Source organism: Mytilus californianus, unplaced genomic scaffold (genome assembly GCF_021869535.1).
Source record: "Mytilus californianus isolate M0D057914Y unplaced genomic scaffold, xbMytCali1.0.p SCAF_8, whole genome shotgun sequence".
Taxonomy (NCBI): domain Eukaryota; kingdom Metazoa; phylum Mollusca; class Bivalvia; order Mytilida; family Mytilidae; genus Mytilus; species Mytilus californianus.
The window spans coordinates 89,915,533-89,987,621 of NW_026262734.1; the positions used below are offsets into that span (position 1 = coordinate 89,915,533).

General features: G+C 32.8%; 3 protein-coding genes and 1 long non-coding RNA gene across 4 annotated transcripts in view; 2 read left to right on the top strand and 2 right to left on the bottom strand.

Moving 5' to 3' along the window:
* Window positions 1–17,825: 17,825 nt before the first annotated feature.
* Window positions 17,826–32,890, bottom strand: LOC127711020 (inosine-uridine preferring nucleoside hydrolase-like). Its single transcript, XM_052216963.1, has 5 exons — window positions 32,701–32,890; window positions 31,377–31,548; window positions 30,559–30,675; window positions 19,654–19,790; window positions 17,826–18,751 (listed from the first exon to the last, which is right to left on the bottom strand). The coding sequence occupies exons 1-5, from the start codon at window positions 32,878–32,880 to the stop codon at window positions 18,422–18,424; spliced, it is 936 nt and encodes a 311-aa protein (XP_052072923.1). The 5' UTR covers window positions 32,881–32,890; the 3' UTR covers window positions 17,826–18,421.
* Window positions 32,891–39,258: 6,368 nt separating this feature from the next.
* LOC127711021 (uncharacterized) lies at window positions 39,259–53,362 on the top strand. Its single transcript, XR_007986445.1, has 6 exons — window positions 39,259–39,597; window positions 40,560–40,651; window positions 41,802–41,968; window positions 44,650–44,763; window positions 45,622–45,740; window positions 52,885–53,362. It is a non-coding gene; the product is annotated as an uncharacterized LOC127711021 (long non-coding RNA).
* An 8,078-nt stretch (window positions 53,363–61,440) lies between these two features.
* Window positions 61,441–63,717, top strand: LOC127711011 (toll-like receptor 4). The gene has a single exon (XM_052216950.1). The coding sequence runs from the start codon at window positions 61,841–61,843 to the stop codon at window positions 63,179–63,181; it is 1,341 nt and encodes a 446-aa protein (XP_052072910.1). The 5' UTR covers window positions 61,441–61,840; the 3' UTR covers window positions 63,182–63,717.
* A 3,568-nt stretch (window positions 63,718–67,285) lies between these two features.
* The window catches only part of LOC127711017 (inosine-uridine preferring nucleoside hydrolase-like), a 12,048-nt gene continuing 7,244 nt past the window's right edge, over window positions 67,286–72,089 (bottom strand). Inside the window, exons 3-6 of the mRNA XM_052216960.1 lie at window positions 70,613–70,787; window positions 69,537–69,653; window positions 68,982–69,124; window positions 67,286–67,713 (exon numbers count right to left, since the gene is read on the bottom strand). Coding sequence (XP_052072920.1) covers window positions 67,384–67,713; window positions 68,982–69,124; window positions 69,537–69,653; window positions 70,613–70,787 — 765 coding nt within the window. The 3' untranslated portion in view covers window positions 67,286–67,383. The remainder of the gene's footprint in view (window positions 67,714–68,981; window positions 69,125–69,536; window positions 69,654–70,612; window positions 70,788–72,089) is intronic.

Sequence of the window (72,089 nt, forward strand, 5' to 3'; positions counted from 1 at the left end):
GACTGATACATATATATATTTTAGAAAATGTTGTTTGTGCTGTATTTAGACCCCTCTACAAAGAAATTTGTTTTGCATGCACACGTATAAAATTGCCGTTTTTATCCAACGCAATCATATGTTTGAACGTTGTATTCAATTTAGCCTTGTTTATATTTTTCGTTTGGGCTTGTATTATATTTGCCTTCGGGTTTATATGATCCGTTCATCCTATTTTGACTCTTTCAAAATTCAAGAGTCTATCCTAAATTGAGGTAAATTATATGGCCTTCCAAATACCGTTTCGATTCCCAACATCACTGAAGAGACATTAATTGTCGAAATTCGGATATGGTGTACAAACTTTTGCATCTCATGTTTGCGGTATACCATCTTTTCTGTTTGGTAATAAATTAAAAAGATCTATTTTGTTACATCTTACAGCAGGGTTTAAGGACATTTGTTGTTCGACCTGCCAGGCAAATGCGTTTTGTTAAAATATACTTTTTCACTCATTTGGTCTTTTGGAAAATGTTGTTTCTGCTGTATTTAGACCCCTCTACCAAGAAATTTGTTTTGCATGCACCCGTATAAAAATTGCGGTTTTTATCCAACGCAATCATAGGTTTGAACGTTGTTTTCAATTAAGACTTGTATATATATATATATATATATTTGTATACCTAAATGCATTTGAAACTAAATAAAAAATAAACTTTAGACTGAACTAATAAATTTATCGTGAAAATGTGAAAATAATTCATCTTTATATGCGGTTAACACGTAATACATACGGTCTTATAATCCTCATGATACAGAGTCATTTGACCGGACATGTCAGTTTTACTATATATATTTTCATTTTGATTTTTTTTTTCTTATTATTTGACAAAATAATATGTTTTGACAACTGCATGCCACATATTATACAGTCATTTTTTTCTGTCAGTCACACCAGGGGAGGTAATGTTATAATAAACAGTGATAGTTTATTTAGCCTTAATCTGAAAGACAAGACATATCACTTGCTTTTAAATTATATACTTAAACACAGATGTATTATATCATATCCGTTTAAGTAAATGATGGAATAGTGTAATGTTGCAAACATTGCCAGAATAACATGCCAAGAACATGATGAAAAGAAAATTAATTCTTGTTTCTCCGAGACCGATACGACGAGTTCAATTTCAAATTGCTTAAGGCCGTTAGTTTTCTCGTTTTCTCGTTTGAACTGTGTTATATTTATCATTTCGGTGTTTTGTGTGGCTTACCATGCGCTATGGGTTTTGCTCATTGTTGAAGGCTGTATGGTGACATATAGTTGTAACTTCTACGTTATTTGGTCTCTGGTGGAGAGTTGGCTATCATACCACATCTTATTTTCATATCGTAAATCGGATACGGTCCAACTTAACTGTTATAATCAAACTAAGCATAGATGACTGAATAAATTGTATACATATACGGTTAAAGTATATGAACACATATGTAGTACATGGATGGAAAAACAGTTAAATTTGTAATGTAGCTTAAGAAACGTTTAAAGGAAATAATGCCTTTGTCTGTTTACTGTCAGTAGGTCTAACAAAAATCCCAGAAGAACATAGGCATGATAGGGATGGTAAAGTTTGTAAAATAGTTAGATGATGAGGAACACGTTTTCCTTCATTGACAAATTAGTAACTATAGTCGAAAACTTATAAATAAGACTATAAATGAGATTAAGTGGATACATGTAGTTGGTATTAAGGTACAGTGTTTTGATACGTCTTCCTTGACACGTACAGGTTTTTTTTGCAGTCAAGTTCAGTTCGGGATAATGAGTGATAACTATATTGTATGTTTAATCTTCAGCATTTTTCTAGTCTTCAAAACCTATTGAAACATCTTATGGGATGGTGTTAAAACTCTTTTTTTACTTTATTTTGTATTGTGTTCTTGTTCGATTTGTTGGTCTGCTGTCGCATTACTATTTTATCTCCAAATATATGTTTTCGTTGATTAATTGTTTTTAATATCTATTCACTCGCTATGCTTCATACGTGTATTTGAATATTTCATGTTATACAAGTGGTGAGACTTGAATAAAATGTTTAATCTGAATCTGCAAACATATAAACACTTATAAACATTGTGTGTAGACAAATTGTCATTTAGAAAAATGCGTAGTATTAACATTTCAAATAAAAACCATATGAATTATTTTAAGCAGTTCATGTATATCTTCAAATCTTATTTCTTTTAAGTTTTTTCCTATTCCAATATAGTATATTATACTACTCTATAGAACCGCAGTTAGCAGTAAGCATTGGAACTGTGTCACTGGTTATGTATACATTTTGTTAAATTATCAGGAAATACATCTCTCCCAGCAGGTGCTTGCCGATAAAATTACCAACAAACAGATGTGAACCAAAGAAAATCGTATTCCAAATTACTATATTTTACATTTTAAATTGTAATTTGATTATTAAATATCTTGTGACTATTTCCGCAAAGATTTATGCATTTTACTCCATTGTGTTGCCGAACCGCAATTATGCATATGAAGAAAGAATAAGATATGGGTCCCTTGTTCATACGTATTTGTCTTTTTTTGTCCTTCTTGTTGGAAACCTTTTTCAAATTGTTTTTTTTTTTTTTCTGAAATGACAGCGAATTATTTAATTCTCTAACTTAAATTAAAATGAATGAAATCAAAATATGAAAATTTAACAAACCCGTTACCAAAGTATCTGATACAAATGATGCCATGCTCTACCCGTAATCGACAGAAAATGACGCCCCATCACCCCCTTTTTTTCCCCTTATGGCAGTACTGAATTTTTCAGATCTTTTTCTGATTTTTTCTGATTAATCATGAGTAGTTCTGTTATTGTAAGTAGCTTGAAATAGCAATTTGATAAAGATAATGTATTCTGTCTGGTCAGAAGTCATCAATACGTGATATCCTGAGGTGGGATTGCCTTGATGAGACATCATGACCTTCCTTATTCTCTGTTTTTAACTGATGTAACTGAATTTAGTCAATACTTTTAAGTTTAAACCTACGTTAACTTAAGCAAAAGTTAAAAATCATTTTATGATTTTTTTTCTTATGAAAATATCTGACACATGCATGTAGAAATATGCACATAATACGCATTTAAATGTACAAATAGTTTGCAATTTAACTGGAACGTAGTGAAAAAATTGTCTCCGATCAATTTATGCTGAGTACAGATTTTCCCCAATAACAATAGGTTATTTACAAAATGTGTTTCTATCTTCATGAGCGTGTGCTATTAAAAAGAATGGAATGTATAAATATTCTTTGTTTCAATTAATTGACTTCCACCCATAATTCTACAAATTTCATCTGTAAACTTCTAAGATTTTCTGTATACTAACGTATGCATGAACTATTATGGGCATTGCTGTTACCGTCACAGAATCATTTGTGAATGAAAAAACAAGAAGCAAGTCTCAATTCTTTTTTTTTTCTTAAAATTTATTTTGTTTTTATAAGTGTTTAGTGGATTTTTTTCTTTGTCGGATAGCCAATGTCCACCATGTTGGGATCAGTATTTTGCTATGATGCAAAGAATAACTTTTCAACTGTGTAGATTGTCAGTGTTGTAATGTCAGATCCGCATCAATGGCATAGAAATGTTCATGTTGATTTGTACACAGGCTATTGACAGAACGTAATAATTATTGTCATAGTTATCAGTTTTTTGTAAGGAACTCGATTGTTTATCTCCCGATTTAGATTTCTAACAGATTTTACAGTGTTTTTTTAGAAACATGTTTCTGTGGTTTGGCATAATTTGCGGTCTATAATTTGTTTACAGAATATATAAACTGTACATAAATTCGCAACTGACCTCCACATGCATGATTTGCTATGTCGTAGACTGATAAAAACGTAAAAAAAATAAAATGCTACTTTCTTGTGCATTACATCCGACTTTAAATAATATTTAGTCAAGTTTGATTTATCTACTCCTTGGGTATAATAATACCTGTAGTTCGAACCCAAATTAATAAATTCCTAAATGTAAATTTCTCGATTTTTCCGACATGCTATTAATTGTGTTAAATAACTTTTAATTATTGAACATCGGTTGTAAAACAAACTATTTTCTGTTTAATTTTTTAATTTTTAAGTTCAACTTAGGCATTCGGCTTCTATTTATTCTTCCTAAGTCACTAAGTTTCAGTGATTGGTGAATATTTATTTTTTAATATCCAGTGGCAAATATTTAGGGTGAGGATTTGATTGTTCAATACTAGATATAAACTAAATAGAAACATGATATATCTTGGTATCAAAATATTATATTATATAACACTGACAGGACGACGAGAAAGTTTTTTTTTAAATATACTGTAAAGATACTTATCTGTATATTTGTCAATGAAGTGGTGATCGTAAATAACATCATTTCATCAACAATCAAATGCTGCAGTTAAAATAAAGATAGAATAACCATAAGCATTATTTTACAAATGACATAGTAATATTTTCTCAAGTAAGAAAAAAAAAAGAGAGAAATCAATATATATTTTTCGGAAAAAAAAAGGCTATAACAATGAAAATATTTAATTCTTATTTGGAAATAATTTTTTTTTGATGTACCACGTCTTTTGATTAGCTGAAAGTTTTTGTCTTTCAGCTAATAGACATTATTTTGTTATGTGACCGTGACGTCATGAAACGGTTTTTTTTCATGATTTACTCCCTAAAAAGTAGTATTTTGAATTAAATTATAAAGAAAGAATGTAATATATTTTTCTGTTTTTTCGAAATAACATCAAAAATGTGGTGCACACTTTCCAATAACCCGCTACGTGAGTTATTCAGGGTGTACCACATCTTTGAAGTTATTTCGTCATAAACAGAAATAATATTACAGTCATTCCTTAAATAATAATGAATTTATTAAACACAGACTGTTCTGTTACATTAATGGTGAATTTCACCAATAGGACTAGGGTGAAAGGATTACACATAAAAAAAACATGCAATGACACATTTTATGCGTATGGGACAACGAAATTAAACATTTAAAAACATGAATTCCCCATAATTTAGTTGAAGATTAAAATATTAAATACAATTTATTTGTATTTCAAAATACATGAGTTAATTAGAAAATGAAGAAACGTAAACAGCATAGGAAAATGGGAGCTTGTTATACAAATTTCTATTTTAAATTTAAACTTATTATAATAATGAGTTGTCTTCCTTTCAAGGCAAAAGTTGTTATCTCCCATGTCCGTTTTGACAAGAAGCGTCTAAGCGAGACAACTCCACTTTGATCCTATATTTCAATTAAATTATGACATTTCATAATATTATGGTATTTCCTATTTGCCTCAACTGAATAACAGGCTATTTAAAATATATAGTAAACGTATTTAGCTTTAAATGTGTTAAGTGTGAATATAAAAGTAAGAAGATGTGGTATGTTTGCCAATTTAGTTACTCCCCACCAGAGACAAAATGACGTAGAAGTTAACAAGTGTAGGTCATCGTACGATCTTCAACTCCATATGTGTCTATGTATAACCGTCTTTAGCATTAATTTACACCTTCGTTTATTGAAGAGTGCGAGCAAGTTAGGGAAATTGTATATCTATTTATATTGTGTTTACCTTTTTGGAAAGTCTGTATAAATAAGAAGATGGGGTATGAGTGCCAATGAGACAACTCTCCATCCAAGTCACAATCTGTAAAAAGAAAACAATTATAGGTCAAAGTACGGCCTTTAACACGGAGCCTTGGCTCACACCGAACAGCAAGCTATAAAGGGCCCCAAAATGACTAGTGAAAAACAATTCAAACAGGAAAACCAACGAGAAACGAGAAACACTTATGAACCACATCAACAAACGACAACCACTGATCAACAGGCTCCTGACTTAGGACAGGTGCATACAAATGCAGCGGATTTAAACGTTTCTCTAACAGGCAACAATGGTATGATTCACTGCTTTTGTCGTGTATAAAAAGTAAAAAAAAAAAGATAACATAAAATGGCTTCGTGCTACAAACATATTGATTCTTCTTCAAATAGGATTTTCTCGAATTCCATTCAATATTTATTTGGGGAATGAAATCGTAAATTTAGGAAATCTGGGAGACGATGTTGTGTTACAATTACAAAACAGAACAGAACAAAAAACAATAAAACAGAACAGAACATAAAACAATAAAACAAAACAGAACAAAAGAAATCCAAAAGAACAAAAAAAAGCTTAACTATAGAAAAAAATAATTAAATTTAAGTACATGGAGGGGAGGAGGGCCTTAATTGAAATCATTTTTTTTTTGAATTAGACAAAATGTAGTATAAAGTTCTTAAAAAAAAAAAGAAAAGTAAAAGATATAAATGAAAAGTTCCATAAAATACCAGTATAATTAACTTATGTTACTGATGTTTAAACACCTCGTGCAGACTTCGATAAGATATGCTTATCCATAGAAATTCTAAAATATGAAAGAAAAATGAGGTGCTTTTATTACCGGAAACAATCAAAAAGAGGAAAAAGTCAATGATCGAATTGCGGATGTTCTTTATGGTTAATGTGGTACACATATGCTAGATGTCATGTCGGGGTCTTTTATAAATATCTAACCGGTCTAGTTGAAACTCACCGTTCGTGGCCATACGATCACCTATATGTGCTTATATCAAATTCATTTAAATCTGGTGGATAGTTGTTTCATTGGCAAACAAACCACATCTACTTTTCGTTATATAAATGTTTTAGAACAATTGCATTTTCTGTCTTTTAATAATAGGTTAAGAAACTAAAACGTTTTATTATAATGCTATTAAGGACTGGAACAATTTAACATATTTGAAAGCCCTTTAAATCTGTTGTTTATGACTTTCAATTTAATCAAACTTGATTTATTCTTTTTCTGTATAACATAAAATACCTTGAATTCATTTGAACCTGTCTAATTCTTGGATTGTCTGTTTTGATTTAATTTTAATTTTTATGTTGTTTACAAGTATTTTTATACCACTTATTATCCTATTGGAAATAATTCTATTAAATCGGTTTCTTAGACTATCCTAGGTTAAATGATAGCATTGGTGAACATGGTAAATGTTCAGTTACAATCAAATATAAGTACATTGTACTGTATTACGCCTTACATTATCAGTGTGTCATTGTTCATTTGTGTACTTCACATTGTATCATACGATTTTACATTCAATCGGAACAGATTTATATATTTTTATAGCGCCATCTCCTTCCAAATTTTAACGTCCGTAATTTTTAGGTTTTAATGGTTTGGTCATTTTCTTCTATTGAAGACATACTTTCCCCACCTGACAAGACAAAACTGCCAACTAGAACTCGTGAATGAAGCCTAAACGTATGATGTAATAAGCCATCAACAATCAATTTAAATATAAAAATCCCTTTGAATATAAAGATAAGCCAATTACTTGTCGCCTACATCTGAAGGTACATCAATACGGCCACACACTTACACATTAACGGAACATCTTGCAATGAATGATATAACAACCGATAAGTCACATAAAACAAGACCTTATGACATGTTTTGATAGTTTTTGTGTACTTTAGGTCTATAAATCTCATCGGACGATCACCTATTCCCATCTTCCCATAAATGTATAATGTACTTACGAAGTCAAAATTGTTGACAAATCCCGCTTAATACAGCATGTTCTTCCCGATTGCTTTGTATGGATGGCAAACAGTTTGTCCAACTGGGGTGTTATTTCACTTTGCAAAAAATATCAAAATTGAAAGCAAAGTTATTTTCAAATGAATTAATGTATGACATATATGAGCACACCACTGAACAGTTAGCAATCGGTGGATCTTTTCCAATTCCATGCTATGACTGCTACACGATACAGTTGGTGTCTAATGTAAAACAGCTTACCAGCTTGTAGACTACACATTACTCCGCATTTTGATTGGAGCTCGTATTGTCAAAAGGTTCAGGGTTTTTTTTGTCTTTACATTTCTTTACGTTTCTATTCGTATTTATCACTTTTTTTCGGTTCTCATTTAATTTACATTAGTGTTGTCAATGGTTAATCGGTTGACCGATTAACCGTTGGATGACCAGAATATCAAACCACTAAATGTAAAATGGTTAACATTGTTTTTCAATTTTAATACATTTGATATGAATGTGTTTTGAATTCACAAATAACAATGTTAAGTTTTAAGACGAACATCGTACATTTAATGCAATTGTCAGGTATAGTTGTTTTTTTAATATAAATCGAAAAAAACTAATTTACGTAATTAATAAGCACAAAGACATCTTGTCTATCAGCTGGGAAAACCTTAAAGTAAACATAATTTACACGGTATAAGCGTGTAAAATAAATAAACGTTGAACAGTAATAGGCTGATCAAAGTGTACAATTAGTTAATTATTTCACTTTACTTTGATTTTGTGTGAACGTACATTTGCAATGTCAATCTTCAAATTACAAATGTGGGCATATTTGAAATGCTGGTTGAAATATTTTGGAATGCAAATTTAGTGTAAACTGGTCGTACCAGTAATGTGCAGGCATGAACAATACTGAACGATCTAGAAAATGATGTCACTTTAATATAAGTTAACCGGTTAATCGGTCGAAAGTTCATTCCAGTGAACGGTTTAGTAAAAATGTTCAATTTGACAACGCTGCTTTATTTCTAGGCATCTCATAGCAATCGGTTCGATAACTTATATTTAGTAATTACTCCAAACTGATTAGATCTTGATAATTTTGAATCAAACATACATTATCATTTTGATTTTTTTAAACTATAAAAAAACTGTGTATGACAACATTACCAATTGAAGCATTTATAATAAGTATGACAAATGTAGCATCAAAAACCAGAACAATAAATTTCACTGTAAAAGTCAGGGAAGACTACAAATTTGTAAACACTCCTCTATCGTATTTTAAACTGTATAAGTACATGCTGTAATAGATGTGTAATGCAAAATCTTAACTGATGAATGTATATACAAAAAATGCTATTATTTCTTTCTGTTCAAGTCATTCGAGTTAAGAACATTAACGCGTACCTAAAAATAACAAAAACAAACAGACAACAATTGTACTGTTTTTTTTTATCATAAGGTCAAAGTGAGGGCTGTAAAGTTCAGTTATTTTTTTAGAAACATTGGTTGGCAGATGTTGTATAAAGTGTTAAAATAACAGGCTATATAGAATATATATGAAACGTATTTAGCTTTGAATGTGTTAAGTGTAAATACAAAAATAAGAATATGTGGTATGGTTGCCAATCAAAAAACTCCCCACCATATACCAAATGACGTAGAAATTAAAAACTATAGGTCACCGTTCGGTCTTCAACGCCATAAGTGTCTATGTATAACCAGCTTTAGCCTTAATTTACAACTTCAGTTATAGAAGAGTGCGGGCATGGGAGGGAAATTGTATTGTTATGTATATATTAGGACTGTCTGGTATGATTCACTGCATTTTTCGTGTGTAAAAAGGTAAAATGGTAATCTAAAATGGCTTCGTGGTATAAACATATTCTTCTACAAATAGGATTCCCTTCCATTCCATTTTAGATATTTATTTGGGGAATGTAATTCGTAAAATTAGGAAATCTGGGAGACCCTGTTTGTGTTACAATAATAAAACAAAACAAACACAATAAAAAATTATCAACAAAAAGAAATTAAAATAGCTTAAAATTAAACATTCGAACCAAAGAAAGCCTTACCTTATTAAAAACCAGAGATGTTATATTTATCAAGACAAGTTTCCCCTCATGAAAATAATGTTGTTACAAAACCTGGTAACCTGATTTGACTTTTCCTTAAGTGTTTGGTTTACATTGGAATATGGACCAGTAGATCATCAGGCAGCAAATTTGTGTGTTTGATTATCTTGGTTTTTTAACTTTTTAACTATTTAGAAAATATTATACATCTAGAAATATAACGTGTACTCTTCCTGGTTTATTGTAACCACACGGTATCTTTGATGAGTGTTTTAGATTTAGATGATATATTTATATAAATATAAGAAGATGTGGTATGAGTGCCAATGAGACAACTCTCTATCCATGCACATTATTTATCTCTACGATCAAACAGAGGATATGTTACTGCTGTGAAATAAGAAGTTCGCAATTGAATATCTGACATCATCATGTTTGTCAGAGATTCTTGAATGAAATCGTTCTTTTGTGTCAATATCATGGAAAAGATGAAGATATTAAGCACGCCTTCTGGTTTTGGTTCCATTCTTAGTCTTGAGTTCACTAGGATATAAGCGATAGAAGCACTATCATACATGTGGGTTGCTGAGTGACATGCCATCATTAATATATCTGGAAGTGAATGAGAAGATGTAGTCCATCTTGCAATTGAGCATCATGAAAAGTGTAGTGTAAAGAGAAGAAACATCAAAAGTTTTGATATTACTGCAAAATTGTAATTTCCGATATTAAAAATTTTGGTAGTAGATCTTTAGAATGTTTATGAATCCACATTCTTACTGACACCACTGGTTGAATATACATAATCGTAATATTTCTAACAGTCATCTTTTATTGTAGTAAGAATATAAATAAGAACTTTAGAGGGAGGATTAAACGAACATCTAGAAAACCAGGCCATATATATTTCGATCAAAGGTTTTTGTGAAGAATAGGTATTCAGTATAAATTTAGTCAATAGCTGTTTACCGAAGTTCAATGAGGCTCCCGCAGGGTCAAAAACGACCTGCGACCTCCGGGCTTTAGAGGCGACTTCCGAACTGAGGGCCTTCTAAAAACGACCTGCGACCTGTAAAATTTGGAAAAAACGACCTCCGACTTCACCCACGCTAAAAACGACCTTGCCATTTTGGGCGAGATGCTTTCCTTTGTGGTCCTTTGTCAACCATGGTCAGCCATACTGTTTTTACGGCCATCTGTAACACTTTTGTCTACTTTATTATACTCCACTACACGCAGTAGAGTAGTATTACATGGTTGGGTATCCGTCCGTACTTCCATCTGTCTGACCGTCCCATGGTGGTATCCAGATGAAAACTTGAGAACGGATCAAAGATTTATTTCATTTGTTTCCAATTGTTTAGCACTATAAAGTACAAGTTAAGTTCGATTTTCATCTTAAATCAACATGCAGTTTTCAAATAATCAATTTTGAACTATTTGTGACCCTTTTTGTATCTATAGTCGGTTAGAAGTTTTCGTTTCTTTTTTTTTTTCTAGAGCCTGATAAGCTATCAAATTGTCAAGTTATGATCATTTTAGGACCATTTTTGTTTCTTAAAAAAAAATTAAGTTAGTCTGGGTTATTGCTTCAATTACACTATGGACACTATGGGCGATGGTCATCACTAGCGCATAGGGCACTAGCTACAAGCGTCTCTGTGTGTGGTTCCAAAGAGAAAAATGTATCCAAGTAAGGTTGATGATCAGTTTCATGTTTTATGTCCCGACTACATTGTTGCGGTAAATATAGTTTTTCGGTCTGTTCGTCCATCCATTCGTTCGTCAGTTACACTTTGGTTTACCTTTGCATTTAAGATGATTTCCTAAAATGTTTCAAGTCGAATCTTTATGACCGTACTCTTTATTTATCATGATATGGACTAACAACTGTGTAAAAATGGGGGAGTTCCATCGAAAATGGAAATAAGCGCCGAGCGGGACACCCCTGTCTTCAAGACAGTTCCTTGTTGCATCAGTCTATAGATCGTGTTCAAAGTATCTCAGTAGGTAAATCCAGCTCTACATCCCCGGTGATGTTATAAGAGTTCTGGGGACTTGCTCAATATGACCCAATATGAATATTGTGTTGGATTAGTGAAATACTGAATGTTTGGTTGAAACTACTGTTCTGAAAAATCGAAAAGCTCAAGTCCTGTTTTGGTCTCAATATGGAAAAGAACGGATATGGGTTAATGGCACGAAGACATCACATATTGATCATTAAATGCCACACAAAAATAAATCTAGAGCTGACGACACGAACTTCAATAGAGCAGGAACTTCCCACTTACAGACAGACATCTCTGGATGGCCTCAAACAAACAAAAACCAACCGAACCCAAGGGCACAGCAAAATGTCCAAATATCTAATTTAAAACTAAAAGGTTTAATCAGGAACATATATGTCCCTGGTTTAATAACACAAGAATCGACACAACAATGACTTAAATGGATCCTTTAAATATAAAAACGACTTCCGACCTTTATGTTGGAAAAAACGACCTACGACCTGTACATTTCCCTTAAAAACGACCTCGCGACCTTGCGACAAATTTAAAAGCGACCTTGCGACCTGAGGGGGGTATCCTGTGGTAGCCCTTCAATTGTCAAGGAAAACGGAAGATTTTCATCGTCCTTTTTAATTTAATACCGAATGAAAGAATGCGGGATTCGTGATTTTCTAATATCTCCTCTTTTGTTAATGATGTAAGGGTATATATGGTATTCATATATTTGCTATGAACTTCAACTTCTCTAGTATTGCATTCTAAATAACGATTTTGCATACGAAAACAAAATTGCTTTTAAAGTTTTTTTTCTGCTTGAACAACAACATATTTGTCATTGAGAGGATAAAACAGCCAAATCCTCGGGCTTCTGCAAAATGTAAGAAACCCGTGTGCTTAATGTGCATCGAGTTTTTAATGCGATTCTGAAGGCATGACCGAACAATTTTGATCTATTCAGATAGTGTCCAGTTTTGGTTCATATTAGTCGCGCGTAACACATTTTCTGTGATAGTCCTCAACTTCATCCTTCAGTAACCTGCAGTCCTTCATCCAGTCGATTGTCTGTGCAATTCTATATCTCAACATTTGGTTAACAAGTCTCTCAATTATTAATTTTGATTATGTTAAGTTTTTCTGTAACATGATCAGCAGACTATGTTTGTAACGTATATATATATTTGATATGCCCCGTGATTGTGTAAGAGTTTGTTTATGTGTTGAATTCAACAGTTAGAATATCGGGCAATTTTTGACAGTATTTGTTAAAACTTTTGTCGAGGAATTATTGTTGATGTGTTGATATTTTCTCAGCAGCTGTATTCCTTAATGCACAGTTGTAGTGATATGGACATTAAGTTTAGCAAAAGCTTTCGCTCAAATTGGAGTTATGGGTCGTTTTTCACTTGCAGAGTATTTTGCTCCATGTTAAAAGTCTCAATGTGACTTTGAGATAAAAATGAATAACAGTTTATTCCCGTACTTCACCAGCATTTTTACTTTCTTACCATTGCGGAAATCATAATTCCTATAAAATATTAAAGTGTTCCCTATGTGGTTAGGTGTCGCACTATGTCAGGTTTAGAGGGAATATGTTTGCAAATTAATGATGTGCAGGCAGTTGTGACAGATTAATCGAATCTTAATAAAAATAACAAATCACGTCTAGTCGATAGTTGTACTATAAAAAAACTGAGGTGACATATGTGTATGTGTTGTTATTATTATTTGTCTTTTTTCTTTTAATCATGGTTTTGTCTATTTATTGGACTTATGATCTTCGATTGCCCCCTTAGTATTTACTCCCTGGTTTTAATCTGCTCATGGAACAATCATTATAAAACTCTTTTTTTAGCATTGAAAATTTGTTATCATGTATGTCTTTTTATAGAATACAAATTGTTTGATATTAACCATGTAAGCAGTAGAAAAGGTCAGAAAATCCAAGAACTCTATATATTGCAAAGAAATGTTAAAGTCAGTCTGGTTTTTTTGTTGCCAGTGTTCAATGGTATTTATATTAATTGTTCCCTCCAAAGGAAATTATAGTGATGTTAGATGCACCTAGATTTTATCATTAGTCATCTGTTATTATCACACATAGAGTAAACATTATCATTGCGAAGGTTTCATTCATTAGCACCACTTTGACATATAATAACCTGTTAGAACAAGATATTGCTAAAACAGATATCCTTGATGAACATTAGTTAATTCCAATGTTAGTCATAGCTGTAGAAATGTTAGACTCAATTTTATAACCAATGGTCAGCCACTGGATATGGGCAAACTTATAAACGTGTGAAACAAATCCAAATAAGGAAATGGCAATGCTTTATAAACGATTTTAATTTGAGTTATTCTTACAATTTATTTAAATCTTCCTTTTGTCAACTTGTATTCTAATATTTTACAATATGAATTTCTTTACCGCAGTTCAAAGAATATTAAAGAAGCTGAAAAGACAAAAGGTGCATTCAAGAAAAAGACTGTCTGAAAGAAAACTATATATCTGGAATTGCATATCGGATGGTCATTTTGATGATGCAATGATAATAATCAAGGCTGAACGCTGTTTTAATTATAAGGTCACTACAAAGGCAACTGTTCTTATGCATGTTTGTCAAGCAAAGGCAGATGAGGATGAAATAATAAAATTTGTTACCTTTTTACTTGCAGAAGGGGCTTACATCCAACTGCAAGATGTATTCGGAAAGACAGCTTTGGATTATGCACAAGAAAATGGACTTACAAAGGTGGAAACATTACTTCGTAAAATTGTTTATGATGACTTTGTCGAGGGTTTATCATGGCTTTTTTGATGTATCAAAGTACAGGAATTTTAAAACCACTACAGACGTGGTAGACTTCACCAGTGTGAGACTGCATCCAGATTGAAAACGAAAACACCCGGAAAAACAAAATGCTTTTGCATTCTAGTTGTGGTACGAATAACAGGACAGATAAAGAAAATATTCGGTAATTCTATTAAACCATGTCATCACAAACAATCAATTTTGTAATAGTTGGGTAGAAAAACATTGTTGAGTGAATGAGAATGATAAAATACACACAAGTGTTAGTGAAGTGATTTATTGACAGTCATGCTGGTTTTCTGCTCTGAATTTAAATTAAAAAAAAAAAAAAAAACAATTATCAGTTAATGTTGCGGTGAACACAATTAGGTGTTCCTCCAAATAACACATTAACAAAATATGGAGGTAAATATTGGTATGTTAAATCTCTGTAAATGTAAAAACAAAAAAGGGATGTTTTAAATTTGTAGTACCTATATGTCAACTTTTTTGCACGTTAAACAATAAATTGCAGTAACATTATAGTTGTTTTTGCCTCATTAAAATTTCATCGTGTTATACGTTTACATTCGATTAAAAAGTCACAAAATCAACTATGAACTTTGTCTCATCGACGTATCATTCCCATCTCCATGTATTCAATATATACTGCTAACATTTGATGCATTCAACGGATGAGGTATGATAAAACCCATTATTTGGGCCTTGAAACTGCAGAAATGCAAGTAATCGTAAACATGTTTCCCTGCTAAACAAATATGTCTTGGGCACCCATGTAGTTTCTAAATATTTCATTGTCCAAAAACACTGACAAAAAGATCAGACATCAGCTTTTCAAATTAGAACGTCTTCTCCATTGCAAACTTAAAATAAATAACCGAACAAATTAAAATACATGTGAATAACATCATACACAATATGTATATGGAGACATGAAATGAACGAGAATTGAATCGACTTGGATCATCGATTTTTTAAAGTAAAGTTGTCCATCTCTTTGCCTGTTTGTCCTGGTTTTGGCTGTAGAATCGTGTCTTTCTTTTACTCATGGTTTTTGATTGCACCAATTGTAGCTTCCACCATTGTTGTTTCGAAAATCACACAAAACAAGAGATGTAATGTAACGCAGGGAGAATCAAAGCTAACGAATCGACAAAAGACCAACAAAATCATGACCCAAAAAAAATGAAAAAACGACAAAAAGACATACCACAGTCTACAAAACATCACATAAAAAACTAACGAAAAAGCAACATGAACCTACCAAATACCGGGGGTAATAGTATGTGATCCGTAAGGTAAGCATATCCTTCTCCACATGTTGTTCAATGTAAGTACAAATTAATAATTAGGTCTCATTCGGTGATGTCACAATCAAGGAAAAGAGGACGAAATAATTTCGAAGACCATCAGAACACATCCGTCGTCACATGTGACACAAATATTCTATAACGGTCAAACAGTTCATGATGGAGCACGTCAAATATTCAAAGGGATGACTTCAACTTTATTACTACGAATCCTTGGTTCAAAAGTTTTCTTGTAAGCACCAACCTTCTGTCAAGGAATGATTGTAGGAAACTCGACCAAGTGGAATATCTTAACGTTTATTTGATCCTAAAGTTTGCTTGGCATAGCTTTGGAAGTTTATTTCAATTACATAAATTGCACGTACTGAATTCGATTTTAAATGTTTTCAATACAAGATAGTTTCAAATCTGTGTTTAAACCATCAAATAGTGATTACCGTATTTGAGTAGATTATCGTTTATGTCATTTTGTAAAATTATCATACCTTTATTGGTTTTTTAAATGTAGTACGAATAGTGATATTTGCGTCATGCATTGGTACATCATATCCTTTGTTTTACATTCCAATACTTCTCTATTAACGATAAGACATTCACGAATATAGGACCTATTTCCCCTGGCAGAACTAACGATTTGTTATAAGAGTTTACTTGAAGAATTCTCCATCCAGACGCTTTTTCTCTATAACTCAAACGAAGAACCAAAAAAATATTACGACTTAAAGCATTACAAATCATTAAATGCTACAAAAGTCGACTAAACATTAAACTTGAAACATAAGTTTAATTAATAAGAAAATAAAAATGTTTTAACTTCTAAACTTTTGGTCTTGAGCAAACGTGCTAATTTTTATTCAAGAATCTCGTGTCATTTGCGTTGAGATCAATTCACATGTTGTAATTTCCGTTCAAAACGGTGCCACCAATTGTTGACTGTCAGCGGTGTGGTATTTACTTTAACCAAAAAACAATTGCTTTTTACTTCGCTTTTACGGTACATAACATTATGCGATTTTCATAAATTCAAGCAGAAACACAACCAGGCAAAGTTGGTCTTGAAAAATCATAAAAAATATAAATGTTTATAATTTTGTACCCCAGTCGCGGACATCCTCTACATAATAATCATCAGAGATTCTCGAATTAAAACAGTTAAAATACCAAATCAACATAGGAGGTGAAATTCATTGAAAACAAATTAATCCCTAAAGATGTGCCGAATCCAGGTAATGTCATGAATTGATTTGGGTAGATGGTTTAAGGCATTCTGTTTAGGCCTGTTTTAATTTTAAATACCTTCGAACGTTTAGTGTGTTTAGCTTTCCAAACTTGTGGTTTCTAGTCTACATTCTAAAGATTATTCAAGAAAGCTTCAACGAACATTTTGTTATTTATTATTGAAATGGGATTCGTTGATCATGTTGATCGTATGTACGCGAGAAAAATTGTAGCGCACATATTTGTACACATATTTCACTTTAATATTAACCGGTTATGAGTTTAAACGCATTCATTTAAGACATAGTTTCTTTTAATATATTAGTCCCTAGTATAAAATATAAATTCTTTATGTTTTGTTGTTGTTGGAAAATGGGAACGTTCGCAAGCATTTCCGTTTCTGAAAACACAAATACTGATCTTCTATAAACAATCAGTACAGAATGTTTCCAATACATTTGTAATACAATACATTTACAATATCTATCCTTTAATATTTTACGAAACGAACCAGATTAAAACATGTGGGAGCAGTTTGTTACACCCACATATTCCATACTGTCATGTGCCCACTTCACAGTATACATTAAACACTTATATGACAGTATGGAGAACTGTAAAATGTCAGATTTAAAACCCGTAAGAAGAGTTTATTATACAATCTTACAAGGTCTGTCATGTTCACATCCTCAACAAAAACTGTATCTATGCACGTTTGTGTGTGGAGAGAGAGAAAGAGAGAGAGAGAGAGAGAGAGATTTTATTGAGTTTAGAATCTATTACATCAATATGAACCCTGTCTATCTACTAACAATCATAAGATGACATCACAAAATAAATATCACTTACATTTTAAATTTCATGTCTGGAAACTATATTCCAATATACAACATATTTCAAAAACAATCCTTGGCATTTATATTACGAGTTTAACAACACCATAAACGATACATCATATTTATGAAAAGATCAGGTCCATTATGCTATTTGAAAAAGGAAAAAAGGTACATCTTCAGACAAAAACTTAAGCACAATGTCATATAATTAGATTTAAGGTTTAAGGTCATATTAAGTCCGTTTTCGGTGTCACATGAAAAAAAAAAGTTTTGTCATTATAGATTAGGAATTTCAATTTTCGAAACTATTGCGCAGTTTCATTTCGACAAGTATTCACTATTCATGCTCTACTTAAAGTAAGTGTTTTCCTAATATATACAAAAAACGGCATTTGTTTGTTACTATAGGTTAGTCAGAGTCAAACGTACAAAAACTGATCTCATGTTCATCTGTGAGGCATTTCTCTCAAGAAATATATACGATATGTATATATCTATGATATTCCTTACATAGCCATGGACATAAAATATGCTTTTGTCTTATCTGTGTTGACTTTTTTGATAATTCTTACATTCAGCTTATTTCCCATTTTATTTTCCCAATCAACAACAAGTTGACCTCTTGTATGATTGCCTCCAATCTCAACGGTACACCATTCGTCCACAGACTCTGTTATAACTGTTTGGTCAATAGCAGTTGCCATTGTTAGTAGATCGTATGGTGAATATTTTGGGTGCTTTAGCAGTGTTCTGTTAAATTCTGCTGTCTTACGGGAGAAGGCTTTGATAAATCGGCTCTTTCTAGTATCCATATTCACCCATCTATCATACCATTCCTGCAATATTAGTATATGACAATGTTTATAAAGTCTTTAGTTTGCCAACATAATTTTACAATATCAAAGAGGGTTCCTGACCTGTGCGTGTAATTAAGTACCAGTAATTGATATAATACCATAATTTGATTGATCGAAAACGACAGGCTTAAGATTCATTTCAAAGAGACATTCAAACGCATAAGTCGAAAATAAGCTAACAACGTCATGGCAAAAAAAGAAAAAAGACTACAAGTAAAACAACAACACACAAAACACAATATAGAAAACTAAAGACTGAGCAACATGAACCCCACTAAAATCCGAGGGTGATCTCCGGTGCCACGGAAGGGTAAGCAGATCCTGCTCCGTCGTATTGCTCATGTACATACAAACTCGGTGAGGTCACATTCGGGGAAAAGGAAGACGGAACTGTGGTTACGGGTTACAGATTGTAGTCATTAATTATTTTGGTAGCTTTTGAATAACTTATTTATACTTTGTGAGCTACAGGTTGAATTAGACCTTTAATAATTGTTTAAATAATAGTATAGTGCAAGAGACTGCATGCTGCTCTTTATATACCCTTTTTAATTGGCTGTTATTGGCAGTTCATGTCATTGGTGTGCACCCCATAGCTTTTGTTATTGATTGTATACTTACCATAAAATGGTTTAAGGTCGTTAACAGCAAAATGTAACAAACCATTGCTTATCTTTAAGCATATTTTTTTCTGAATTTATATATTGATTTTTTAAATTATAGTAACATTTACAATTTTTAAAAAAGGAAATTAATACAAGTATGCACTGGCTGAAAAAAACATTCAACTTAAACACTGAGGAAAAGGGACAACGTGAATAATGTATTTTTTTTATCCTAAATGTTACCTTTTTAATCCATACATTGTCAATTTTACTTACCCATTCTATTCCATTTGCCTCCGCTGCTTCCAAAGACAACAGGTTTGTTGGACACTTCAGCTCATGTAATGTGATATATGCTGCTTCCGGGTCCGCGTAGAAATTAAATTCTGCACCTAAATTCTTGTTTCCTCTCCCTATAAGATGAAAAAAAACTGGAGTGCACAAGTTGAAATGTCTCACATGCTTTATTGACCATGATTGATTTTATGTTGACAGTAAGTTTCACTAAAAGTAATTCATAACTTAACATTATCATTGATCCATAACAATGAGGTCAATATCAGATAAACCAAGCTAGACAAACATGAACACCTCACAAACATCCCATACACCAAATATAAACAGTCCAAACAATGAAACTATAAAACCATGAAAATAAGGTCAAAGTCAGATTATACATTTTACAATCATGCCATACACCAAATATGGTTGATATATTGCCATTGAAAATGAGGTTAATTACAATGGACATATGACAGACAAAAATTTCGTAAGGAATATGTAGACAAGTTATAAGCCTCCAAGTCTTTTTCAATTAAATATAAAGCTGTATACAAATAGTTTACGCTGCCGCCACATGATTGTAATCCCAATGTCTCTAATTCGGCAAGATTCGGAAACCAATATCAATAGTATTTCCAATTTTAACCTTACCTGTCATTTAATGTTTACCTGCTATTTTGATTAAATCATAACAATGTTTAATCGTAGGTTTTTTTTCTACTTTTGTTTATTATTAACTTTTAATATTTTGAACTTCAAAACATTTGTTCTCATGTGCATATTTTATTAAAGAAGCATGGTGTGTTCACGGATAATAGTATACCCTAGGCTAGTTCTCTCCCTTGTAACAAACGGTATCTGAGTCACCCTTGTTCTCAGAGCCAAACAGGTAAATGACAGAGAACCAGTTTATAGTATACCATTTTTTAGATTAATATATTCGAAACTTTTTTTTTATGTATTTTGTATGTATATACCGCATAGTAACACAACAACAAATGTATAACGATTGTAGTATTTCTTTACTTTGTATTGGTATTATTAAAAAGTAAAATCACAAAAATACTGAACTCCGAGGAAAATTCAATCGGAAAGTCCCTAATCACATGGCAAAATCAAATGACAAAACACATCAAACGAATGGACAACAACTGTCATATTCCTGACTTGGTACAGGCATTTTCAAATGTAGAAAATGGTGGATTGAACCTGGTTTTATAGCGCTAAACCTCTCACTTGTACGACAGTCTTATCAAATTTCGTTATATTTACAACGATGCGTGAACAAAACAGACATTATAAATAAAATAGTCAAAATATGGGTACAGCAGTCATCACTGTGTTACAATATCAAAACAAACAATTATTTACAAAAAAAGCACAAAAGCATCTATCAAATTAAGACCCACATTCATTGCTTCGCGTGTCTGACGTCAGAAAATGTAAACGTCACATAAGAAAAAAGTTTGTCATTCAATGTCTATTCAAAACAATTTTATAATTTCACATGGGGAATGTTGGTATACAGGGTTAAAAAATCAAAAGTTATGTTAGAATTAATTTCAGAAATAGACCGAGATTTATAATTGTCCAGAAGTTCTTCAGAACCCTTAAGAATCCACATATGGTAAATACCACTACGCGAGTAAAATAAATTTGTCGTTTGTCGTTCAAAGTATTTTCAAATTTATAATAGAACAATAACATAATGACATATAATAGAACAATAACATAATGACGGGATCTTTTAAAGTACAGAGTCACGTTATAAGAACCACAGAAACACAAAAAGTCGCATATACAAAACACACCAGTAAAAATTAAAGATAATACAAACACATTGACGGGATGTATAAGTACCTAGCCACGTCAAATGGATATCACAGAAAACAAACCAAACAGTAAAAGTAATATTAATAATAGAACAAAGACAAATGAAAGAACAATATTACACGTTGTTAAGATGATAAACAACGTCAGTATGCAGAATCTATACTTCAAGACCATCATGTATTGTTTGTGAAGTTGATACGGAATATTTATCAACAAGGTCTTGGTACCTTCCGATGAACTTTTTTAGAAAAAGGACGAGACGTTCTTTGACATACCCCTGGTTCATCAACTTTCTGCTCAGACACTGGTGACGTTTTACAAAGTCTGAGTAAGAGCTGCAAGCTCTTGAATATCGAATAAGTTGGGAAATGTATATCCCATATGCAGGTGAAGTTGGTATATTGCTACTAAGGTGGGGGAAATTTATAATTTTAAAATTAAAATCGTCTCGTTTGTCATAGATTCTGGTACTGAGATGACTGTGTATGTCAAATTCGAGATATAAGTCTAAAAATGAGGCGGAGGAAGCCGTGTCTGTTGTTTCTTTAATTTCTAGTTCTGGGGGATATATTAATGGAACCCAATCAGAAAAGTTCGGATTGTTAATGGAAAGAACATCATCAATATATCTAAAGGTGAAATTAAATAATCTGGCTTCTTTGATCTTCTTGTTTTTGACAAGTGTCTGAAGGAACTCCGATTCATATGAAAATAAGAAGAGGTCGGCAAGGAGAGGCGCACAGTTCGTTCCCATAGGAATGCCGACAATTTGTTGAAAAAGTCTACCTCCAAATTCAACAAATATGTTGTCGATAAGAAACTCCAGCATACTGATCACTTGTTCTTCTGTGTAGCATGTTTTACCCTTTTGTTCACTATTAACAAAATATGCCTTATGATATCCCAAAGTAATAAATTTATAGCGTATGCTACCATTTTTATGATGAAAGGCATTGTGGATTATTTCTTTCAAGCGATTTTTCAATTTCACATGGGGAATGGTGGTATACAGGGTTGAAAAATCAAAAGTTTTGATAGAACTAATCTCAGAAAAAGACCGAGATTTAAAATTATCTAGAAGTTCTTTAGAATTTTTAAGAATCCACATATGGTTAATACCACTACGCGAGTAAACAGTTTCACAGTATTTCTGAAGACCCTCTTTCACTGCGGACAGAATTTTAGTCAATCTAATGGACAATTCTTTAGTGGAACATGCAGATGAGCCGGCAATGTACCGTTGTTTGTAAGGAATTTTGTGGAGCTTAGGTATCCAATACAAAAAAGGTAAGTCCTCCGATTTGGTGTTCAATGTAATGTTCATTGAAGCCATGAAGGACTTATGATTTGCTAAAATCTCATCCTTGTCAAATGATATGTCTTTGTATGTGGGATTACCTGAGTGCTCATTTATTCCTAATTCTTTTACAAGACATTCGTAGTAATACGATTTACATATAAAGACAATATTATTTGAAGCTTTGTCCGCAGGAACAACAACATACTTATCATGAAGAGATGATAGACATTTCACGGCCTCTTTGTCTCTGAAAACGGACTTAGGTCGATCATTCACACAGTTTTTCAACTTATGAATGCGACGTTTTATCAGAGACCTGATAGTTTTGACCCATTCTGACAAAGTGTCCAGTTCAACTTCTTCTCGTTTAGCCCATGCTCTGGCGTAGTCCTCAATGGAATCCATAATTATTTTGAAGTTATGGTTCCAATTGATGTGTTGGGGTTCTCTAAACTTAGGACCATGAGAAATCACCTTTCGGAGATTTTCATGTTGAATTATGTTTAGATCCCCAGTTATAACATGACCAGAGGGGCTGTAATTATAAGGCGAGTGGGAACAGTCACATGTCGGTGGGTTTTTGAGGTATTGTTCTAAGTCAAGGTCCTGCAATGCTTGTTTATAGTTAAATACTTTAGGTGCAATGGTTTTGGTGTAACTGTAGGATACAATAGGAACAGACTGATTTTGAAAGTAAATAGGAATTTTAGATATTACCTCCTTGTGATGTAGAACGTTGCAGATGTTGATTGCATCAATCCCTCTATTGGTAAAGTGAACAGGAAGGAATTTCCTCTTTTCCTCGTGTAAAGGTTCCGATCTTACTGGTTTGAAAAGACGGAAAAGAGCTACATCACAAATAATACTGACTAGTCTGTATATTGGAGAAAATGTATCGATGCATCCTTTGTCAAGTGCATAATCTCTCAAACATTTAAGAAAATTAACAGGCAGTGAAAAAAGAATAGTTCTAATGTAATGTAACCCTAGTGGATGATGAAGATGTGAAAGAAGGTCATCAAAGCTCCCAGAGGGCGATCTAGATTTTGATGACTTTTTTACATTAGGCCGATGGTAATGTTTTTGCCCATGACTACGTTGCTGTCGTAAGGTAGTATTAAATAAACTCATTACATTAACATCACTGCAGGCAGGACTGGACAAATTTCCTACTCCTTTGACATTATCATTGCAACCATATGGCATTGCAGTCCCTAATTCCCTTATCCAGAAATTTTCTCTATCTTTGCGGAAAGGAGTACTTAGTACAGGGCTATTTGTGTGGTGATAAATTTTCTCGATGATGCGTACTTTCATAGATAAAGAAGGATCATGGTCCGGTTGATTAAAATGGTTATAAAGAACCCTAAATTGCGGATCTTTATTATCAGACCGGTGTTGATTCATTCTTTTACGCAAAGTTTGACGAGTTTCACCAACATAAAGTAGTCCACACAAAGTACATTCTATTCCGTACACGACATTGTCCGTGGAACAGTCCAGAGGCTCGAAAGATTTAGTATAATATGTTTTAGATGTTAAATTACTAGTAAAATCAGGAGTCGTGATTAACATATCACATGTCTTACACGTGCTCCTTTTTCCTTTTTTATGTTTACAAGAAGAAATGATAGGTGTTGATTCACTTGTAGCAGGTGTCTTTAAACAGTCGAAAATATTGACGCAACATGGCTTTAATTTATGAAAAGTATCTGAATTTTTAAAATAGTAATTACCTTCTGGCTGAACATAAGTCAAATCAGGGGTATCCCGGAGGATATTCCGTGGAACACACAAATCAAATGCTACAGTGTTCCGTGCAGCAAAAGGGGACCTTGGTAACCCGGGCGACGTCCCAGCCGGTTTGTTCTTTGTATTATTTGTATTCATCATGCATAAAGCTACCAAGTTAATGATGCCCTCGGGGAATAATCCACCAGCAGTAAAGTTTCTTCTAGGAAGAAACTTGACATCGACTTGGTTTTAGTAAAAAGTAAAATCACAAAAATACTGAACTCCGAGGAAAATTCAATCGGAAAGTCCCTAATCACATGGCAAAATCAAATGACAAAACACATCAAACGAATGGACAACAACTGTCATATTCCTGACTTGGTACAGGCATTTTCAAATGTAGAAAATGGTGGATTGAACCTGGTTTTATAGCGCTAAACCTCTCACTTGTACGACAGTCTTATCAAATTTCGTTATATTTACAACGATGCGTGAACAAAACAGACATTATAAATAAAATAGTCAAAATATGGGTACAGCAGTCATCACTGTGTTACAATATCAAAACAAACAATTATTTACAAAAAAAGCACAAAAGCATCTATCAAATTAAGACCCACATTCATTGCTTCGCGTGTCTGACGTCAGAAAATGTAAACGTCACATAAGAAAAAAGTTTGTCATTCAATGTCTATTCAAAACAATTTTATAATTTCACATGGGGAATGTTGGTATACAGGGTTAAAAAATCAAAAGTTATGTTAGAATTAATTTCAGAAATAGACCGAGATTTATAATTGTCCAGAAGTTCTTCAGAACCCTTAAGAATCCACATATGGTAAATACCACTACGCGAGTAAAATAAATTTGTCGTTTGTCGTTCAAAGTATTTTCAAATTTATAATAGAACAATAACATAATGACATATAATAGAACAATAACATAATGACGGGATCTTTTAAAGTACAGAGTCACGTTATAAGAACCACAGAAACACAAAAAGTCGCATATACAAAACACACCAGTAAAAATTAAAGATAATACAAACACATTGACGGGATGTATAAGTACCTAGCCACGTCAAATGGATATCACAGAAAACAAACCAAACAGTAAAAGTAATATTAATAATAGAACAAAGACAAATGAAAGAACAATATTACACGTTGTTAAGATGATAAACAACGTCAGTATGCAGAATCTATACTTCAAGACCATCATGTATTGTTTGTGAAGTTGATACGGAATATTTATCAACAAGGTCTTGGTACCTTCCGATGAACTTTTTTAGAAAAAGGACGAGACGTTCTTTGACATACCCCTGGTTCATCAACTTTCTGCTCAGACACTGGTGACGTTTTACAAAGTCTGAGTAAGAGCTGCAAGCTCTTGAATATCGAATAAGTTGGGAAATGTATATCCCATATGCAGGTGAAGTTGGTATATTGCTACTAAGGTGGGGGAAATTTATAATTTTAAAATTAAAATCGTCTCGTTTGTCATAGATTCTGGTACTGAGATGACTGTGTATGTCAAATTCGAGATATAAGTCTAAAAATGAGGCGGAGGAAGCCGTGTCTGTTGTTTCTTTAATTTCTAGTTCTGGGGGATATATTAATGGAACCCAATCAGAAAAGTTCGGATTGTTAATGGAAAGAACATCATCAATATATCTAAAGGTGAAATTAAATAATCTGGCTTCTTTGATCTTCTTGTTTTTGACAAGTGTCTGAAGGAACTCCGATTCATATGAAAATAAGAAGAGGTCGGCAAGGAGAGGCGCACAGTTCGTTCCCATAGGAATGCCGACAATTTGTTGAAAAAGTCTACCTCCAAATTCAACAAATATGTTGTCGATAAGAAACTCCAGCATACTGATCACTTGTTCTTCTGTGTAGCATGTTTTACCCTTTTGTTCACTATTAACAAAATATGCCTTATGATATCCCAAAGTAATAAATTTATAGCGTATGCTACCATTTTTATGATGAAAGGCATTGTGGATTATTTCTTTCAAGCGATTTTTCAATTTCACATGGGGAATGGTGGTATACAGGGTTGAAAAATCAAAAGTTTTGATAGAACTAATCTCAGAAAAAGACCGAGATTTAAAATTATCTAGAAGTTCTTTAGAATTTTTAAGAATCCACATATGGTTAATACCACTACGCGAGTAAACAGTTTCACAGTATTTCTGAAGACCCTCTTTCACTGCGGACAGAATTTTAGTCAATCTAATGGACAATTCTTTAGTGGAACATGCAGATGAGCCGGCAATGTACCGTTGTTTGTAAGGAATTTTGTGGAGCTTAGGTATCCAATACAAAAAAGGTAAGTCCTCCGATTTGGTGTTCAATGTAATGTTCATTGAAGCCATGAAGGACTTATGATTTGCTAAAATCTCATCCTTGTCAAATGATATGTCTTTGTATGTGGGATTACCTGAGTGCTCATTTATTCCTAATTCTTTTACAAGACATTCGTAGTAATACGATTTACATATAAAGACAATATTATTTGAAGCTTTGTCCGCAGGAACAACAACATACTTATCATGAAGAGATGATAGACATTTCATGGCCTCTTTGTCTCTGAAAACGGACTTAGGTCGATCATTCACACAGTTTTTCAACTTATGAATGCGACGTTTTATCAGAGACCTGATAGTTTTGACCCATTCTGACAAAGTGTCCAGTTCAACTTCTTCTCGTTTAGCCCATGCTCTGGCGTAGTCCTCAATGGAATCCATAATTATTTTGAAGTTATGGTTCCAATTGATGTGTTGGGGTTCTCTAAACTTAGGACCATGAGAAATCACCTTTCGGAGATTTTCATGTTGAATTATGTTTAGATCCCCAGTTATAACATGACCAGAGGGGCTGTAATTATAAGGCGAGTGGGAACAGTCACATGTCGGTGGGTTTTTGAGGTATTGTTCTAAGTCAAGGTCCTGCAATGCTTGTTTATAGTTAAATACTTTAGGTGCAATGGTTTTGGTGTAACTGTAGGATACAATAGGAACAGACTGATTTTGAAAGTAAATAGGAATTTTAGATATTACCTCCTTGTGATGTAGAACGTTGCAGATGTTGATTGCATCAATCCCTCTATTGGTAAAGTGAACAGGAAGGAATTTCCTCTTTTCCTCGTGTAAAGGTTCCGATCTTACTGGTTTGAAAAGACGGAAAAGAGCTACATCACAAATAATACTGACTAGTCTGTATATTGGAGAAAATGTATCGATGCATCCTTTGTCAAGTGCATAATCTCTCAAACATTTAAGAAAATTAACAGGCAGTGAAAAAAGAATAGTTCTAATGTAATGTAACCCTAGTGGATGATGAAGATGTGAAAGAAGGTCATCAAAGCTCCCAGAGGGCGATCTAGATTTTGATGACTTTTTTACATTAGGCCGATGGTAATGTTTTTGCCCATGACTACGTTGCTGTCGTAAGGTAGTATTAAATAAACTCATTACATTAACATCACTGCAGGCAGGACTGGACAAATTTCCTACTCCTTTGACATTATCATTGCAACCATATGGCATTGCAGTCCCTAATTCCCTTATCCAGAAATTTTCTCTATCTTTGCGGAAAGGAGTACTTAGTACAGGGCTATTTGTGTGGTGATAAATTTTCTCGATGATGCGTACTTTCATAGATAAAGAAGGATCATGGTCCGGTTGATTAAAATGGTTATAAAGAACCCTAAATTGCGGATCTTTATTATCAGACCGGTGTTGATTCATTCTTTTACGCAAAGTTTGACGAGTTTCACCAACATAAAGTAGTCCACACAAAGTACATTCTATTCCGTACACGACATTGTCCGTGGAACAGTCCAGAGGCTCGAAAGATTTAGTATAATATGTTTTAGATGTTAAATTACTAGTAAAATCAGGAGTCGTGATTAACATATCACATGTCTTACACGTGCTCCTTTTTCCTTTTTTATGTTTACAAGAAGAAATGATAGGTGTTGATTCACTTGTAGCAGGTGTCTTTAAACAGTCGAAAATATTGACGCAACATGGCTTTAATTTATGAAAAGTATCTGAATTTTTAAAATAGTAATTACCTTCTGGCTGAACATAAGTCAAATCAGGGGTATCCCGGAGGATATTCCGTGGAACACACAAATCAAATGCTACAGTGTTCCGTGCAGCAAAAGGGGACCTTGGTAACCCGGGCGACGTCCCAGCCGGTTTGTTCTTTGTATTATTTGTATTCATCATGCATAAAGCTACCAAGTTAATGATGCCCTCGGGGAATAATCCACCAGCAGTAAAGTTTCTTCTAGGAAGAAACTTGACATCGACTTGGTTTTAGTAAAAAGTAAAATCACAAAAATACTGAACTCCGAGGAAAATTCAATCGGAAAGTCCCTAATCACATGGCAAAATCAAATGACAAAACACATCAAACGAATGGACAACAACTGTCATATTCCTGACTTGGTACAAATGTATAACGATTGTAGTATTTCTTTACTTTGTATTGGTATTATTAAAAAATAGACCACGAAAGCGTTGACATGTTGGTGCTCGTATCAACCAAGTTGCTCTTCCGTTGTACTGGCGATATGTGTGACGAACAATCTTAAGTTCATTAAACATACAAGACATATCAAAAAATCCCAAAAACCAAAAATCAGGAAGTAGATATTTGGCAGATCCGAAAAGCGTTCATACAATACAGAGCTTCAAACAAAATATGAAGTCCTTCTGCTTAGAAGTAATTTAGAAAAGTGTGAAGGAATTATTTGTTGAAAGAACATAAGAACGGACTGACAAACAGAAAGACCTTAGTTTTGACGAAAGGACAGACGGATTAGGCAAATGCAATTTAGCCAAAAAATTCTAGATTAGGGTGTAATATGCGACTGTCATACAAGTGAGAGGTTTAACTAGCTATAAAACCAGGTTTAATCTACCATTTTCTAATAAGGAAATGTCCGTACCAAGTCAGGAATATGAAAGTTGTTTACCATTCGTTTGAAATTTTGATTTTTGATTTTTGAATTTTTGATAAGGGACTTTTGAATTTTCCTTGGAGTTCGTATTATTGTTATTTTACTTTTCACCGTTATAGTAATCAAAAATAGCACGACTATTGCTAATGTCCGATGATCTATCACAAAATGATCGTCCTATTACTATAAAATTTAAAAACCTATAGCCACGAAAAAAAGTAAAGCTTATTACTACAAACTCTTGACAAGAGAGGGGCGAAAGATACCAAAGGAATATTCAATCTCATAAGTCAAAAACAAACTTTCATGGCAAACAACAGTACAAAAAACACATAATAGCAAACAAAAAACTGAGCAACACGAACCCCACAAAAAAAACGTGGGTGATCTCATGTGCTCCCGAAGGATAAGCAGATCCTCTTCCACATGTGGCACAACAGTCGTTCTCTTTCTACATTTTATCTTTAATTTTTTTTACAGGCTAATGTTTACAGAAAAACAAGGAACTCGTCTGTTTAGACCCCTAGTTTTTGGTAAGATTAGTGTTGCTCAGTCTTTAGTTTTCTATGTTGTGTTTTGTGTACTGTTGTTTGTCCTTTGGTCTTTTTCTTTTTTAGCCATGGCGTTGTCAGTTTGTTTTCGACTTATTAATTGGAATGTCCCTTTGGTATCTTCGCCTTTCTTTTAATGACATGGTGCTCAGTATCACTTGTTGTCACTTATTACAATTGTTATACAGTTTTTATCTGATTCTTAATTCTAAAGACTTCCTAAATTAAACACAAACTATAACATTTTTGATTTTCGAATGTTCGGATTTATACTTGCAAGATTGTTGCTGGAACGTAACGAAACGTACATGAATGTTACCTAAATATCTGATAGGTATAGATTTTATTGAGACCTGACAATACTAGAAAAATATATCTGATCGGATTCTATCAAGTTATTATAATGTTTTATATTGAGTAAGGTATGTACAACGATATATCTTAGAAAAGCGATTTGGATGTAAGAAATGTATAACATGTTATTTTCATTTAGCAGTATGCACTTACCTTCAATGTTTCCTCCCATTATAAATACTTCTTTTAATTTTCTGCCAAAATCTGGATCAAGACGTAAAGCCAAAGCAACATTTGTTAACGGCGCCAGAGCTATCAGGGTTATTTCACCTTAAAATTTAAATCAGATAACAACATTGAATTTTGGGTAGATTTGAGTAAGCTTTCAAACGTACATGTGACATTTTCCCAGATTAAGTTCTAAGGTAACATTGGATCAATGCATATAGACTTTTGTAATATAGATACGTCTAAGAAGAATTGGCAAAACTTTCAAGTAGAAATTTACCTGAACGAATTAGTTCCCGATTCCACTAAACAATTTTAAAAAAGAAATCGTTATGGCAGATTTACTGCTACGTAATACGATGCGTGTGATTGTGTGTCCGAACCCCGCTCGCAGAGAGCTGTGATTGAATCCGATCTTAATTGACAAGGATTTTCGGTTTTTATGTCGGAAGTCATGTACCTCGGTTACCTCCACAAACTGACAGTTGTGATAAAGCCATGGTTACTAAAAATGATGTTAAATAATAACAAACAAACAATCGTATATGATACTATTACTCAAAACATCGAATGGTAACAATTTATTTTTAATTAATAAAAGTTGAACATAATTATTTTGCTGAGTATGATATATTTAACCGTTGTCATCTTTATTAGAACGATAAAAACATCAAAGGTACGAGGGCCAACATGTGTAAAAATTCATATATGTTTATGGTTTACATCAACAGTCAAGAACGATAGTACGTTCCTGAATGTGGTTGATATTCCCATATTTTCGTACTGTAAGAGGTAATATATACCAGGGTTCTCATCAGTAATTCTCAAGATAGCATTCACTGCATGTTCTGGTTGCATTAGAGACATGTCAACAGGTTCCGGGTTCATCACGTCACCTTGTCCGTCATCGCCATGTGCCTCTGCGTGCTTTTTGGTGCCTACCATTGACCTACACGCTCCCTTATAAACCGGAACCTTTGAAGAAAAAAAATATATTTCCTACGATACCCTTAACTAACATTTTTCATAAATCATAATGTTAACAATGTTGTCAAAGAATGATAAATTTGATACATGTATTTATTTGATATATAGTAGTATTCTTATGTATATTTTACTTTTTTTATAAAATTCAAGGGCAGAGAAAATATCATATTTATTCATTTCTATACAAGAAAGAGGACTTAATCTATAGTTTCGTTTGTTCATATATATATATCGACAAGTATTCATGTATACATCCTTGGCTTTCTGCTGTTCATGTATACATCCTTGACTTTCTGCTGTTCATGTATACATCCTTGGCTTTCTGCTGTTCATGTATACATCCTTGGTTTTCTGCTGTTCATGTATACATCCTTGACTTTCTGCTGTTCATGTATACATCCTTGGCTTTCTGTTGTTCATGTATACATCCTTGGCTTTCTGCTGTTTGTGTATACATCCTTGGCTTTCTGCTGTTTGGGTTTGAGCGTTCTTGATGAAGGTAAAAACTAGAAAAGTTCCGGACGCACGAAAGCTATAAAGTGTTATTTTCATTTCCTTTAAAAATTCTCGTGAAAATGGAAAATATATAAAGGCAACAGTAGTATACCGCTGTTCGAAATTCATAAATCGATTGAGAAAAAACAAATCCGGGTTACAAACTAAAACTGAGGGAAACACATCAAATATAAGAGGAGAACTACGACACAACAGAAACACAACATTAAAATGTAACACACACAGAAACGAACTATAATGTAACAATGGCCATTTTCCTGACTTGGTACAGGACATTTTAAGAAAAAAATGGAGGGTTGGACCTGGTTTTGTGGCTAGCCAAACCTCCCGCTTTTATGGCAATGTTAAATATAACATTAAAATGACAACATTACATGACAGGACTACAATACAAATAAATGGGAGAACATATAGGACAGAGAAAGATACGAATAATAGCTAACAAAAGGTACCAGGTTTAAAATTTAATACGCAAGACGCGTAATAACTGTTCATTATGCATGATCTGGAATCACTCTTTCTAAAACGACCGGTGGCAATTAGGAAACTATTGACATGTGACTGTTTTACAAATATCGGAAACAACAAATTTTAGAGTACTAGTTGAAGTGAAATTAAACTTACATCTAGTCGACCACAAACTTTCAGAACTCTCAGAGTATTTTTACATACGTTGTCAATAGCAACATTACCATTTACACACGTGATGGCCAAAATCTCTACGTTAGATCTTGAAAGAGCAAGCATGATTGCTTCTGAATCATCAACGCCAGTGTCAACGTCTATAATCAGTTTCGTCGCCATCTTTTAAGTTATATCTGTATGTTAAGACATATATACAAGCTATAAATGTATATGCTAATTTTACTATGGACTGTCAGGTAAATTTAAAACATGAATAGTAATGCCCATGTGATTATTTGAAGTCAATTTGAGTTATGTGAATCTTCTCCGTTATTGACATTCAATTTTGTTAGTTATATTGTTTATTTATACAGTAAAATAACTATTAATTTCTATAAAAAGAAAATGCTGAAAGTAATTACACAATATCATCTTTTATGACTTATAATAATTAATATAAACTTAGTAAGTAAGGTGTTAGCACACCGTGACATGTATTCAAAAGTATGGAAACAGTTAGTAGATGACTGATCAAAAACGAGCTCACAAGTCACATTTCGTCACTGTTAAGCTGCTGATTATATATGAGGTTATTCTGTTCGATAATTTATCAGAAAAGTGTATCAAATATATTTGTTTTCATTCGACATATTCAACATTTAAAAGTATCCGGAAAAAGGACATTTGTGTCTGAATAATCCAGTCTGAAAAGTGATCCCAGGCCACAACTGATTACTTTCAAGCTGATAGATAAAAATATAAATCTTTCTGTCTTGTACTTTCGTAGTGAAGTGTAAAATGAAAAAAGTAACGAACTCCATGGAAAATTCAAAACGGAAAGTCCATGATCAAATGGCAAAATCAAAAGCTCAAACATATCAAACCAATGGAAAACGACTGTCATATTCCTGACTTGGTAAAACGTAACGAAAATGTTAATTTTCATTCAGCATTTTGAACAATGCAAAGATGAAGTAGTGTATCTAATAGATTCAAAAACATGTTCACACAACCCAACTGTAAATGTTAGGCTGCTGATTAAATGTGGAGTCATTCTCTGCCTATTGGTCATCCAAAAGAAGGACGAAATATGTATTTTTTTCAAAATATTAAAAATCTAAAAGCATCGTCAAACAGGACGTACATGACTAACACATTTAAAACGAATTGAAATGTAACAAGTCATTACAGGCAGACTGCTTATCGAAATTAATTTATTACTCAGGAATGGTTGACGGAATGACTAGTTGAGTAAACAATCGGACGGACAGACAAATGCAGCTTCAACATAGCTCTATTCATACAGACGAATATAAACAAAAGTCGGAAGATACCAGGTTCATAATTTACACATCTCAACGCGCGTTTTATCTACATGAGACTCATTGGTGACACTACAATCAAAACTATTTGGAGGCCAAATTAAATACGAAGTTGAAGAGATTCAATTACAGAAAACTATGAAAAATTGTACCAAATGCGGCTAACGCAATCTATGAAGAAGCGTTAAACTAACTTAATGTTTCGAATAATTCAACGTTTTATAAACAGAAAACACGTTACTGGGTGATGCCGGACGGTAAAAGCCGTCTGTATCGACGTTTAAGGTTTCAATGAAAGTAATATATGTATTGCTGATTATGTATAAAGCCAGAGATGTATATACTGCAATTTAAATAAAACCTTCAAATTCATTCGAAGGTACAAAGATTTGGTTTTGGAATTCTGGCGCTGTACCTGTGGAAACCTTAAGAGAAACGGAATATCACATCATATTTTTTTCACGACGGTAGTGATGTTGTGTATAGAGCACGTCAATATTGATATGATCAATGTAAACTAAATGATCTTTTGAATAAACTTTTTCTAAACGGTTATTTATTTAACCTGGTAATGAAATCTTTGCAAATTGTGTTCATCTGTGCTAACATTAATTTTGTTATTAATAAATTAAACAATACAAAATATGTATTACTATACAGTTATGAACACTTATGGGCCTACATCCGGTCAATATTTTGGCATTGCAAAAGGTCGTGTTTATGACGTCATTAAACTAAATATGGTAGATCCATTTTGGCATATATTCACAACCCGATCAATCTTATAATTGTCACGTGTTTGTAAAAATGTACTGTATCAATGCTGTCTTCTATGTGCATTTTTGGTTTTAAGATGCATCACTTATCGCTGAATAATGCTGAAAAGCATATTGAGAATACTTGACGTTTTATATGTCATACAAACAATACAATGGAATTTAAAATTTTGAGTTTTAAATTAGATGGTAACAGTATTTTATCAATATTCAAATCCTTCAACCAATTCAGAACATATGTATTAGGGGTGATAGGGGGTTGGATGCCAACACTCATGTTTAACCCATTGACATTTTATATGTTCCTGTACCACATCACAAAGGCTGACAAACGGTGGCAAAATGTTACAATATGGCATTGGACAAAAATCAGAAAAATTTAAAGATCGAACGACTGATACGGTAAAAATCTAAGACCGCTCAAAAAAATCCTTAGTAATTTTTGGAGCCCTCGACGCCAAAATGTAAGAGTCGGCAACTATTGATATAGGTATGTATATTCAGATGAATAGATGTCTCGTACTATATATGTTTAGAGGACAGAGTATTGATCAAATGCAGACACATATCTAGGATTTCCACCCAGTACCAGTCGGCGTTCAATATGTTATGAAAGGGTTTATTTTAAGATAAACTATAGTTTGGTCGCTATCGTCATAATTTTACTTGACAATATAATTTCTATTTTGATCACATAGAATAGTATAACTAGCCGTATCAACATCAATTATCTGGCACCGTAAGCACATTCCATGATCCAATATTATTTCAGACAACAACATGAACAACACATTTTGGTGATTAGGGAAAGCAGAAATATAAAATTCATCTTGTTTACGCACTTGTTCCCAAATATCCGAGGTATGCAATTGAATAATAGCATGATTAAAGCTATAATGTGGCCCCTAAAATTGTCAAATTATTTAAATTATTCAAATTGTTATATCTATAATACTAAAATAACGAGGTCCAATGTGTTAGCCGGCATGGGGTAAAACGACGAATCAAAGAATTCAACTTTATTTATAACTAATATAGGACAATGGTGTTGGTTAAAAATTACACCATTCCAGACCATTTTGTTTTCAACATAATTAATATTACCAATAATTAGCAAGTTCCGGGTCGATACCGATACCGACACCAATACTAGGGCAAAAATGCCACACATGTGTCACGCATGTACCTTAAAACGCATGTGTCACAGGTGTGTCACATGCATAATACACATGTTTCTTGCCACGCATGTGAATCATGCGTGGTACACATGCGTTCACATGCGTAATACACGCATGTGAATCGCATGTGTCAGAAAAACACCTGTGTCACGCATGTGTTGGAAAACGCATGTGACACATGCGATATTTGCATGTGTAACACATGTATAGTCAAACGCATGTGTAACGCATGTGTTACACAGGAAAATTTTGTTGATGTGAATTCAAGTTAAATTTTTCACGTGAATTTTACGTTAAATTTTTCATGTGAAATTCACATGAAAAAAAGTTAATTGTGTCCAAGTTGAAAAAAATTAACATCAAAATTAAAACTTGTTTATTAACATCTAATACCTTGTAAGACATATATTCCATTGAAAATCTTATTTTACTTTTAAAAAATTTATTTTCACATGAAACCCCCCTTTTTTTGAATGATCAATGCATTTAAATGGGGAAACATAATTGGAACCCCCCTTTTATCCTGTGTTGGGACCCTCCCCCTTTTGAAAATGGCTGGATCAGCCCCTGATTATCCTTAATTGTCACCATAATAAATGGTATTTTATCCAATCAGCTTAGGAAAATAATTGCAGGAAAAAAAAGGCAAAGTAAATAAAGTTGCAATAATTGTCAGATATGGGTCCAGGATCCTGAAAAAAAAGTGAGACTAGACTTGTAAAAAGTCTCTCTCTATATATAATTCCTAAAGGGAGTAGGCCAGGGGATTCTGTGAATCATCCCCCTTCCCCCATAAAATCTTCTTCTTATTTGAACAATTAAAAGTTTAATCTTTAAACATTTATTTTAATTAAGATTTTCATTGGTATTTCTTTTAATACATATATACACAGGTAAAAGAAGCATATGCGTTTATATTGGGAGAATCTGGTGTTAACATGGTTAATGGCAGATCTTTTGATCTTCACCACTTTGAAAAAAAATGATTTAGAACTTGGAATATCTAGATGTGTTGTGTTGTGTTGTGTTTTTGTTATTATTGTTTGAATAACTTTCTCAAAGGTGTGTTACAATAACCTTACATCTCTTTTTATTCCTATATATCTGCCAACTATCTTGGACAAAAGACAGACAGATACACCCAGTAGATATATTTAAGTCTTATGTGCTTCATACAGTTATGGAACTAAATTATACATTTGCATATTTTATTTAGTATTTTCTTATTTGTAACCCTTGTGTTACAAAAATGACTGATTGTATGTAACATTGACATTGGATTGTACAAGTGTAAATTTAAAAATTACCTTTTGGTAGTTCAAACAAACGTGACCAATTAACATTGTCAATACTTGATTGTTGACCATTCTGATTATCTGTCCAAGTACAAAACTATGCTAACAAGATAATACACATGAGCATATAGAAAGTACTTGAAAAGTTTCAGAGTGTTTGGGGTAGTCTGTCCTGTTCAATACGGCTCATAAGATAAAGGGGAAAGCAACGTTATTATCGTGTTTAAATCACGACAAACAATAGTTACTACATACTTTCGTCCCTTTAATTTTTAGGCTTATACAATGTACAGACTAATATACCATTATAACTTTATCATAAATTTCTTCATCTTTGGTGTGGAATAAAAGCAAAGGACATAAATACCTGCTTACATTTTACTTGTGTTTCAAGCAAGCATTTGGTGGGTTGAGAGGGGTTTACTGTAACGGCGGTTATAAACTTACATAGGCAGATCCAGGGGGGGGGCGGCCCCCCCCCCCTTTTGTGGGAAAAATTTGGTTGATTATATAGGGAGTCACTGAAGCATGACTGGAGCGGGCCCCCCCTTATGAAAAGTTCTGGATCCGCCGGCCACTGACTTACCACCACCCACGTGCCACCACATCAGTGTCCTGCAGGCACTTGCCCGCAGGTGGTGCCAAAAGTTACATGTGCTTGTGTTTTTTCAAAGTTCATAAAATGTGGAACAAATGTCCTCAATTTCTCTATTCTATTTATAAGGGAACATAAATATCAATCAGTGTTGGAGCTGGGACTATTGTATAATAGTCTCCATAATAGTCCCAGGTTGGAGGCATTAATGTCATTAATACCATTGTGAGGGTACTACTGGAAAGAAGTTGTTTAAGAATACATCAACCAAGGATTTGTTTATTGGATCAACGGTGATAAAATTTTAAAACTGTGATACCCAAATAACCTTGGTATGAAATACTGGACAGAAATTCCCAGTAACCGTTGGGCTTAACATTAAACAAAAACTAAAGATTGTGCCATTGACGGATCCAGAAATTTTCATTAGGGGGCCCACTGACTGCTAAAGAGGGGGCCTCCCTAGTCATGCATCAGTGATTCCCGATATAATAGATCAAATTTTTCCCACAAAAAGGGGAGGGGCAGGGTGCTCTAAATCCGCCTTTATGTGCAACACGAACCTCCAAAATACATGGGTGAACTCAAGTATTGTGAATGATAAAGTTAGGAACTTCCTGCTCAACATGTGGCAACCTAGGTTTGAGTATACATGTAATTGCCAAATTAAGTAAGTAAAACTTTGATTTGATTCGCCATATTGGCAAACATGTGAAGATAAGATCTGGTGAGCTTTTCGTCGAATATCATGAGGAGATAGTGTTAAAAATATTTGCATAGTTCATGAGTTGAAAATTATAAAACAAAATATATTGTTTAACCTTGGACAAAAAGATCAAGTCCAAAACTGGCTGTTATTTGTGTAGGCTAGCTTAATCTTGAAGAGTATGCAATTCTAAATCAAGGAGGCGGTAGGCAATTTCCTAATAATATTACAAAAGAACTTGTCACAGATTCTTAACTTAACGTCTATCAGATTAGTAAAATTTCTAATTCACTGACATCTGCTGGACATAGATACTCAAATTGCAGAATCTTATTAGTAATAAAAAAAAATCTGTGTTTTCTGTGACATCATTTTGAAAAAATATATGTTTATATTTTATTTATTACACTCTAACTGTCTAACATTTAATTCTCCTCTGATTAGAGTAATTATCGTTTGTCAATTTTCCAAACTTCCCATGCCCCCCTCAGCAGAGTTATTTAATTCTGAATGGAACAAAATGTGAATGAGTTAAAAATAATATATAAATGATTGAATATTCTTTATTTAGTTTTTCTTTATTCTCAATTCTTCCAGAGACATGCTCTGAGAATAATGTCTTTGCATGATGCTTCATAATTAAGTATACTCAATTATTCTCTATGATACTTCTTTCTATATTTTTTTGTGTCCTTATTTAAATCCCCATTCTTGATTCCAGACTAACCTGTTACCTGTTACCTGTCTGGTAGGTTCTCCCTTTTTTTTTTTCTAACTCTCATATATGACATATATATACGTAAATGTACGAAAGCTTGGCACGTCGAATACGGAAACCCGGAAATCTTTTCACCGTTGCCGTTTTTATACTATGACGCAAAATCCATGGACGCTCGTCTGCTGCTGAATTTATGTTTTACTGTTTAAAAAGAATGGACAAAGATAGTCAGATAGTTGATACAAAGACCTTTGATTTTTCAAACTGATGGATCAAAAAGTTATTATAAACAGATATATTGAAATGGGTTAGTAACTTACATTGTCGATTAACTGAATCCGGGGAACGAAGCAATACATTAGAAAGTCAACGCAACGAAAGTGTTTCGTTTTGATGGATTACGTACCAACTTATTGTACTTGGAAAGCGCATTGAAATGTAAATATAATCATGCGCATTTTTAGGAAGATGCTAGTGCTATACTTTTCACGAAAAACCATTTGACTTTATCCATGTCATGCATGTAAACCCGAAAATCAGTCAAAGATTGGCAAAAACGGAAGCAAGTCAACTCGCCCCATTGCCATTGGCAAAACGCCCCATTATTTTAAAATCGCTCCACTCTTGTTTAGGGAGCCACCATTTGATTTTTATGGGAGAGGGGGCTTTGACGGAATTTGAAAAAATGCGGGACAGGAGTTTTGAGTAAAAAAATAAAAGCCAGGACCGAAAAGAGTGAATAATAAACTGTCAGGACAGATATTACAACTAAAAAAAATGCAGGATAACATTTTCATCCTAGCCCCCCCCCCCCCCAAATCAAGCAGTAGCTCCCTTCATACCAACTTGCTTGCCCCACTTTTAGGCACTTATGAAAAGGATTAAATCCTGTTAAATATACAATGTACTCCTGCCAACAGTGGCAGCTTGCCTAACTTGGGTAAAATCCAAATGAATATAATCATGGTAATATATAATAAATATATTATAAACAGATAAAGGTCTACCAACTCGCCCTACATGTACTTTAAAAAAATGAAAACTTATCTACCCAGAATTTAAAAAAAAAATTGAAATTTAATATATGATATTTATTGAATTTAAATAATGTTTCACTTCTTAAAATATAATTGTAGATTCATTATTTACTATTATTTTATTTATGTATTTATTGGAAAATAACTTTATTCTTGCATTAGCTTAGTTATTTGCAAAATAATTGCAAAGAAACCTGTTAATTGTATCATAATCTATCTGATTGTTTTTTAGCCGACTCAAAATCATGCTGTTAATTAGGTCCCCCTGTTGTACATGTACTTAGGAATCGGACACCTCCAGAAGATGAAAGATCTACTTTACATGTACGTAATGTAAATATAAAAATAAGAAAATGTGGTATGATTGCCAATGAGAAAAGAGAGGAATTGGTAAAACTTAAAGTCAGTGAAAATTCACTTGTTTTCCAATCCTAATAAAACTGTCATATTGTAATGTTTAAATAACCTAATTATTTTCAAAATAAAATCTTGTTTACACTAATGAGAAAAGACAACTCTCCATCAGAGATCAAATGACATCAAAGTTAACAACTATAGGTCACTGTACATCCTTCAACAATGAGCAAACCCCATACCATATAGTCAGCTATAAAAGACCCCAAATGAAAATGACAAATTTGTAAAATAATTCAAACAAGAAAACTAACAGACTAATTTATATACAAAACAAAGAACAAAAAAAACAAAATATGATACACAGCAACAAACGACAAACTGAACCACTGAATTACAGGCTCCTGACATGGGACAGGCACATACATACAATTATGTACAGGATGGGGTGGGGCTAGACTAGTAGTTTGTGGTGCCGAACCCACCTCCTAACCTGGTATATTGATGTGAAAAGGGCTTAACTCGTCAGATCTATACAAAGTAGAAAGACATCTAACAAAACCACACACAAGACGTGGTGGGTACTTATACATCCCCACAACAAAAAAGACCAAGTTCAGATCTGAGAGTACTCCCAGTTACTAACACCTAGATCAAAGCCAAAAACAAAGTACATTGTACATGTACAATGTATTTACCACCAAACCTTGCCTGGTTTAGTCCATTTCTCAGATACTACCTTATATAAAATAGTCCAACTTTTGGTGTAATTTAAACAACTTTGAATGACTTAAAATTTCAAAGTATCATGATTATTAATAACTTAATCCCCAAAGATTGGCATTATAAATCATGACAGATTCAGAGATCCTGTAATATATACATGTAATCACTTTTGTTCATCCCTTCATTCAAGGTCATATGGAATTTATATGATGGATTAGAACATTAATAAAATGATTAAATACTTTTTTGTAGTCATTTTTTTTTTCAGGGAAAGTTTGTTGGTCTAGTTTTAAAAGATCAAACCAAGCCAATTTTGCCAGATCAAAATATTAAAGGCAATTTTGGCAGATACATTGTATTATAACTTCATTTTATTAAACATTATTTATTTTAGCTTTTTCAACGAAAGTACAATTACTTTGACAAGTAAGAGAAGCTAAGCAACAGGACAGAATTCATTTGAGGCATTGCTTTCTAGATTATATAGTGGAGTCATAGATCGTCCTATTGATTTATGTGCATATGAGGAGCAGTAGTCAATGAATAATTTTGTGATGAGAGGTATGTAATGAAAATGATAACTATGTTTGAATAATTTTTTCTTGTCAGACTCTGTACATGCAGTTTCGAAGATTTTTTTAAAAGTTTGAGGTCAAAGAGTTTAAAGTTTGATTCTTGTAATGTTGTGGGCAAGTTCGAAAATTATCCATGTTAGAAGTGACAAATTTAATTTTTTTACAGGTCATTTTTATAGAAAATTGCATTCAAAGCTCTCTTAATCGCTTGTTCTTTTTTGTCTAGCCACAACAGTTATGAAGCTGTGACTTAGGCATGCTGTTTTCAATAGAGGCATAGTCTTAAAAAATTGTTGATATTCATGATGAGGTCAGTTTAAGGAAACCAAGAAATAAAACCTTTGCACCTTTTGTTGGCGGTATACCATCTTTTCCGCAAGTTCATTGTTTTCTGTTTAGTATTAAATTTATAATTAAGATTTATTATTACATCGGTGATCCACTTATTTGGCAATTTATACAGGAATAATGTCACTTTGAAATGTATGAGTTAGAAAGTAAGTGCTATAAAAATTTAGGTTTACAGAAGTTATTCCTTGGAAATATACATTGTTTAATGTAATGAAAATTGCATTGCAAGCAATCCCAAATAGGTCTACATTTCTTGTAGATTATTTATGAAAATGTTTAAAAGAACAACCATATTGTATACTACAGCAAACAAATTTTGAGGTCATATATTGCTATCAACTCGTTCGAAGACATTTGGTTTCCGGACAATAACTTCAGTTTAAGTGTATGAATGTCTATGAAATTAGATTTAAAGGTTCAATACCACAAAAGGAAGGTTGGGATTATTTTTGGGGGTCATGGTTCAACCAGTGTAGGAATAAGGGGCCAAAAAAGGCCCAAATCAAGCATTTTTCTAAATTCAGGACAATAACTTGTTTATAAGTATTTTAATTGCTATGAAATTGTACCACAAGTAGAAGGTTAAGTTTCATTTTGGGGGTATTTGCCCAAACCATTCAGGAATTAGAGACCAAAAAGGGTCTAAAACAAGCATTGTCAGACTGGCCTATATTATGAATTGATCATGATAAGTTGTTCTCGTTTAGAATACATAAAATATTTGCCTCTGGACATTAAAATAAGAAAAAAAGTCAATCAATTTATGTTTTTGCATTATCAGAATGAATTTGCAAATATATAACAATTAAATTATGTTGTATCCTTGGAGCTTTTTCAATGACCTAGCATATAAATATAAAAAGATGAGGTATGATCCTCAATGTGACAACTATCAATTAATAGACCAAAGGACAAAGATGTAAACATTTACTGGTCAATGTACAGCCTTAAACAATGAACAAAATCAATACCATAAAGTAACCTACAAGGATGAAAAATATAAACTACATACAGTAATGGCAGACAGCAAACAACATAAGAACCAATTTTCAAAATTAGCCAAAAAGGACTGGATTCATCAATAGGTCTTATAATAAAAAAGGTGCAAAAAACATGTTTTCCCAAACTAAAATATCTATCAGTTTACATTCAACAGATTTAGTGTAACAATGTTTCACAGTTTGTCATTTCATGCAGTCTTAAGAAGAGTATGACTGTGTAATGTCAAAATATTCAATATATCAAAAGGGTATAAAACCTATTTCGCAATGCAAGTATGCAAGGATGTACAGACAGACAAGTGTAAAACTTAATGCCCCCTCCGTTACGACAAGGGCATAAAAAAGAGATGCACAATGGGACTGTCGGAAGTTTTAATAAATTATGAATTACATGTTTATGCAGAAAAAACACATACAAATGTGTGTTCTTGTGTGCAGATATAACTAATTCCATGTCAAAATTCCATGTGTGTTTGACAAAGTTGTTGATATCCAAAAAACATTAAAAAACTTTAAAGGGGGATTTTCCAGTTTTGGGACAATAACTCAAAATGTGTTCACCAAATGGCAAGAAACTTTTGTGACTTGTTTGTATCTATTGACATGAGCTCCCTTTCGATTTTTATAAATTTAAGATTTTATGTTTCCAAGTTGTGGGGTTATCTTCATTTAAAAAAGGGAGATTTTCCAGTTTTCAGACAATAACTCAAAAATGCTTACAGCAGTTTTCATAAAACTTTGGTGAATTGTTTATATTTATTGTCCTAAGCTCCCTTTTGATTTTTATTAATTTTAGATTTTATGTTTCAGAGTTATGTGATTTTATTCATAAAAAAGGGGGGATATTCATATTTCAGACAATGCTTTGAGCAGTTATCATGAAACTTTGGTGACTGGTTTATATCTATTAAGATAACCTCCCTTTAGTTTTTCATGAATGTCTGATTATGACATTGAAAAGTTATTGAACTTTATTCTTTGAATAAGCGATTGGTGTATCATGTGATCATGGTGCAGCTGTCTATTTATTTTGGGCCAGGTTTTCAAATTGGTCTACATGCAAGGGCCCCCCTTTTGTGGTAAAAATTTGGTTGATTATATAGGGAATCACTGAAGCATGACTGGAGTGCCCCCCCCCCCCCCCCCCCACCTTAGTTATAAAACGTTCTGGATCCGCCACTATTTACTGTCACATCACTAGGTAAATACAGAGTTCTCCTAAATGTATAAGCTAATTGTTTGTAAAACTCTTTGAATACTTATTATAGTCTTGCATCCACATGCTATTAATAAAGTACTGTTTTCTCCCTTTCAGCAGTACATTGTATTACAACAAATGGACAGAGGAGTTGACTATTGATAGTGACTGATAATGGACTGGAGTAACCTAGGGTCCAATGACTCCATGCCTGACAGTCCATGTGTACATGTATGTCAACAGCCAATTCTAAGTAACCTTAAACATATATATACAAAAGACCTAAAATAATAGTATGTGCATCAATGGGAGACTTATATGTCACTGTTGTCACAGAGTGTTGTGTGGCTTCATTACTGATTAGAGACTAATCAGATTATCCTTTACTTTAAGTTCAAATATATGTACATGTACTCAATGATTATGACTTGCCTTCATTAACTTGTAATAATTATGATGCAGGATCCAACAAAAGTATATTTTTTGTACCTACATTTTATGTGTCAGTCGCACTGATTTTTTAAGTACCTTGTAAATGTATATGGATATATGTATGAATTTAGTTGTAATACTTAGTTTGAGTCTTGCACATATATACATCATTGTACATTGTCATAGAAGTTAAAATTACTTTGATCGCTGTCAGACAATGACAGAGTGTTTTGAACATTGCTTCATAATGTTGATCAGATTACCTTATTTAATTAATAAAATGTTATTGTCACAGATTGAATTTTTTAGTATTTTATAAATAAGGTCTTACAATGTATGGTAGGATTGTCAATGAGAAAACATTCCATTAGTCAAAGAGGATGTAAACAAATTTAGGTCACTGTATGACCTTCAACAATGAACAAAACCATACTATATAGTCAGCTCTAAAAGATCCTGACAAAGTGAGCAACAATCCAATCCAGAAAACTAGTGATGTTCCAATTACCATGTGCAGTATTGGTTATAATATAAAAATATCACTTGTTTTCTCTCTCTTTACCAAGGGACAACTGTATTCCTAATTTATTCTTATTGGAAAGCAGACTGCATCAGGTTAAAATTTTATATGATAATCACAGGAATTTTAATTTTCAGAATTAGCTCCTCAGATGTAAGTGGAAATGAAGCTATATACATTATATGTTTAAATGAAATTAACAACAGGATTAGATATTGAGGAGATCCTATAGCTACAGTATATATAAATGTAACTGGTATGTATTTGTTACAGTATTTAATTTCCAAATGGTATAACAAAAATACTGCATTCCAAGGCAATTTCAAAAAAATCGTAAGGGTTCCGCAGAACCCAGTGTCTCGCCTACTTTTGCTGTTAATTGCATCATTTTCTCATCACTTGGCGTCCTATGTCGTCCGTTAACTTTTACAAAAATCTTCTCTGAAACTATTGGGCCAAATAAAACCAAACTTGGCCTAAATCATCCTTAGGGTATCTAGTTTAAAAAATGTATCCGTTGACCCTGGACATCAACCAAGATGGCCAATATTGCTAAAAATTGAACATGGGGGTAAAATGAAGTTTTTGGCTTCTATCTTTGAAACCATAGCATTTAGAGTAAATCTGACATGGGGTAAAAATGTTCATCAGGTGAATATCTATCTCTGTTGAATTTTCAGACGCATCAGACAACCCGTTGTTTGGTTGCTGCCCCTGAATTGGTAATTTTAAGAAAATTTTTTTCAATTTTTATACGACCGCAAAAAATTATCGGTATCACGTTGTCGTCGTCGTCGCCCGAAGACACTTGGTTTCCGGACAATAACTTTAGTATTAGTAAATAGAAATCTATGAAATTTAAACATAAGGTTTATAACCACAAAAGGAAGGTTGGGATTGATTTTGGGGGTTATGGTCCCAACAGTTTAGGAATTAGGGGCCCAAATAAGCATTTTTCTAGTTTCATGACAATAACTTGTGGAACAGTGTATGGATCTCTCTGAAATTATACTACAAGTTTCCATACCACAAAGGGATGGTTAGGATTGGCTTTGGGGGGTTATGGCTCAAACCATTTAGGAATTGGGGGCAAAAAAGTGAGAAAAAACAAGGGTGTCCTGGTTAATGGACAATTACTAAAGTACAAATTACAGTGTAAGGGAGGTAATTCAAATACAAATTGGAAATTTGAATTGAAATTATGACCATAGGGTGCAATCAACAGTTTTTTTCTATGACGTCATATTTTGAGGACCATGCATAAGTGACCCTTAGTGGTGGAATGGTTAATAAAGATACTTGTATAAAACTAGATATCACTGGAATCAGAATTTTCTCTAGTTTATAATGAAATAAAAATAAAGTGTACTTTTAATATGATAAAAAAGTTCTTTTCAGAGAACATGGGGGAAAAATTGCCTAATCTGAACATAAAAAACCTGAAATCAGGTCATGTGCATACCCATGTAGACATGATACAGGCACATTTCACATAATCAAAACTGTATGAAATTCATAGGTTTTTACCTGGCCTTTCAAAAAAATCTCCCTTCAGGGTACGGTTTCCTGCTTCGAAAAGAGCTACAGTGGCTGCCAATAAGTTTTCAATTTCCACTGCCAAAAAAACAGGATGTTTACAATGTTGTCTCCCCTCAAAACATGTATATTTAATCTAATTTTTAAAAGTATTTTAATCATTCAACCTGTTTTAATTGAAAGCTAATTAACTAATTTTTACAATCAAATACAAAAAACATGATACTTTTTCACCAATTAAGTAAATAAAAAGGGATTTCCCTCCAAGGTTATTTTTAGTCGGGGAATAACCCCTAGTTTTTTATACGAAACTGTTTATAGCACCTTTAAGCAAAACTTTGTATGCGATATATAAAAAATTCTCAGCTTTTCTGAATCTGTACATTATATCGATTAAACTGATGTCTTACTATAACGATTGCGACGAAAAATAGTGAAACTACAGCTCTTTTTTTATGTCGCATAGTAGTGGCATATTGGCCAGTGGCAAATAGTTTAACTGGCATATTCCAAACATTTCCTGTATCACATTTTCATCAGTTTTACAAGGGAAAAAAATCATAAAATTGGGTCTCTTTTGAATAAATAGAATAAAAACTATGAAATAGGCATAAATAAAATTACTTTAAACATATTTTGTCCCTAGTATTATATGAACTAAGTTGTAGCTGAGTTGAGAAAAATATTGAAATAGAGTATTTCTTAGGAATGGCACTTGTGGCTTTTTTACTATAAAAAGTACCAAATATATAATATAATGAATAAAAATGTATGTTACACTGATCAGTAGTAAAGGTCAAAGTAGAAAAAATCTTCACTTTTCATGTGCAACTTATGGTTCCAAATATATGAGCAAATGAATAAAAATATCATGACGTCGCAAAAAAGATGAAAAACTTCAAAATTTGCACAGTGTCTGGTTTTCTTATATCTGGTTGCTATGTACAAATCTGTAATATTTGCATTAAATATACCAATTTGATGCTTTTAAATAAATGTATACATGCCATACAATATTTTTCAGAATTGTTTTACTCTATTCACTAACACATTTCTATGCTAAACCCTCACTATATTATATGTTTGTCCCTTTAAGGGTGCAATCAACAGTTTTTTTCTATGAAGTCATATTTTGAGGGACCATGCATAAGTGACCCTTAGTGGTGGAATGGTTAATAAAGATACTTGTATAAAACTAGATATCACTGGAATCAGAATTTTCTCTAGTTTATAATGAAATAAAAATAAAGTGTACTTTTAATATGATAAAAAAGTTCTTTTCAGAGAACATGGGGGAAAAATTGCCTAATCTGAACATAAAAAACCTGAAATCAGGTCATGTGCATACCCATGTAGACATGATACAGGCACATTTCACATAATCAAAACTGTATGAAATTCATAGGTTTTTACCTGGCCTTTCGAAAAAATCTCCCTTCAGGGTACGGTTTCCTGCTTCGAAAAGAGCTACAGTGGCTGCCAATAAGTTTTCAATTTCCACTGCCAAAAAAACAGGATGTTTACAATGTTGTCTCCCCTCAAAACATGTATATTTAATCTAATTTTTAAAAGTATTTTAATCATTCAACCTGTTTTAATTGAAAGCTAATTAACTAATTTTTACAATCAAATACAAAAAACATGATACTTTTTCACCAATTAAGTAAATAAAAAGGGATTTCCCTCCAAGGTTATTTTTAGTCGGGGAATAACCCCTAGTTTTTTATACGAAACTGTTTATAGCACCTTTAAGCAAAACTTTGTATGCGATATATAAAAAATTCTCAGCTTTTCTGAATCTGTACATTATATCGATTAAACTGATGTCTTACTATAACGATTGCGACGAAAAATAGTGAAACTACAGCTCTTTTTTTATGTCGCATAGTAGTGGCATATTGGCCAGTGGCAAATAGTTTAACTGGCATATTCCAAACATTTCCTGTATCACATTTTCATCAGTTTTACAAGGGAAAAAAATCATAAAATTGGGTCTCTTTTGAATAAATAGAATAAAAACTATGAAATAGGCATAAATAAAATTACTTTAAACATATTTTGTCCCTAGTATTATATGAACTAAGTTGTAGCTGAGTTGAGAAAAATATTGAAATAGAGTATTTCTTAGGAATGGCACTTGTGGCTTTTTTACTATAAAAAGTACCAAATATATAATATAATGAATAAAAATGTATGTTACACTGATCAGTAGTAAAGGTCAAAGTAGAAAAAATCTTCACTTTTCATGTGCAACTTATGGTTCCAAATATATGAGCAAATGAATAAAAATATCATGACGTCGCAAAAAAGATGAAAAAACTTCAAAATTTGCACAGTGTCTGGTTTTCTTATATCTGGTTGCTATGTACAAATCTGTAATATTTGCATTAAATATACCAATTTGATGCTTTTAAATAAATGTATACATGCCATACAATATTTTTCAGAATTGTTTTACTCTATTCACTAACACATTTCTATGCTAAACCCTCACTATATTATATGTTTGTCCCTTTAAGGGTGCAATCAACAGTTTTTTTCTATGAAGTCATATTTTGAGGGACCATGCATAAGTGACCCTTAGTGGTGGAATGGTTAATAAAGATACTTGTATAAAACTAGATATCACTGGAATCAGAATTTTCTCTAGTTTATAATGAAATAAAAATAAAGTGTACTTTTAATATGATAAAAAAGTTCTTTTCAGAGAACATGGGGGAAAAATTGCCTAATCTGAACATAAAAAACCTGAAATCAGGTCATGTGCATACCCATGTAGACATGATACAGGCACATTTCACATAATCAAAACTGTATGAAATTCATAGGTTTTTACCTGGCCTTTCAAAAAAATCTCCCTTCAGGGTACGGTTTCCTGCTTCGAAAAGAGCTGCAGTGGCTGCCAATAAGTTTTCAATTTCCACTGCCAAAAAAACAGGATGTTTACAATGTTGTCTCCCCTCAAAACATGTATATTTAATCTAATTTTTAAAAGTATTTTAATCATTCAACCTGTTTTAATTGAAAGCTAATTAACTAATTTTTACAATCAAATACAAAAAACATGATACTTTTTCACCAATTAAGTAAATAAAAAGGGATTTCCCTCCAAGGTTATTTTTAGTCGGGGAATAACCCCTAGTTTTTAATACGAAACTGTTTATAGCACCCTTAACTGCGGGAAAGAATTTTTTTTTGGAAAAAGGGGGGGGGGGGGGGGGGGGGACAATTTTTTCTCCTCAAGATTTCAGAAATCAAAATCAAAAAGAAAATCCTTCAGATTTTTTTTTTTTGAAAAAAAGGGGGTGGAGGTCAATTCGCAACAGCAAAGTGTATTACACAAAAGCAAAATTTTGAATATAAATTCAAATCATATAACCAATTCTTAGTTCTTTGACTACAGTTATTCTGTGTCAGAAACCTATTATGTGTCAAATATTGAATTACAATCCAAATTCAGACCTGTATCAAGCGTGAATATTGTGTCCATTTTTGCCCCAACTGTTCAGGGTTGGACCTCTGTGGTCGTATCCAGCTGCGCTCGACAAAGCAATTTATTGGTTATTATCTTGAACATTATAATAGAGATAAACTGTAAACAGCAATAATGTTCAGCAAAATAAGATTCACAAATAAGTCAACAGGATCAAAATGGTCAATTGACCCCATAAGGAGTTATTGCACTTTAAAGTCAAATTTAACAATTTTTTCGTAAATTTTTGTAATCTTTTACAAAAGTCTTTTCCTGAAACAACTGAGACAAATTTAACCAAACTTGGCCATAATAAGCATTAGGGTATCTAGTTTAAAAATAGAACATAGGGGAAAAAATGCAGTTTTTGACTTATATCTTTGAAACTAAAGCAAAAGTATATCGGTTGCATTATTTCATGCATCAATTGTAAAATAAAAAAAATATCAGGTGAGCGACACAGGCTCCTTGGAGCTTTTAGTTGGTATTTTAATTTAAATGAGGTTAAGACATGTAAGAAAGGGGCTTGAAAAATGAGGAATTGTGTTTCTACAAGCACTTAGTAATCTAGATCTATAATACTAAAATAACAAGGTCCAATTTGTGAGCCGGCATGACATAAAAATGACGATTCAAAGAATTCAACTTTATTTATAACTTATATATATAGGACAATGGTGTTGATTAAAAATTACACCATTCCAGGCCCATTTGTTTTCCACATAATTATTACTACAGATAATTAACAAGTTCTGGGTTGAAGGGTTCAAAAAGAAAGATTTTGAAAGCAGAGAAAACTGTTCACCTAATGACCAGCATGACATTAGATGACAAAACGAAAAATCTTAAAATCCAGGCTAAAAATAAGGCTACAGTACTTTGCTTCAGTCACGACACCATGATGTCCCGGGAGTATTCTAGTATATATTATATATACAGGTAATGTGTAGTACACATGCATGAATAGAGTTAGTTTTCATTATTACGGTAATTTATGTTGATAAAAATGAGAATATATAGTATTATTGCCAATGAGACAACTATCCACCAGAGTCCAAATGACTGAATGTTAGCAACTATAGATCACTGTATGAACAGCTTTCAACAATGAGCAAAACTGATACTGCATCTAGCAAGCTATAAAAGGTCCTGAAATGACAGATGTAATACAATTCCAATTTACGTAAAAGACATTAAACGAAAAATAAATATGATAAACAACAACTATTATATTCCACTCCAGTTGTTCACACGATATATATATATATATATGTAAGTTTGGTAAATCATTGGAGATTAAATTCATGTTATCATTTTTTGCCTTATTGGTAAGCCATACAAAAAATATATGCTGTTTTTGTCTCGCTTGACGGAGTCAAAAAGCGAGGCATAGGTATGCTGTTTCTGGCGTTGGTGACGACAGCGGCGTCAACAATGTATTAGTTTGTGATTAGGTCTAGTTTATAGTGAACCACAAGTAGTAAGTCGAAGATATTTGGTATGCAGTTGTATTAGTATTGGCACATCTCATTACCATGGAGATTATTTGGCCCCGCCCCCTCAGTTTAGGTTTATTGACTTAATTTGAAATTCTTGCTTAGTCTTCATGTATTAGTTTGTGATTAGGTCAGTTTATGGAGAACCACTAGTGGTAAGTTAATTATGATTGGTATGCAGTTGTATAAGCATTGGCATATCTCATTTCCATGGAGATTATTTGGCCCCGCCCTCTCAGTCATGGTCTATTGACTTTTAAATTTTTGCTTAGTTTTCATGTATCAGTTTGTGACTAGGTCAGTTTATGGGGAACCACTAGTGGTAAGTTCATGATAATTGGTATGCAGTTGAATACGCATTGGCATATCTTATTTCCATGAAGATTATTTGGCCTTGCCCCCTCAGTCATGGTCTATTGACTTTGAAACTTTTGCTTAGTTTTCATGTATTAGTTTGTGATTAGGTCGGCTTATGGGAAACCACTAGTGGTAAGTCAATGATATTTGGTATGCAGTTGTATTAGCATTGGCACATCTCATTACCATGGAGATTATTTGCCCCCCCCCCCCCCCCCCCCCCCCCTTCAGTTATCGTTTATTGACTTTAAAATTTTCTTAGTTTACATGTATTAGTTTGTGTTTAGGTTTTTTAAAGGGAACTAATGATAAGTCAATGGTATTTGGTATGGGTTGTATTAGCATTGGCACATCTAATTTCCATGGAGATTGTTTAGCCATGTACCTTTAGTCATGGTTCATTGACTTTGAATATTTGCAAATCTTACAATCTTAATAATGTTAAAGTGTTGCTATTTTAATTTCAACATTTGCATTATCGAAATTACTAAAAAGCGAGACATATCTCTGTGATTACAGTTTATTTTTTTTTATTACAGCAACTGTATTCCAAGAGTCTGATGGCTGATAATGTATTACAAGATTTTATCATTCAAGCAACATCTTAGAAGGATAAGTGCAAATGTATGAAGGAAGCCTTGGGTACAAATAGCAATTACAGCAATTATATGCAGGAGAGAACTCTTAAACATTACTAACAGACATGTAGTCATTATATGGGAGTGGTGTATTTAAGAAATCTAAAACACATGAAATTAAATATTGTGTATATTATTTCAACCACAAGTACTCTCAGAATATAATACAATTCAAATTCAAATTATTGTGTCAACATGACAATTATAGTCTAAAAATGGAAAATGCATGTTTTAAACTGAATTTTATATAAATATTTGAAATAACAAGAATTTTTAGTCTATTGTGCAGCCAAACTTTGAGATCTTCTAATGGTATATGCCTGTTGTTTGTCAACATTTGTTTTCTTTTTGCCTTAACCTTATTAAGATTGGTGTTGAAATGAAAAAAACTGAAATGCATATGAGATGAAATAAGAAGGAAATGGTTGTAAATAACAGCAAGACTTTCAATATGGTATATGTCATGATCTACTTAATTAACCAGAGTCTATACCAATCAAAGAGCTTCCATCAACACCAAATTCTTTAAATATTTTTTTTTATTAGGATGAGACTTTAGACAACCACTGAAAAGGTTCCTGGCTTGAAACAGGCACATGAATATGTGGCAGGGTGAACTACTTTTTTTCCTCAAAACTTTCAAAAGAAAAATTGGCATCTTTTGCAAGTGAGACAATTTCCACAATGTGATTGCATTGTCTCATGACTGATAACCACAAAATGACTTGAACATACATATTAAAAATGAAATACACATCAGTGCATACATATTCTATAAATGAATCACCAATCGTTACATCACTTTTAAAAAAAAGTATCGAGACTTGACCATAACCGAAAAAATTCTAGGAGTGAATTAAGGTGACCTGGATATTTGCTTGCCTTCTTTGTTTTATTGCATCCTATCTCTTGCATTGGAGATATTGTGAGTTGGGAGTTGATAGATAAATATTTTTTGTATTGTTTAGGATCAAGAAAGTAAAATATAATGGAAGTATGAACACATAGTCAAGACCAAGAAGAATATTTATATATATCAAAATAGAATGTGTACTAGATTAGCATTAACTTATCTAAAATATGCTCAAATACTGTGAATTTGTGTGATTGATGCTCAATTCACCTTAATTTCATTTTAGAAAAATTAACATGAAAGCTTGATTCACGTTAGCTTCACATGAAACATTTAACATGAATTTCACGTTAAAGCTCAATTCACATTAATTGCACATGAGTTTCATGTATAAGCTTGTTTGAGGTGAATCTCACAAGAAATTTACGTGAACAAAATTTGCCTGTGTATATATATAGAAAACACATGTATAAAGCATGTGTTACAAAACGCATGTAATTCACTTGAGAACTAAGATACATGTCAACAATCATGGTAATTGGACAAATAGGAGGACATTTTGAAAAATATTCAATACAGGCACCATGCCTTTTAAATGCAGTAATCACGCATGTATCACAGGTGTATTTCCTTACGCATGTTATTCACATGTGAAACGCATGATCACATGTGTGTATCATGCGTATCACATGTGTTTTCCACACATGTATCACATGCGTGGCATGAAACGTCTCTTTCACATGCGTGTGACACACATGTGAAACGCATGTGTCACGCATGTACACGTGTGGCATTTTTGCCAGTGTAGTATTTGTCACCTCTTACCTATTACCCTATCTGTACGTTCAGCACCTGTCAGGCGCACTACATACACGCGTCTAATCACGCCTAAACTTCGTCATTATACAGGGTTGACACTACTAAATTCAATCATTGTCACATTGTTTACAGTTGCAGTATTCTAGTCAGCATGACTTTATAAGATGACAATACGAATACTTAAAGTCCAGACTTAAAATAAAGCGTAGGTTCAGTTTCAAAATTTGTTAGCCGGCATGACGTAAAAACGGCGAATCTAAGAATTCAACTTAACATATAACTAATATATGACAATGGTGTTGATTAAAAATTACATATATGAACCAATGTCTAATCAAAAAGATATTTTACACATATCTGCATCTTTGTAAAATCTATCTTTTACCAAAATGTCTTTTTGGATATAAACCTTGACTGATATCTGATGGCACGATCGAAAGATGAGGCTATGTAGGCACTATGAAAGTTTTGCACTAAATACAATAAGTTTGTAGCCAATAATACAAATATGTATGATAAATTCAAACATAAAAATTCTGATGATTGACTTTACACCACCTGCACATGTTATTTGGCAACTTTCTATTAATTTTGAATCTTCTTGAAACTTTTGATTTCCAACGACTTCAGAGTGTCAAAAATGAGGCCTTTATCATACGTTCTCCTCTGAAAAGAATAAAACAACAAACATACTGAACTCCAAGGAAAATTCAAAACGGAAAGTCCCTTAACAATTGGCAAAATCAAAAGCTCAAACACATCAAACGAATGGAAAACAACTGTCATATTCCTGATTTGGTACAAACATTTCCTTATGTAGAAAATGGTGGATTAAACCTGGTTTCAAAGCTAGCTACACCTCTCACTTGTATGACAGTCGCATAAAATTGAATTATATTGACAACAATATGTGAACAAAACAAACAGACATAATAGTTAAAAATGTCAAAAATTTGGGTACAGCAGTCAACATTGTGTTATAATCTCAATCACTATAAAAACAAACAAATATGTCAACAAAGAAAAACAAAATGGCATAAAGACAAAGCACATACGCAAAAATGAAACACAAGAATACAAAAAATGACCACAACACAACAACACAAAAGCGGGATATACAAGTACCGAGCCACGCCTAAAGGATATTACCAAAAATGGACCAAACAGTTAACGTTAATAATTTACAAAGACAAGTAAAAGAACACTATAACACGTAATTCAGATGATAAACAACGTCAGTACCTAGAATCTATACATCAAGAACATCATGTTTTATTTGTGAAGTAGATAAGGAATATTTATCAACAAGGTCTTGGTATCTACCGATGAACTTTTTTAGAAAAAGGACCAGACGTTCTTTGGCATACCCCTCGTTCATCAACTTTCTGCTCAGACACTGAGTAGAAGCTGCAAAATCTTGAATACCGAATGAGTTGGGAAATTTATATCCCATATGCAGGTGAAGTTGGTGTGTTGCTACTAAGGTGGAGGAAATTGATAATTTCGAAAATTAAAATCATCTCGTTTGTCATAGATTCTACTTCTACAGAAAAACATTTAAGATTTTAAAGCACACATTCAACTACATTGTGATTTTAATTTGCTCTGTTTTATTCCTTGAAGTAACATATTAAAATCGGCGATTTTGGTAACAAGGGGAGGACTCACCAACGATTCGCAAATTCGTATTTTCAAACATAAGTCATTGTTAGTAGTTAACGGTGATATTTTTCTTTAATATTCGTAGAATAATACATTAAAGGATAAACGGTATTAGTAAATATATTGACAGTTCAAAGGACTAAACCAATCAAAAACACTAATTTTCAGTGAGAAAAGACTGCTGGGTAATCCATGAAATTGACTAGCACACGCTTTATAGGTGACATGCGTTGTGTTTGGAATTAAAAGAAAACGGCTAAGTTGCATTTGGTAAAAAGTCAACTTGACACAAACTGGTGTCTTTTTAACATTTATCTCATATTATCCACTTCATTTGGATTCTTACTTTAATGTGAATTTCTGAAGAGGTGGCGTATACCTTATTAAGGCAACAACAAGATGGTACAATCAAAGAAAAGATATCTACAGTTCAACATACGGTCTTGTGTCATAGGGTCACTCATAGGTTCTTTGCATCGGAAATAAACACATTATTCTAAATTCAGTTGTTGGCATGATACAGGTTATGTTCTTCGCATATATTTTATGATTTTATGATACTAAACCCCAAACTGGAGGGATTGTACTTGATTTTCATATGATGAAGACATAATCTTTCAATCATTTTAATTGAGGTTTGGAGCTGGCATGTCAATAACTGCTAGTAGTCCTTTATTAATTTATGTGTCATTGTCATTTTGTTTAGTTTCTTCTGTTACATATTCTGACATCGGACTCGGACTTCTTTTTAACTGGGTTTTACTGTGTGCATTGCTGTGTATTTCTTAATTCTACATTGGCTAGAGATATAGGGGAGGGTTGAGATCTCACAAAACATGCTTAACCCCGCCGACTCTGGCTTTTGTTAGTCGTGTGTGTTTGTTTTAATTTTAGTTCATTTATATGTTTCGGAGTTTAGAGTTTGGTGGTCTTTGGCTGTTTTCTGCTCTTTGGTCGGGTTGTTTTATCTTTGACACATTTCCCATTTACATTCTCAATTTTATTAGCTACCATTGTCTCTATACATTAGTATTTGTTTTTCAATTTAAACTTATTTTCTGTTAATCAAAGTAAAAACGCTACGTAAAACTAAAATGCATATTTGGAAATAGCTTCATTTGCTTTTATATGCCTTCACTCTCAGTGATCCAATGAAAAAGTGCAAAATAGACATTCGTATTGTTTAAGAATTGGGACAGTTTATCTGTGTATGTCTTTTTGTTTTAATTTGAAGTTATATTTCAATTAACATAACTATATGGAGGGATAAGGCATACAACGAGCTGTTTGAGCTTGTCACATGTTTATGATCATGTCCCAATTCAGAAATGACATCAGTTCTTGTCTTTATCTATACCTTAATGCTCTGCCCAAACAATGAGGCGGAAGACGCTTATGTGATCAAAATTGTTCAATTAAAGAAAGACCGACAAAACCTAGGCATATTTAAGCTAGTTTAAACTTTAATTAATGATACTAATGCATTGTAAAGGATGCATCAGTTGTTTTAACAGTAGTGTTCCTCTCCACATAGTGTAGAATTTGATGTATAGTTGAATTCGTTAAAACATTGTTCATTTCTTCCTCCTTTGTTGGTTATGTTTTAGCCATTCCTTGTTGAACTGGTGTAACCTTTACATTAGATATACATGTATGTCAAAATATCATCTTCCATATTTCATCACATCTTTACTCATATGTATTTTTTTTGTAAACCTGAAAGAGTTCAACACATTAAACTAATCTGTTTTTGTTATCAATATTCTTCGGTTTTGTTATTGATTTGATTCCAAACTGTTTCATCCGAGCGCACATGACGAGTCTAGTGTGGACTGAACTCACGTCGTGTGTACTAAATTATACGCCTGGTTTATTTGTTGATAATTTACCTTTACTTTTTGGCCATGCGGGTTCAGATAAGATTTACTAATTTTTTTCTTCTTCTTTTGAAAATGAGGGTTGAAATGATATCAATTTTTCTTATATAGAAAGGAGAACAGAGTCATCAATGTACGTTGCTATTGTTAATAGATAATTTGAATTGACAATGTAATTCTGAAATATCCCATTAAATCGTAATCAACATTTGAAAAATTGTAGATGCTTATAATAATACATTTTATCAATTCTATCTTAATGTTTCGCTGTTTAGTTCAGTTAATACAGATAAGATTTTATTTTTTATGACTTATTCATAACTCTGCTTCTAACGGAATTTGCCTTTTTTCATTAGGTTTTAAATGCAGATTAACATGGTTAATGCATTAACTTGCATTCATTAAGATTTAAAAAATAGTTTATCTTACATATCTATGATTCCGTATAATAATAATACTGGTCTGTTAATATTTTATGGTTGCTTTCTGTTTTATCAGCTTTTAAGCATTAACAGGACTTGGATTTGAAATATTTTGGCATCGAGCTTCACCAAAGGACCATAAATAGTCGAAATGCACATACCCTGCAGTAAAATTGGTTGAATATTGATATCTAGTAACAAGAAGTCAAAATGTGATATAGAATTATAATTGTCACACTATTTACATTTTTTAATGCAATGATAATTTGATCAATCTAGTAAATCGAAATAAAGGATGAGGAAATCACAATAACAATTTAAAGTGTTTTGATTTACAACGGAAGTAAAAACTTCAATGAAGTGAATTTAATACATCTTGATACATGTGTAAAAAATCTTAATGCATGTGTAAAAACTTCAATGAAGTGAATTTAGAACCTCTTAATACATGTAATATGAAATTTCTACTTTTACAATTATATCCGGTGGAAAAACACCAAGCAGAAGTGATGATGTAGCTTTCAATATAAATGATCCAACTATAGGTCAGTGTTTAAGTTTTATGGTTAAATTTGCCAGGTAATCAATTGTAATTGTTTTAAGATAACTGCATACTTCTTTAAAACTCACAATGGGTAGATTGTTTTATCACTTAATTGAATATCTTGTGATCTGGGAGTTATATAACTAAATTAACCATGTGAACAGGAATCTATGAAAAAGAGAATTCATTTTAGTAAATTGACTGTATTCAATAACCTTAAACTTTAATATTTCAAATTTGAATCTAAGATATCTATCTCAGGATTTTGGATTGAAATTGAGATTATTGAATATAAGTTCAAAATCTTAAAATTGAAATATGACAATGATGATTATTGCAGTAAGACATGTCACCATATCCTGACAGTATTGCTCGTACTCCATGTACTTCTAAATGCCGCGTGATTCGTAAAGTCAATACCTAGTGATTAAACCAACGACAAAATTCAGATAATCTGGGCATTTTGTTTTCAGTAGGTTTTCCTTCATATAGTAATGCCAGAAAAGCAGACGCGTTATTAAGACCCCAGACATATTATTCGAAGGTTTGGTTTTGTCAAGTTACCCAGTATACAACAGACTGTATATATACACACGTGCATCTCCTTCTGTTTCAAAAAAGACTTCGCACTTAGCTGCGCCTAGCGTTTATATAACTTTTAATTTCTTGTATTTTACTTCTGTTGTTGATTTTTAAACAATTATATTAGATAATGGAAGTATTTTTGCTACTCACAAGATACATTACAATAATCCAACATATATCAATATGAGCAAAAATACCACCCGCCTTCTTCAGTTAAGTAGACAGAAAGTGGTAAAATATTGGTTAAGAAAACATCAGACTGATATTAGCACTCGAGTCTTCCTTTGAAATCACACGTCTGTTTGTGAACAGCTTAAACATGTCGCCCTTAATTTATACAAAATTGTTCCAAAAGTACAAAATCATTAATGAAAAACCAATGATATACTATGTGTTAATCATAATCATCAATTGATCAATCTATTTATCCATTTATGGATTTAACTCTTTTTCCCGTGCTGTTATCTGTCCATCTTTGGTATATTGTTCCTACATGTCTATAGTATGTTCTTTTAAAAAGGAAACTGTTAAATGTACGCCAATGAGGCAACAACATAACGACCGATAAACATCCATATGTCGACATACAATGTTCAAAAGTAGAAAAGTTTCAGACTCCACAGCACTATGTAATTGTGAATAAAAACAGTGACTTTTACAAAACTGTCATCATCAACAAATTTCCAAAGTAATATAAAAGTAAAATGTAACTGAACACCACGACTTTACAAGATGTCTCGCTTAAATGTTTACTTTTGCATCGTTTAACTTTGAAAACTACTAATGTATTCATGTATCAATTTGTTTATAAGTGCAGTCAACACAAATTCTTCGATTTGAAGGACAATTAAAAACCTTCAATTGACAAATTCAGGAAATAAACTCATTTAAGACACTAAGCTTATAACTTGTATGCCAGATGCGCTTTTCGTTTGATTAATTCTCATCAGAGGGTCTCAAATCATAACAGTTGAAAGCCAAATTCAAAAACATCAGAAATGGTATTGTACGATAGGAATGTCATCGTTGTTTACGAAGTCATTGTTCAAATGGTCATTGTTTAATTTCTGAACAGAAAGAATATGTGTCGTTTAATTCAGATCTATATGGTAAATTATGAATTATTTTTAATGATTTGTTTACAGGCAAGTGAAGAGAGATCGAAATGAAATTCATCATAATTTTACAGTTTTATTTATTGTTATGTTTCATAATAGACAATGTCAAAACAGAGTCAGTCAAATATTATCTGACATTCCCATGTACAAGTTTTACCGATCAAGCAGAACTGTACATAGACTGTTCCCATCGAAACTTAACAAGTATTCCACGTTTGCCAGACAATACTGTTCACCTTTATTTACAACACAACTTCCTGGAGCAAATACCAGATAATACCTTCAAAAACTTGACAAATCTTATAACGTTAGATTTGTCTTTCAACAGATTGATTTTATATACAAAGCAGTCATTCACTGGTCTTCGACACCTGCAAATTCTTAATCTAGGGAACAATATTATCTATAACATACCAAATAATACCTTTGAAAATATGTTAAGCTTAACAAAGCTTGATATATCATTTTGCTATTTGTCATCAATAAATCAACAGACATTTTCCGGGCTTGAACACCTTGTACATCTAGATCTCGACAAAAATGTTTTGGGGTACAATAGAAAACAACTTCCAAAAGGAAGCTTTAAGCCTTTAAAGTCATTGAAACAGCTTTCTATTCGAAACAATAATTTTCAATCAAGGCCTAACATTTTCCCGGATGAAACAATTGCAGATCTGACTCTGTTAGAAGTATTGGTGTTAGATGTCAGTTCTGTGGATCGTGACAGGCAGTTATTTGGAAAGGGATTTTCCTCACTTCAAAATCTCCGAACACTCAATTTTAGTATTTGTGGTACCGTGTCTCTCAATAATGATACATTCAAGCATACACAACATTTGACTAGTGTCTATATCAGCAAGTGCTCACGCCTACGAATCGATGGGTTAGGAACATTTTCCAAGCTCAGAAGACTGACAGTTTTAGAATTAGATGTAGATATCACTGAAGGAAGGAAGATAGATTCAGGGAATCGGCGGATGACCGACACATCAACTCAGATTTTTAAAGTTGGCTATGTTCTGGATAGTCGGCAAGCATTTCCATGGGAACAAATAAATAATGCACTCTACAATACACCAGTTCGTGAATTGTATTTTACAAAGAACCAAGACGCAGTAGTTTTCCCGAAAAAGCGTAGTATATGGGCACCACCTAGTCTTCGAAGTCTAGCTTTCAGTAATTGTGGTTTTCGTCTGATATCGCTGAATCTTACATACGTGACAACACTTAAAATCGATCGAAACCAACTCGGAAATTATCTAGCGAACAATACATATATGATGACGAATACAAGTAGACTTGAGTTCATCTCTCTCTCAAAAAATTCAATTTATAATCTTCATTCTCAAATATTCAATGACCAACCGCACTTAAAAGTCATTGACTTAAGTAATAATTTCCTTGAACATGCCGACGTAGGTTTATTAAACCAGACTAGTTTAGAGATATTAAATCTTGCAAATAACTCAATACAGTTTTTTAGTGATAGTTCAATGAAGAATATAGATCGCATTCTTAAAAAAAATATCGATATGAAAATTAACCTCAGTGGAAATCCCCTACACTGTGCCTGCTCGTTACTTCCCTATTTGAATTGGATGATTAATGTTCGTGAACATTTTGTAAATTTTAATCAATACAAATGCGTTCTAGAAAACGGGAGCCTGTCAATATCAAATTCGTTTGAAGACATTATACTTCATTTTCAAACAAACTGCGTAAATCATTCTCATTTGGTAGTTGGCGTGTCTTTTGCTTTATTTGGCTTCATATCATTTTTAATAGCAGCTCTCATTTATAGACACAGGTGGAAACTCCGCTACTTATTCTATACAGCAAAATTGAGATATGCCTCACAAAAAAACATGAATGATCGTGGACAATACGTCTACGATGCTTTTATATCTTACTCCGACGAAATTCAAACGTTTGTTACAAAAGACTGTATTGATAATCTTGAACGGGATGGACATCTTAAACTATGTATACATCATCGAGACTTTCTACCGGGAGCAGCCATTACTAACAATATCACCCAAGCCATCCAAAGCAGTCGAAAAACAATCTGCATCATAACGAGGTCTTTTATCGAATCCGACTATTGCATGTTTGAATTGAATATGGCGAGAATGGAAAGCATTCACAGAAAGAAAGACAAAAGTTTAATTTTTCTTGTGTTTTATGAGCAACTGCAACCTGAGGAGTTACCTTTAGTTTTATATGAAATTATTCAGAAAAAAACATATATTGAATATCCAAATGATGTGCACGGAAATGTAATTTTCTGGGAGAAAATCAAAGACGCTATCAATGCATAGAAGAGGAATTATAGATCTGATTACAATTAAAAAACTAACAAATCAAATATTTCCAAATGAGAATCACAGCAAGACAAATTAGAAAAGTCGGTTTTTTAAACAGCAAAATATTTTGAGATTGGAGAGTTTGAGACAGATCAGATGATACTAGGACTGTGTCTTAATAAATTTGCTATCATATTTATGTGTTTGCTTTGTGAGGAGATTTAGAAAGAACAGTTTGCGTCATTGAAGTAGGATTGGTACTGCTTTGGACTTGTGTCCAATGATATTTAGACCGTCTGGCAACATAGGAATAACTTTATTTTCTTTAATACAGGTCTTACAATACCTTTCTATGTGTGACTATCAGTCACTAACAAGGCATCGAAATGCTATTAGTCGTAAGATATATCATCTAACATGACGCTTATTCAATGGCTCTTTCTATTCTTATTTTGATGTTTTAAAAATCTCAATTCATTATCTGAAACAATCAAATGTTAAAAGCAATATATCAAAACGTATTGCATTAATCTATTAGACATTTTTTTCTCTGTTGTGTTCTTTTTGTCGAGCCTTCGACTTTAGTCGAAAAAGCGAGACATAGCGATCCTACATTCCGTCGTCGTCGTCGTCGTCGTCGTCGTTGTCGTCGGCGGCGTCCACAAATATTCACTCTGTGGTTAAAGTTTTTGAAATTTTAATAACTTTCTTAAACTATCCTGGATTTGTACCAAACTTGGACAGAAGCTTGTTTATGATCATAAGATAGTATCCAGAAGTAAATTTGTAAAAATAAAATTCCTGTTTTTCCGTATTTTACTTGTAAATGGACTTAGTTTTTCTGCTAGGAAACATAACATTCACTCTGTGGTTAAAGTTTTTAAAATTTTAATAACTTTCTTAAACTATCCTGGATTTGTACCAAACTTGGACAGAAGCTTGTTTATGATCATAAGATAGTATCCAGAAGTAGATTTGTTAAAACAAAATTTCATTTTTTCCGTATTTTACTTATAAATGGACTTAGTTTTTCTGCCAGGAAACAATACATTCACTCTGTGGTTAAAGTTTTTAAAATTTTAATAACTTTCTTAAACTATCCTGGATTTGTACCAAACTTGGAGAGAAGCTTGTTTATGATCAAAAGCTAGTATCTAGAAGGAAATTTTGTTAAAATTTTGTACCTGTTTATCCGTATTTTACTTATAAATGGACTTAGTTTTTCTTCCAGTTAACATTAAATACAGTCTGCAGTTAAAGTTTTTAAAACATTTATTAGATTCATAAACTATCCTGGATTTATACCAAATTTTGACAGAAGCTTCTTACAATCAAAAGATAGTATCTAAAGGAATATTTTTATTGATTTTTTTCCTCATTTTTGTTAAGCCTGCGATTAACAGCAAAAGTAGGCGAGACACTGGGTTCCGCGGAACCCTTACGAATTTTTATTTTATTTAGTTCCTTCTTTTTGTCTTATAAATACAGAAATGTTTACCTGTGAGGTAAAAGATGCTAAGAAGTGACCTTCGGTTTGACTTTTCTTATATTTCACGTCATTAAGAGTCGGGACAATCAAAATTCCTAAGTCGAAGAAACACCGACAAAATCATGGAAAAAAAGCGAAACGACAAAAACATTTGAAAAAGACAAACAACAGTCTAGAAAAACACTAAACAGAGAAGTAAAGACTGAGCAACACGAACCTCACAAAAATATCGGTGTTTCAAAAGACAAAATGATAGTGGGGTTGAATTTTATCCACATTTTGTTGGATAATGATTCTAGAATAATTGGTTAATTTTAGACAATTCATGTGTGTTAAACGCATTCAATAAACATCATGTAAATAATGTGTCCAAACTAGAAATAAGGGAGCGAACTAGAAATATGGGAGCAATTCCATCAGTTAATGTTACGATTAGTATCATATGGTTGTCCTGTTGAAGTGTTTTTTTTTGTCTTTGATAAAGGAATCATTGTGTTTGGCTGTTAAAATTTTTGAAACGTACATGATGACGAATTTTCATCAAATACATGTCTCGCACTATATTTAAAACTCAATTAAGCGTTATTATGGGAGGATAGACTTTTGTTGGTGTTAGTGTATAGAAAACTGTTAATGTTTGTCACATTTGTTTAATTTATCAAGCCTAAAAAGTATCATGCATGCTTCAACTGTAAAAGCTTTCTTTTCTGTTGCTCAGTCTTTCGTTTACTATGTTTTGTTCTATAGACTGTTGGTTTTGCCTTGGCGTTGTCAATGTATCCTTTCCCTCTCCTCTATGTCCGTTTGTTAGAATATTAAATGTTTTGGTGTAGTCATTACAATATTTTTGTAAATGGTAAGATTGTAAATTCCTGTAAGATTAAGTTTCATTGTTCGACATTGAAAGTTGAAGCTTTCAAGCTTTTGTTGCCTCTTTTAATTACCTTTATTTGTATGATAGCTTATTAGTAGTGTTTTATACATGTTATATACTGAAGCGGTACCTGTTACTGTAAATTTAGAAATTATTGCGAGGTTTTTATTAATGCGAATAATGCGACTGGGTGAGTATCGCAAAAATAAGAACTCGCATTCTGATATCAGATACATATAACTCTATACAGAGTTTCATGAAATCGCAATAATTAATCTAGCATGTTTGTTTATTCTTCAAATTAAAATCGCAATAATAAATGCACGCAATTATTACTGAATTTACAGTACATACGTTGTAAACCTTAATTTGAATCCTTTGTTTTGGAACGATTTCTATGTTGTGTTTTATGGAGAAAATTTTCCTTAATTGTGAGTATAAAAAATGAAAGACATTTTCATGTTTAAGAGTTGATGAAAATAAAATAGAGCTGAAATTCATTGCTCAGTGTCATTGTGGCCGTGGTCAAAACAGAGGTCAAAATTTTAAAAGATGAATGTCGGTTTACTTGGCATTATTAAGTTTTAAGTATTGTGACTATTGAACCATGCTTATATCTATTCAATGAACATATTTTGTGGTTTTTGGTAATAGCATACTTTGTGTAATATCTACAATTGCGATATGAAACATTCGCCATTCGTTGAATAGCAGTGGCACATGAAAATGCCAAGTTATATAGAGATGTTCATATACATTTGAGCGAACCGCCACTTTAGCTTTTCGTAAGTTCTTTGTTTAGTAGGTAAAATATCTGAGTGCGCTACGCCTAATATGTTTTAATCCTGATTTGTATGTTCTTAATTGACTTACGAGCTTTGGTAAACTCATCGGTAAACTCATATTGTCTCCAATATCTATATATACACTGATTTGATATACTAGTATTCAAAGACGATTTTTCTAGATTAAAAAATAAATTTCAAAGACAATCACAGCCAAACAGGTTGAAATAAAAGGAAAAAGGAAAAGAAGCACTGTATAAATATCGCCAAGAACTTTTTCTAGATTTACCCTCAGGATGAACGATCAAAGCAAAAAATCTAAGAAAGTCAGGGTTGTATAAATATATTTCTCTAATTCTTCGTCAATTTATCCCTTTCTGCACCCATTGTATAAAAAAAATTTAATCAACGTGTGGTTCGTTTGATCTCAGTACTTCATTGGTTAAAATCCGATTATGACGTCGAATTTTCTCGCTTTCCTCTGAATTTCCTATTGTGACGGCATGAAAAAAGGCGACCATGCCTGATGACGTCACATAGAAGAACACATCTTTTTGCAGATCATTCAAAATGAAGGAATAAGTTTGCCTGCATATTGTTTGAAAATCATTAGAGAAACAGATTCCACAACCAAATCTCGTGTAATACGATATTTATCCACTCTCGACAGTTAAATTTTAAATATTTAAAACGCTCGGCGAGCCTCGCGTTTTAAATTTGAAAATTTAACTGTCTCGAGTGGATAAATATCGTATCACACTCGATGCAGTGGTAGAATCTATATAGAAATGTTGGAAGCAATGAAACCAAAAATAAAACTTCGAAAAATATAAGATATCAATGAAGCAATTAGAAACCATACGTTTACGAAATGAACTAAACCAAAAGGTAACAAAATAAGAGAAGTTCCTGCTTAAAGTACCCATCCTATTATTTTTGACATAAAAAAAAAATTGCTGTTAATCAATTACTATGGTTGTCTTTCATTTAATGTAGAAATTTAAAAAAAGTATCGTTGTTTGACAGTCTACACTTTATTCAACTCGTATAAACTTCATACTTTTCTTAGTTAGAGAACCATAGACATATAGTATTCTTTAGCCTTCTCGATACTAAATTTCTTAACTATTCTAACGTTTGGAGGATTTTTAGTTTTATTTCGCCAGTCAGAAATTAGCTGACCCCTGGTATGAACTCCACCCATTTCCACAGTTGACCACACATGTAAATATTCCGTTATAATTTGATTATCTATAGCTAAAGCCATGGCTAAGAGGTCACACAAAGAAAAGTCCTGTGTTTTGAGGATATTTCTGTTCCGTTCAGCAGTCATTCGGCAGATATTTTTAAAGAAACGTCCTTTCTTGGTGTCCACTTCAACCCATTGATCATACCAATACTGTGAAATAATACCAAATACTAAAATATTTTCTATCTCATCAAATTTCTTAGGACATCACAATGATTTTATTTCCTTTAAATTCAAATAAAAATCTGTGATTATATTAACTCAAAGCAAAAGAAACAAATCAACCGTCTTTAGAAGTTTTAAGTATAAAAATTCTTACATAATACAAAACCAATTCTATAGTTACTCTTATCAAGTTTTAGAGGTAATATGTGTTTTTGTTATGTCTTCCATGTTTTCACAAAGGAATTACTTAAGAATAATAAACAAAAATGTACGATTTTTTTTATGCCAGGTTGTAAAGACCTTTTGAGATTCATGGTATACCGCCATCTTGGATTGTACAATCGCAGTACACAATTGGTCTAGATCTTTGCCCAAATCTGCAAATTTGGAGATAGATAGGCAATTTATAGGTTAGACTGTTTATTTAATGAAAGAAAACTTGGTGATTTATTGCATTATTCAAAATGTTTAAATAAATACCAAATAATTGTATTTTAAGAACCATTTTTTCAGCTTGGTCATTTAAGGGGAGACAATTCTTTTAGTCAAAATATTATACTGGACTGATAGGGAAATTTTATTTTTTTACTTGTAGCAAGAAAAACAAGTTCGGTGACACCATTTTTTCTAATTATTTTCTTAAAGCATATTATAAAACCTATCTTCTCATATTATATTTCAAAATTCTATCTCATAGATTTCTTTTTGAGCACAAAAATTAGTTTTTTCATGAACAATCTAAGCAAGTTTGTGCAATTTCGTACAACCCGTAGCTTGAAAAATAGCACGGTGACCCATACTTTTTATTATATTTTTGGAAAAAACATAGAAAAATCTTTATTTTGGCAAAGTATAAAAAAATTCTATCTGAGGAAATATATACCTATTATCTACCTTATTTTAAACCAAGTAATGTTCTTCGAACACTAAAAATTGATTTTTAATTTTGTGTTTGCAGTACAATTAGTACCGTTCATAATATTATGCCAATAGATCATGTTTTGCTGCGAGTTTGTTTTGTCCAAACTTTAAATCAAAATGTTCCCCGTTCGAATACATATTAATTGTTTGTTCATGTCTCTGTCCTGTTTGGCAAGATTTGTCTCGTTACCGTATTCCATTTTTCAATATCTTACACATACGATGTTTGTCTTTTTTTTTATTTGTTCACCGCAGGATGATGTGTAAATGTAATACCAAAATAAGTAATAAATGCCCCTCAAAAACAAAATAATGAAATATATATAACATACCCAAGTAACACCTGCACCTACAGATTTACAAAGTTCCCAGGAAACAATCGTAGTTTGACAATGAAGCTCTTGTAATGTGACATAAGCCGCTTCTGGGTCGGCAAAGAAATTGAATTCAGCTCCAAGTCTATCTCCTCCTTTTCCTTAAAATATATTTAAGATTTAATGAGTCATCCAACATAATGAAAGTGATTCTAAAAACCACGTGTCGAGGAGGTTCTAATTATCTTTCCGGTTCTGGCGATTACGAGTATTTCTTTATTATTATTTTTTTTCGTTAGAGGGGATAAAGGGAAGGGGGTTCACAAGTTTGCCATGATTTCAGACGTATGTTGTCTGTCGCTCAATATTATTTACACACTATAAAGATGGTGGTCGATTAAGAGCAGATTAGTTCAGCACGTGCATGATGGCACATTTTTCGCTCACTGTTTCGGGTTTATGTCTCATTGACTTTTATTATCTTCTCTCTTTATCTGTTCTGAAATAATGAATTTAAAACAATGTATCATACGTCTTCGACAATTAGCATTTTTAAACACCAAAAAAATATACCTTCTATATTTCCTCCCATAATGAAGACTTCTTTTAACTTGTTGCCGAAATCAGGGTCCAGTCTAAGGGCTAGTGCAATGTTTGTTAACGGTGCTAAAGCCACTAATGTTATTTCTCCTGAAAATTAAATATTGCATGTTTCAATTAAAAATGAATCTTTCACTTGAACTCTTCTGCTAAAATGTGCCTTACACTAATGCCATCCGGTAGCGAAGGCAAGAATATTCCATATCAATAAAATTGAGAATGGAAATGGGAAACAACCCGACCAAAGAGCAGAAAACAGCCGAAGGCCACCAATGGGTCTTCAATACAGCGAGAAAATCCCGCACCCGGAGGCGTGCTTCGGATGGCCCCTAAACAAAAATATGTACTAGTTCAGTAATAATGGACGTCTTACTAAACTCCGAAATATATAAAAGTCACTAAAATTAAAAATCATTCAAGATTAACAAAGGCCAGAGGCTCCCGACTTGGGACAGGCGCAAAAATGCGGCGGGGTTAAACGTGTTTTTTTAGATCTCAACCCTCCCCCTATACCTCTAGCCAATGTAGAAAAAACAAACACACAGCAATACGCACAGTAAAACTCAGTTAAAAAGAAGTCCGAGTCCGATGTCAGAATTGGTAACAAAGGAAACTAAACAAAATGACAATAAAGTTTGTTTTAAGTAGTTTATAGTTATAAGTTATAATTATTTTGTAGGCTTTTCCAAACATCATCTGTCAACGTTAGGTGCATTTTTTTTATTAGACAATGATGACAGCAATTTATTTTGTTTCGAAAAAAAAGAAGGAGATCCGAAGATAGCGAAGAGCAATCAAAACCATAGGTCAAATAAAACATACAAAATAAATATGACACTTTCACAGAATCTGACACCCAGGATGGACGTTTGCACCTGCTTTTTCATTCCTTCATTTTTGTGGTTTACTTTATATTTTTTTCATTAAATAAAATATTCAAAATCACGATATACTAATTAATCACGAAAAGCATACGAGTCAATCTGTCAATCTCAATCCTGTTACTTAGTATATCCTATATTCTCTTGTTTGCTTGTATACGTAGTTACCTGGATTCTCGTTAACCAATCGCAATAGAGCATTTACGGCATGTTCTTTCTTAATCATGGTAACATCTACAGGCTCGTGGTTCGGCGCATCGCCTAGTCCATCGTTGCCATGGTAATGTGAAGCTTGTTCTCCTTCGCCCAAAATAGATTTCTCTGCTCCTTTATAAACTGGTATCTACGAGCAAAAAGAATTGAAGAACAAACTCATCATAGATACCAGGATTAATATGTTTTAAGCCAGAGGCGCGCTTCTTCTACAAAAGACTCATCAGTGACACTCGAATCAAAGAGTTAAATTGGCCAAATAAAGTACGAATTAAGTTGAAGAGCAAAAATATATTTATAAATTAATCATTTTGGAATATTGAGATGGATTTAAATGTTGTAATGGTTAAAATGTACTATTTTAGTTATTCAATGCTTTTTTCTTCTTTTTTCTTCATTAATCTTGATTTAGCCTATTAGGTCAATCATTATGTTTATTATGGTTGCTCAGAGGTTAATAACAAACCAGAGATTATGATAATTTTGGATGATGATAAATTTGATTTCATCGTCCTGTCGCAAATATAACACATCAGGATGAGGAGACGTTCATGTGTCATGAATGTGGAACCTTGATTTCACCCGGCCGGGGATAGAACCCACGACAACAAACACTCCACTTCATGCTACTACAAGACTGCTGACCAGGGTTTCCCCTGTGTCAAGTATTTTTTTCGCCACCTCTTTCACCAAAACAATATATTTTTCGCCTCTTTAAATTTATTTTCGCCAAGTAACATACATTTATTTTTCATGAAACACAGATACTTGTCTCATAAAAAAAATATCTATATATACCTTAGTGTTATATTAAGGTATATATAGGAAATATTTTTTTAGACATGTGCTTGTGTCATCAAATCATCATTTTTACTTCTAGGAACACGAGACCTTTAGTATGTTTATTGGATATATTTTTCCCTTCTAGATGAAGGTTAAAGACTAAAGGCAAATATTTTTCTTACTTTTGAATTATATTTCTTCATAACGACAGTTTTCTTTTCCGGACCATCGTAAATGAAAAAGTCGAGACGTAAAACTATGCTTGATACACGTGCGTCGCCAAAACGATTTTAAAGTACCCTCTCCAAATTAATTATCCAGGGGCGGGTCCAGGTGAGGGCGTAATGGGCGTACGCCCCCCCCCCCCCCCCCCCCCCTTTAAAAAAAATTTATCGTAATCTGCTTATATTGTATTGAATATCGCCCGAAACATTCAGGCAAGAGATGAGAATCTGGAAGTTGTTTTGTGAAAACCAACCGGACAAACCAAAGTCAATTACATCAACCTTAATTGATGTAAGGGCATGCTCGACTTTATTTCCAAACATCATGAAAGTTCTCTTCTTACTTGCTTTGACGAGCGTCACGTCAAGCTCTACCGAAAGAGCTAACTCATCACTTAAGTTGATCAAGAATGATTTGAGAAGCA

Coding starts and splice junctions, on each gene's coding strand:
- LOC127711020 (XM_052216963.1), bottom strand. CDS start 32,880: ATGGCGACGAAACTGATTATAGACGTTGACACTGGCGTTGATGATTCA. Junction 30,676..31,376: donor AATTACTGATGAGAACCCTG/GTATATATTACC, acceptor TTAAATTTTAAG/GTGAAATAACCCTGATAGCT. Junction 19,791..30,558: donor AATGGGAGGAAACATTGAAG/GTAAGTGCATAC, acceptor TTCATCTTATAG/GGAGAGGAAACAAGAATTTA.
- LOC127711011 (XM_052216950.1), top strand. CDS start 61,841: ATGACCGACACATCAACTCAGATTTTTAAAGTTGGCTATGTTCTGGAT.